General features: G+C 40.4%; 5 protein-coding genes across 10 annotated transcripts; 1 reads left to right on the top strand and 4 right to left on the bottom strand.

Moving 5' to 3' along the window:
- Window positions 1-17,299: 17,299 nt before the first annotated feature.
- RBFA (ribosome binding factor A) lies at window positions 17,300-31,990 on the bottom strand. 2 transcript variants are annotated; one of them, XM_062569881.1, is made up of 7 exons: window positions 31,811-31,990; window positions 31,175-31,213; window positions 29,360-29,536; window positions 26,765-26,877; window positions 25,081-25,165; window positions 23,551-23,624; window positions 17,300-21,314 (listed from the first exon to the last, which is right to left on the bottom strand). In XM_062569881.1, the coding sequence occupies exons 2-7, from the start codon at window positions 31,175-31,177 to the stop codon at window positions 20,924-20,926; spliced, it is 843 nt and encodes a 280-aa protein (XP_062425865.1). In that variant the 5' UTR covers window positions 31,178-31,213; window positions 31,811-31,990; the 3' UTR covers window positions 17,300-20,923. The 2 variants fall into 2 exon arrangements, with proteins under 2 accessions (XP_062425865.1, XP_062425864.1); XM_062569880.1 differs by having other exon boundaries at window positions 31,175-31,217; window positions 31,811-31,963.
- A 698-nt stretch (window positions 31,991-32,688) lies between these two features.
- LOC134136246 (glyoxylate/hydroxypyruvate reductase B-like) lies at window positions 32,689-37,928 on the bottom strand. The gene is made up of 6 exons (XM_062568025.1): window positions 37,879-37,928; window positions 36,309-36,693; window positions 35,192-35,363; window positions 34,106-34,284; window positions 33,426-33,522; window positions 32,689-33,055 (listed from the first exon to the last, which is right to left on the bottom strand). The coding sequence occupies exons 2-6, from the start codon at window positions 36,688-36,690 to the stop codon at window positions 32,902-32,904; spliced, it is 984 nt and encodes a 327-aa protein (XP_062424009.1). The 5' UTR covers window positions 36,691-36,693; window positions 37,879-37,928; the 3' UTR covers window positions 32,689-32,901.
- Window positions 37,929-44,645: 6,717 nt separating this feature from the next.
- Window positions 44,646-52,883, bottom strand: LOC134136595 (probable 2-ketogluconate reductase). Its single transcript, XM_062568511.1, has 6 exons — window positions 52,690-52,883; window positions 51,037-51,503; window positions 49,079-49,250; window positions 46,592-46,770; window positions 46,298-46,394; window positions 44,646-45,390 (listed from the first exon to the last, which is right to left on the bottom strand). The coding sequence occupies exons 1-6, from the start codon at window positions 52,881-52,883 to the stop codon at window positions 45,234-45,236; spliced, it is 1,266 nt and encodes a 421-aa protein (XP_062424495.1). The 3' UTR covers window positions 44,646-45,233.
- Window positions 52,884-53,002: 119 nt separating this feature from the next.
- On the bottom strand, window positions 53,003-59,614 carry LOC134136245 (probable 2-ketogluconate reductase). Of its 3 annotated transcripts, none has more exons than XM_062568021.1 (7): window positions 59,543-59,595; window positions 58,749-58,996; window positions 56,950-57,334; window positions 55,531-55,702; window positions 54,537-54,715; window positions 53,651-53,747; window positions 53,003-53,317 (listed from the first exon to the last, which is right to left on the bottom strand). In XM_062568021.1, the coding sequence occupies exons 2-7, from the start codon at window positions 58,947-58,949 to the stop codon at window positions 53,161-53,163; spliced, it is 1,191 nt and encodes a 396-aa protein (XP_062424005.1). In that variant the 5' UTR covers window positions 58,950-58,996; window positions 59,543-59,595; the 3' UTR covers window positions 53,003-53,160. The 3 variants fall into 3 exon arrangements, with proteins under 3 accessions (XP_062424005.1, XP_062424008.1, XP_062424007.1); XM_062568024.1 differs by having other exon boundaries at window positions 58,749-58,861; window positions 59,543-59,569; XM_062568023.1 differs by lacking the exon at window positions 58,749-58,996 and having other exon boundaries at window positions 59,543-59,614.
- Window positions 59,615-60,671: 1,057 nt separating this feature from the next.
- Window positions 60,672-69,650, top strand: TXNL4A (thioredoxin like 4A). 3 transcript variants are annotated; one of them, XM_062568019.1, is made up of 4 exons: window positions 60,672-60,731; window positions 61,064-61,237; window positions 67,600-67,703; window positions 69,113-69,650. In XM_062568019.1, exons 2-4 carry the CDS (start codon window positions 61,085-61,087, stop codon window positions 69,282-69,284), a joined length of 429 nt encoding a protein of 142 aa, XP_062424003.1. In that variant the 5' UTR covers window positions 60,672-60,731; window positions 61,064-61,084; the 3' UTR covers window positions 69,285-69,650. The 3 variants fall into 3 exon arrangements, with proteins under 3 accessions (XP_062424003.1, XP_062424002.1, XP_062424004.1); XM_062568020.1 differs by lacking the exon at window positions 60,672-60,731 and adding an exon at window positions 62,378-62,457 and having other exon boundaries at window positions 61,175-61,237; XM_062568018.1 differs by lacking the exon at window positions 60,672-60,731 and having other exon boundaries at window positions 60,902-61,237.
- Window positions 69,651-69,683: the final 33 nt, after the last annotated feature.

Below are 69,683 nucleotides of genomic sequence, written 5' to 3'. Positions count from 1 at the left end.
AATTAAGAGGAAGGCAGGGTAGAATAAAGATGGATAAGGATAAAAGGGAGGAGTGCAGTCATTTTTCCCGTAAGTCAACAATAATGTCAAAATATAAAAATAAAGTGTTTTGAGGGCAGCATAGAGTGAAGAAGAGAAAGAAAAGTCAGAAACACACAATATAGAGAAGAGGAAAAGACAAAAAGAAGCATCAATGTGTTAGTTTCCCTTAGATAACAGTATTAGCCTTGATCAACTATATCCAATGGGATCATACATTTACACTGGAAACAATTTTCAAGTCAAGTAGTTCTGCAAGGTGTTTCCTATGGCCAACTGGGGGGTGGTGTTTTAATCACGTGCAGTTTTTACACTGGAGGTATATATTTGCTTGCTTTAATTTCACCAGTGAATCACTGAATGTATTAAGGCAATATTTCCAGGAACATTTTCGCTAAGGGTGTTGGACAGTTCACATCTGGAGTAACTACCACCAGCATCAAGCAATAAGTACTTTGACAGTTTACATTGACTTGCAAGTGCCTTAAGCCTGTCTTCCCCTCCCAGTGGACTACGTTTGCAACTTGAGCTCTTTCCCGCTAGCTCTGTCCAAGCAGAACCACAAGAGCAAAGAGTGCCTGCAGGTGCAGAGCCAACAGCTGTGCTGGCAGATGGGAATTCTCCATGTCTATAATAAAGTCATAAGAACTGACTGCAGTAAGGCCCTAAGCCAAGACTGGCCTAGATGCCTATTCTGAGGGGAAGTGAAGAAGACAAAATTCTCCCTTTGCACAGTCCATATATTTAACATCTTAGAAATAAGAATAAATTTGTATTTCATTGATTGTCATAGTGTTACCACAGTTCTGAAGGAACAGAAGACCTGGGAAGAGATTCTTTCCAAAGGAGAAATTAGGTATTAAGTCTTGCCAGTCATTGACTTTTTAATATTAACCATCCCCTTGCCTTCAAATCTGATCCAGTTTTCCCTGGGTTGTTCTGGAGGTAGATGGGAGTGTTTCTACCAACAACAAAGGGAGCTGAATAACATTTTTGTTAGAAGCACATATTCACACAGCTAAGAAGGTTAATAACGTCTAACAGAACTTTAACCTTTCTACATTATTTTGAACTTACTGAACTGAAGAATATAAAGAATGATCTATATTTTCTCATCAGTATTGTTTTCTCCTTGTTTTAAGTTTTATTAGCAAGCAACTTTCTTGCAATGCTTGATCTTATCCCACATATGCATATGAATCACATGTAATTTGTGTGATAAGCAAACAGTTATACTTGCAGATTCTTATTAACCTACTCAACCTTTCTACTATGTTCCACTGAAGGCAATTTCCATCAAACAAGTATTTTACTGGAGAAAGCTACAAGCTTTCATATTGCTTCTTCCTAAATTACATGTAAATCTATGTAAAGATTTAAGTATTGTTCTTTATTTAGAAATAATGTTTACCAAATTCTTAGAACAGATATTATTCATGTATATATTTATTTATATAGCCACAGTAGTGACCAGACCTGGAGAGTGAGTAGCACTTAATGTAAAGCAACATCTCAGGAGCTGTGCCTTGTGTAGGCTCAGCTGGGCATTGGGCAGGAGGCAAGATAGAATGAAACGTAGAATATCTGATGTTTAACAAAGTTCCAGGCTAATCTTTGAGGGATTAATTAAACCCAAATATAGTGGCTCATTGTCACAACATTTAATATTAAGTGGAGTTTTTAAAAGTACTTAACCAAATAGAAAATATGTCAAGCCCTTGATCAGCTGTAAAGTGAACGTATTTCAGCTAATTCCAGAAAGCTTGGTCAGTACTGACCCCAGTGTTTGTAATGCTCTTTGAAATGAGTTACAACCAAATTTTTCTAATTAACATGCTAGATACCTATTTTAAATCACTGAGTATTTAAATATTTGATCCTATGCTACTCACATATAAAGAATTTTTCCCGTTTGTTTAAAAGAGAATAGCTCTAAATCCCAAACAATTGTATTAATTATGAGGGTATGAGTCTTCATGGTCAATTTTGAGCAGTTCAAAGCTCCTTCACTTTAACAACATAATAATCCCATTTCAATATTCCTAGGATTGAAACTGCTTTCCCGTTTCCACAAGACACCAGGCATTTGCATTAACAATTATCATGCATTAACTGTTTAACATCCCAAACTGTCTGTTCTTTGGAGCATTCAGAGAGAAATGATATATTGCTGGGAGTGCAGTAGAATCATAGTGATTCCTCTGCACAGCTTGGCCAGTGAGGAGTGGACTTCTCACTGATGGCTGGCAAATGTGTTCTTGGAAGGGAGACATTTCAGCTGCATCAGTGAAAAGATTGGCCATGTTGCCATCTTTCAGATCCCGGTTTTGACATATTCTTAAAGCAAACAGAAAGGTTAACCTTATCTTTTGTGGGAGATGATGTTGAGTAAGAGAGATGTATGAGTCAGCTGGCAATACAGCAAGGATATGACTTGACTTTTTTTGATGGTTGATCATGAATAGAAATATTTCTGTTGGGAAAAAAATGAATGGATTGGTTCTATCAATGAAACAAAGCAAATTCCAAATAATTTAGGTGTATGCAAATTATTTTCTTCAAATTCCAACTATGGCTTGAAAATAAGACAAGTGGCTGACTTAGATATTACTCCAAGAGCACCTTAACAAGATCAGGGTCTTCATGTCACCTTATCCTTATAGTATGCCACTTACTCTGTTTTGGCTAGAGGACTCCAAAGTTCAGTGCTTTGCTGGCTAAAGCAAAGGCCATCTTCAGAGATGAGAGCATAGAAGAAGAAGTCCAAATGAAGGCTGCAGGAATCTCAGGAACATGATAAAGGTCAAAGGCAGGCATAGATTCATGTTCAACGAAAAATTGTTTGAGAAAGATCAAAAAAGAGCAAGATTGTTACGAAGTTGGGCTTAATATAGCTGCCCAGACAGATTCAATTGGATTCAGTGCCAGCAAAGGGGAGCAGCCTGGTGATGGTTAGGAAGCGTGTCTTTCTTCAAAGTGCAGAGCAGAAGGGTGATTTGATCATGTTTTCAGTATTAGGGGTGTGTTTGGAGCTGCTGATATGAATGCCTTCAAGACACGTCATTTGTTTGGCCTCCTCCGGTCTCTGTTGTTCTCATCCTACCCAACTGCTTAGGGGCTTTTCCTTGAAGGAGTGCGGTTTCACATCTCTGTGCCTGGGCTGATAGATTGTGGAGCTATTAGTAAGCTTAATCCAACTATACAAATCAAAGTCCTGTTTACAGGCAGATACCAAAGCTGCCAGTCCTGAAGTGGCTGCTACAGTTGCCAGAACAGCTGTCAGTGTGTCAGGGAACTTGTTGCTGAGGGTATCAGGGCTAATGGGCTGTTCCTCCTGGTTCCATTCAGAAAAAGGGGCAACAGCATCCTGGATGGGAAGTCGCCTAGATGAGAGTGAGACATATGGAAAATGGGAGGCTTTGAGTTTCACCATGAGCCATGGCAGCTGGCCCAAGATCTTTGCCTCACTCCATCAGCTGAGTCAGTGAGCAGTTTCTTTTTTGTAAAACATGGAGATAGATAATATTTCTTCACTAAAAGTTTACAACAGAGAATCACATAGCGGACTGGATGGTTGCTGAGTTCAGATATGTGGTCCCAGGGAACTTAGGGAAGGTTGTAGCTGTTCTACTTTTTGTGACCTTACTTGGAAGCATGGTTATTGAAGCAAACCCAGCATCTCTTAGGAGATACTTGCATATCCAGAGTGAAATCCATGATGATGACATTAGCATCCATGAAAAGACCTACTATGGACTTGACTAGATACTGTTGGATCTTACCCCAGGCTTAATGTAGTGGAAAGTTAGACACAGCAAAGAAGACCAAGAGATCTTTGCAGCCCACTTTGATGTCCTTTAACACCTATTTAAAAGTAAAGAAGGGAGTGGAAAGAAGAAAACAAGCAAAGAGGATTAAACTGTTTGGGAATAGATGAACTAATGAAGTATGGTTTCCTATGGATAGTGTTTCACCATGGAATTTCAGTGTCTAATAAGGTGAAAGCATCCCCCACAGCTTTTACCACAGTTGGGGCTTTCTGGACACCTTGCTCCTATTTGGATGCTGTAGTGCTAAGCATGCCACGAGTTTGTGCTGCAGTATTTTTTTTACAGAGGGGTCTCTACCAGCGCTCTCACCTCTACTGGGCTTTCTAAAGACTTAGTAGTAGTAGTAAAAAAAGATTATATCATTGACAGCTAAAAGGAATTGCAAAACGAAGGATAGACCGCTGTGTTAGGGCCCTGGGAGCACCAAGAAACTCTGGACTTCTTCCTCCACATCCCTAAGGGGTTCAGCCACCTGCACCCAAATTTGGTTGGGACATTGCACAGGCATGTAGCTGGACACCAGCTGCTGGGAAAGAGCTGGGCAAGGAAGGGCTGGAAGAAGCTGTGACAGAGGCTCTGCCTCAGTAGCAGCTTCACAGCTCAGGTCCTCACCTGAGCTATGCTGTTGGCACATCTGTGCTGGGCGCCCTGCCTCACCAATCCTGACCATGCCTCGCTGACTTTCCTAGCTTGACCTCAGACCTGCCTTGTCACTCCAAACCTGCCTGGCAATCGCCAGAGGGCTCATCTGTGAAAGAACGCTTCTCGTCAGGGACTGTGACAGGAGGAAATACATGAACCAAGTTCTCTTTCTCGGACAAAAATTGTAGCAGCTGAGAGTAGAAGTCTCATTCTCCGTTTCAGCCTTCCTTTGTAGCAGAGCTAAGATCAAGCAAAGAGCCCTACCAGAAGTTAGGCACCCACCTCTCCTCCTCTAACTTCCAGTATCCTCGGCGATAGAGGAAAATGGGTACGTTCTGCAAATGCTGGCTGGACACATCACAAAATCCCTGGAGAGCCTGGCATTCAGGGAGTGCTTCTCCCTACCTCAACATGACAGATAGCTTTCCTAACTCATGGTGGTCACATGAAGATCATTCTTTCTCTCTTAAATCTCTTTATTATTAGCTCCCAGGCTCACATATCCAGCTTAGATGGACACACGCATTGATCCTTTGGGTCCTGTGCTCTGCAGTACGGTCCAGGTTTTCAGTGAAAGGTTTGCCATCTCTTGGGGAAGAGAAGAGATGGCTCTGAAGTTACAACCTCCAAATCATCCTTATCTCCATTCAGTTAAAACAAATAGAGAATTTATTTACAAGACCTAAGAAAGGCAACACAGCCATAAGTTTTGTTAGGACAGCAGCTAAAGAAAACTGTACTTTTATCTACCTCCACTCAAAACTAATCTAACATGTCTCTCTTTCTTTCCTTCTAGATGGCTAACAAGGGCAGGTGCCAGATTCTTACCTAATCCACGTGGTCAGTGACTCAGTCCTCTTGCATTTCCCATCCTCTGTTGGCAGTGCAGCCTATTTTTAGGTCCAGAGAGTCCAGTTACATTCGCTTCCTCCACTCGGAAATTATTGAGGTGCAATAACGTTTGAGAGGTTATTTTAATATGTTCAATACTTTTTCCTTAGGCTATTGACAGTCTTCACTTCTTGAGAAATGTTCATATGCTTTTGGCATGGTTAAAAGTAGTTAATAGCTGTCTGGACAGTATGTGTAGGCAGTCAGCAATTTCCCCAGCATTTAGTTAAAGTACAATCAAATCACTAAACCACTGAGAAGATAATGTCCTTTTGCTCTGCATGGGACCCTGTGAAGTTCACTGGGAGAAGTTTTTTTTTACCCCAGAACCTTATACATGACATAAACATATAATTTGATAAATATATTTTACATAATCACAAGCAAGGGCGTGCTGCCTTGAAGTCCTGTTCTCTGAGCAAGACTGTGGCAAGATAGTACAGGTAGAAAAGTGTATGGGCTCAACCAGAGGCTCCTTATCTTTTCTGCTCACCTCAGTTTCCCTGCCTCATATGCCTTGTATTGAAGCACTGCTGCTACTCTGTTACACAAACACATGCGCGCGCACACACACACACACACACACACACACACACGCATTGACCCTGCTTTGGGCTGTCCGCTCTGCATCCCATTCCCCATATGGAGCTCTAGCAGCAGCTGCTTCCTTACGTGGGCGCTGCTCTGCTCCTTGCTTCGAGTGCTGGCAAGTGTTGGGAAGAGGGTCCAGGGAGCCTGAGAAGGATGGTTTTTCATCCTGCCTTTTGCATTCACTCACCCATTGTGTGTTTCAATCAGCCAATTTGGACACTGTCCTCCTGAAAAGGACATACATCTCTCCAGGGTGGAAGTCCAAACTTTGTGCTACCTACACCAACTACAGGAAGAAATAGATCCCTCAAAATGGGATCCAGAAATGATCTGTAAGTAGGAGACTGTACAACTATCCGATATCCCTTGCTCTGGTTTATAGAAAGCTGCTCTTATGTGCCCTCAGGGCGGTCTCTCTTATGCATTTGTAAATGTCACAGTATTTCTCAAAGCCACCTACACTTGCATCATCACCTCTGTGTTTGATCTTCAACACGAACCAGTAATGTGCTGCATATAAAGCAGCTTTGCCTGGGAAGTTGAATATTGCTCAGGGAATTTTGTCCTACAGTGGGCTAACAAGCCGCTTGGGAGGCAGCCACACATTATCTGGGCAGTTATTAGCAAACCCACTTTGGCGGGATGTAAGTGCTTCCACAGTGGGACAAAGCAGTCCATGGTTATGCTAGACACAGCTCAAAACTCCTTCTTGTTTAATGGAAGGATTAATTTAAAAATTCTTCAGATGACTACAGATAGTAAGAATCTAAACAATCCCCATCAGTGACTAAGAAGGACAAAAAGAAGTGGCAGTCCCTAATTCCAGATCATCTCCCATTAAGGCTACCTAAAGGTGCAGAACTGCTGAATGGCTTATCCATCTGGAGCTTGTGAACACCAAACAGCCTGTCAGCTTCCAGGTGGGAGGAAGCTGGCCTCAGCTGGAGGAAGATACAGGAATGGCTTCACTCTTCTTTGACTTCTGTTCAATTGTCTCTGTAAATTTTGCATCTCCTGTGTTTGTATCTGCAATTTGTAATGAAATTGCATACTTCACATTTACCTTAACCTTAAATATGATGCGTGCTTTCAAGGAAGTAGTGGGAGTTTCAGTACTCAGTTCTTCCGTGATGCCAGCCCTTATGACTGTGATACATAAACGCTGATGCATTTCCCCCAAGCATCCAGAGAATGCTCTTCTACTTGACTGCATGGGGAGCTGGAAATGAAGAGTTCTCTGTGGAGGATGTATCTTCTAGGGGTACCAGCTGTTTCCTGGCAGCAGCAGCCCATTGAAGAAAATAAGGATATTTTGAGGCACCACTTATTATTACTGACAGAGTTGTATCCTTAGGCTAAGTATCAGAAGTTCTTCAAAATGAAGGATGCAAAACTAGGATGGAAAGGATGGAAAACACGTGGTTGCACCTCTACAATTGAACTACAATTAGTTCAGTATGCACAATGCTGTTACGGACCTAAAAGCTTTCTTAGGTTGTCAGTTGGATCATGAAGGTAACAGGTTGTCTATGGCTGTAAACTTTGGGGTTGGGGGGGGCAGTTTTTGTATTTATCCCCGCCAGGCCATGAGACAATTCAGACATCAGTCTGGTATAAACATGAGTCCAATCAGATGCACATTTGACTGATTTAATCAGCTTGTAAGCCTGAACAGAATAAAATAGCTCTGCCAGCACCTTCCAGGGATAACACAGTAACACTGTTTGAGCCAGCTCTGCAGTTAGACAGTTTCTGTGGTCAATATTAACCTTTAGACTTCATGTAAGTGTTTATCCTGACTCCAGTGAGGTCTGATCTTGCCTGTAAAAGGTAAAAGCGTACAAATATTGTGTATCAAGATTGAGAAGTTAGTTTTAAAATATTTTTCGGTATTTGGAAGTTGTACTTTTAAACTCTTAGGGATTTTTTTAAGAGAAATAGAGAATAACTTTTCCTTTCAGCTTTGTAAGCATTCTCCGTACATACACATCTCCCTTCCCAACATCTTTTCTCAAAGGAAGATCCCAAAGGATCCCGACAGACCATTGACTGACCACACTTTTCCATGCTAGAATTCACAGAGAGTTCCGGTATGTCACTGAAGACATGCTGCAGATCTCTGGATCAAGATAAGAAGGGAAAGTAATATTTGGGATGTTGAGGAGAAGTTTGTTACAGACTGCCTGACTAACAGAGTGAACAGTGAAATAGCAGCTACTTAGAGAAGCTGGATGTAGTCAGGTCTGTGGTGCTGGAAAGGGTACACCCAAGATGCTGAGGAGGCCAGAATGGCTCAGTCTGATTAAAAAAAAAAAAAAAAAGCCAAGAGGACAATCTAATAGTAGCCTATGGCCACTTAAAAGTGAATTACAAAGATGGCAGAAGAAAACACTTCTCAATATCAGCAGATGGTAAAACAAAGGACAACAGCCACAAGTTGTAGCTTGGGATGATCAGACTATTTTTAGGAAAAATGTCTCCAATATAAAGGTAGCACAACACTGGAACAGGTTGCCCAGGGACGCAGTAGAAACTCCATCCTTAGAGGTTTCCAAGGCTTAACTGCACAGAGCCACAGCTGGCCTGATTTAATGTTGGCAACAGTCCCATATGGAGCTGGAGGCTGGACTACAGATCTCCAGCGATCTATTCCAATTAATGTTTCTGTAATTCTGTGGTTTATACTCACCATTTCTAGTATTCTAATCACAATTGAAGATGAACACGGGATACAGAACATGTCTCCAGCGTGTGTAGTATTTTGTATGAACTCTGTGATCAGTGGTTTTTTTCATTATGCAAGTCTTACTTCTGTTCAGCTTATAGATTCTGTACTGGCCTTGGTAGGGCAGGAAAAAGAAAATGCCTGTTTGATAATTTATCTTATTATAAGAGAAAAGAGTCTGTGGACACTACCTGAGTATGAAATAATAAAGCGTTCTCCACAATCATCACAGTTTGAATATTACTGAACATAAGTGAACCTTTCAAAATACAAAGTGTGTAAAAAACTAGAGCTTCCTGTAAGGTTTGTCAGCATGCAAGAAGTTTGGATATTACCACTAACCACGAATGTAAAACATGAGTTTAATTGATCTTTTAGTTTCCCAAATCATTTAAAACTTTGTCTCCATTGAAAAAATGTAACCTTCCTTGCTTCCTTCCTTTCTCCCTTTCTAGGTTTATAAGGTACCATGAGTGGAAACTTGGAAAAAAGCAGGACTCCAGTCCTTGCCCCTTTTACATCTCTGGGACCTACAGAGTACCAAACATGCCACAATGAGCTACAGAGTAAGCAGTGAAGAGCTCCTGTCTCCAATAGCCACACTGTGAGCCAGCTGGCCATTATAGCAAGTTGCTTCATTCATTTACAGCTATTCAGTTGTTAAAGTGACCTTCATAATAAGAACTGTTTTGTAACTTAGATTCAAAAATGTAGTTGTGCAATTGAGTTCCTTGCCTTAAAAATACACTTATGTATAGATTTATGTGTCCTTGGCAACGTACAAAATAACCACATGGCTCCTGGTGACATTTGTTATTTTAGTTGTATATCTGCACACTTGTCTCAAGATCAAATAGGTTTAATGTTTTAAACTATTTAATATGAGCCACACTGACCTTATGGCAGAACACTGCCAGGTGAATTGTGGTTGCAGATGTCATCCACCTCATGTTACTCATTAAATAAAACTAATATTATCTTGGGTTTCCTTCTGCCCTACGTAAACAAGATTCTCAATTCATTTCATTGCAGAACTCACGTTTCCCATCTTCTACCCTATAAATCACCTATAATTTGATTCCTTTTATTTTCTTCCCTTTTAAACAGTAAGGAGTCTGGTTGTTTTGTTTTGTTCAATTCTGTGATCAGTTCCTAATTCAACCACCTCACGTACAACTAGGCAGGAAGGGGCAGCACAAGAGTAGCAAAAGACAGGTCAATTTTGTATGTCCTCTTGCTATGAAATTCCAGTTTGCTGTTCTGTAAACAGATCTTACAGGTACATCTACACCATACAACACTGCAGGATTTTCTGACAGTCAGCATACAGCAGTAGTACATAGGTATACTAAAAAGCTGCAAAGCAGTTTGCTAAAGTTTGTTGGGTTGCCACCCACTGATCTGGAGAGCCCTCATCACAGCTCTCATGGCATGGCTATTTAGCCATAGAAAAATTCCTGAGGCAATTAGCCATCATCATTAAATTACAGAAACACTTTGGCTATTATAACCAATATTAATGATCCAAAGGCAGACCTCAGGAATATGCTAGAGGAAAATTCATGTAGTTTGTGTTTTCTTTTTCTATGAGAGCTATTGCTCTTTCCACCCCATATTTTGCATGTCTAGAAACACAGCATAAGTGAGCATAGGGGTGTGTATTAATCACAAAACAGAGCACTGTGGAATTTTACATGATTCTTATTTTTTTTATAAAAATACGTGTATAAGATATTTGAGAATTACTGTAGAGATATGCAGTTCAGAACAGAAATAGTTCAATGAAAACTGTACAGAGACAGTCTAAATACATCATTGGTACACAACCAGTTGTCTGTAGTACTCCCGAGAGCAAACAGCTGGTGGAATCCTACTACTGGGTCATCATCTATCTAAAAAAAGGAAAATAGCCAAAAAGAGTTAATAATGGGGTGGGCAAATCCACGGGTCTCCTGCACTTAAGTTGTTTGCATTTACAATCCTCTGAATCATCCAAGCATGCTAGTTTAGCATATCTCAGTTAAACGTTTATAGCTCTACTTTAAAACTATTGAACTGAGGCCAAGAAAGAGCGTTAGCAGTGCTGTCAGCAACTCATGAGACAGAACTCACACTTCAAGTAAAAAGAGATTACAATAGAAAGAGATAGCAATAAAAATAAGGAATATTGGAGAGTAAAACCCTTAGCATGCAAATCCTGCAGATTATTGCAATTCTTACCTTGAGCTGACCAACAACTGTACTCAGAATGCAGTTATCAGAAGCAGGCAGGTGATCTTGGGAAGTTAGGCCATGTTGAGTTTTTTGGAACTAAAGTCTCTATTTTAAAACAAAAAAGAATGTTTTATCAGTACACTTCTTCTCTAAGGTAAATACACACATTAAAGCATTTCTTTCCACTAATGTGCTCAGGATTCTCCACCAAAAGGAACATAGTCATCTCATAACTCTGGGAGGGAAGGTCAAGAACAATAAGACAGACATCAGCCACCAGAATAACAGACCTCAAACTACTGCATATTCTGCACAATCTTTGTTGTAACATTTCTGTAATTAGGATAGCTAGCTGTGTATGACGTACTGCTCTATTTTAGAACATATATTAAAGTTGAGGAAATCAGAAGTTGTATTAATTCCCCCCAAGTAGTGCTAGAAAGGTCCTAACTGGTAGTTTAACAGAAGGCATTCCTAAAATTTTATCCCAGGTCACATGACTCTAAATGCATAGTCTACTAGTATGATAACTCTAACAAACAGATCCGAAAAACTTCAAAAAGTGAAAGTCCTACCAGTTTCATTTTTTGTTTTTAATGTTAGCTGACAGCCATATACCTGCAGAAAAGTTATGCAATGATCAAATTAGGAAATCACACCTCCTTCTTTGCTCTTGCCCCAGTCCTTTCATTTTTCAGAATGATATTTGTAAAATTTCACAGAATCTCAGAATAGGTAAGATTGGAAGGGACCTCTGGAGATCAGCTAGTCCAACTCTCCTGCTCAGCAGAGTCACCTAGAGCATGTTAGACAGGGCTATATCCAGGTGGGCCTTGAAGATCTCCAGAGAAGGAGACTCTACCACCTCTCTGGGCAACCTGTGCCAGGGCTCCGTCACTCTCACAGTGAAGAAATTCCCCCTCATAGTCAGGCAGAACTTCCTGTGCTTCAATTTCTGCCCATTGCCGCTTGTCCTGTCACACGGGACAATTGAAAAGAGTTTGTCCCCGTCCCCTTGACACCCTCCCTTCAGGTAGTTACAGACATTGATCAGATCCCCCCTCAGTCTTCTCTTCCCCAGGCTGAAGAGGCCCAGCTCTCGCAGCTGTTCCTCATAGGGCAGGTGCTCCAGCCTTCTGATCAACCTCGTAGCTCTTTTTCAGAGTAGCCCTAAATTTCACAGTATATTTACTATATCCACCTCCAGCCAGCAAAGGAAGCACAGCTAAGGGTTCAAATGCATCTAACACTGCATCATTCATCCAAAAAGATCTGCTTTCACCACCTCTTGCAGCAACAGCAGGTCCTACAGATGCCACAGAGGCCTGAGTGCATCCTAAGGGAATGGGAAAGCCTCTCACCAGCGTTACTCTGTCAGGAATCTGGAACAGAAATACTGAAGATTAAACAGGTCTTGAACTAGCTACCCAACATCACAGCAATAAATATGGGCATTTCTGAATGGTAGAAATGCTTTGCAAGATAACCCATGCAAACCCAGTGTGAACTCTCTTTGAGCTGCAGTTATTTGGAGAATGTTTTGCTTTTGTTAAATAAGCTGTATGGCAGGTGCATGAAAGAACTATTTTGAACTTTATTCTCCTCCTTCCTTCCTACTGTAGCTAGTTGTGTACCATCAACTTTTCCATAATGGCTGTTTTTGAAATTGCTATCTCATGTCCAGCAAGGGGTATATGTCAGAGTGGAGAAAGAAAAGGAAATAAATAAATAAATAAATAAATAAGAAAAAGACTGTCAAAGTGTTAACACTTCTGTGTTAACTCTGTAAAGATAAAGTAAGGTAACTATATTGGTAAGATAACCTTCAAAAAAGAAAGAAAGAAAGAAAGAAAAACAAAAGAGAAAAAAAGGGAAGGGAAGGGAAGGGAAGGGAAGGGAAGGGAAGGGAAGGGAAGGGAAGGGAAGGGAAGGGAAGGGAAGGGAAACTTACCTGAAATAAATGTGATACAGTGCTATCTGGGCAGTAGCAAACAAAAATTTGTTACATCTAAGAATTATCCAGTAGATGGCCAGTATTAAGATAGCAAAAATACTCAGACATGGAGATCTCAAGGGAACATAACAGCATAAATAAATGTTACTTTATAGGCCCATTCCGTTCTGCCCGTCTTCATGTCATCTCACTTCAGTGGGGTTATAACACCTCATGTCACTCTTAAACCTATTAGATATTCCCCCAGAAAGATCAAAAACCCAAAGTGATGGCATTGTCCATAAAACCGAAAGAAGACACCTACTGGGAAAAGTAGAAGCAAGTCTAATAGCTTGTGCTTTCAAGTTTTGATGTTTCTTCACCATGACAACTGTCTTATGGATCTTCAGCAATAGCGTATCAGCATAAATAACAAGTAAGAAGGCTGTATGCAATGCACTCAGAATGATTTTTAAAGAGTTCCAGCTCACAGATCTTCATGGGAGAGGGAAAAAATTACCAGGAATCATATATGAAAGGGTAAACAACAGTCTGAGGATCTGGGGCTGACCCACCGATATGTGGTAATTTCTGTTCTGGCAGAAGTGTTGTCTCTGCTACTGCAGTTGTGACAGAAACAGAAACAGAATGTCAAACTCTTAAGCAGAGTGGTGAGAAGTACCAGCGAGGAAGTTAAAGTTCAAGCATCCAAATCAAAGAGATTCTTAAATAGCGAGCACTTAGCTGTACTCTGTTAACGTTTAAATGCTGGTGCACAAAGCTTATCCCAACCTGCTCTCACACAACTTTTTCAGCCATTTTTTTGTTACAAAATGCCAAGAGGGCGTATATTCTTAAAATTTAAGTCTAAGTTCCATGTGGAAACTTTGCAAGTAAAGGAGACTTTGGAAGAGGAAAGAGGACGTTTCCCCCCTTTTTTTGCAATACAGTTATCATTCCTGCAAATGAGAAGAAAACCACTGAAAATGATTTTCCATTGACCCAATATGCACAGTCTTGCTGCTTCTTGTCAGCTGCTGAATTCATGTCCTATAACAAAGATTCCCTAAACAAACTAAACTGCCAAGTTTAGGTTTCAGTTTTGCAATAGGCCTGGTATTAGCAGTATCTAGAAGTTCTGGGCTATGCTCTTGAGTTCAGCGAGTATCAAGCTTGTGCACAGCCCTCTGCAGTTTCAAGATCAGTGTCTTCTCATTCATGTAGGGCAGTTTTGTAAACACAGTTTCAACCTTATTTGCTTTTATCTGAACTTGAAATAGTGAATTCAAACTGAACTTGCACTCATGTAAAATCAAGAATTCTTATAGCCCATGGCTAAAAGCTTCCATGGAGTGAACCAAAAGATTTATAAAGGATCTACCATACTATTAAGAGCAAAACAAAACAAAACAAAATAAAACTGGATACCAAATGGAGAGGAATTCAACATGTGCTAATAGTATGGCATTTGCACAGGTTTAGGGATTACTTTCAGTTCTCAGTCCCATCCCCAGAAGGATGACGAGGATCTGCACACCCAATGCTTCATTTCTGTTGTCAGAAACATATTTTCCAGCTACAAAAGTGATCGCACAAGACTGAGACCCACCAGCCCCTCAGAAGAGTTAAAATTATGTATCACATAATATGGGCATCACCCACTGTCCTCTGCACCCTCTCCATACCCAGCCCAAATGATGCCTGTCCAGCAGGACATTATTTTGTTCAAAACAGCTTTCTCACATCAATGAGATGAACAGCAGAGAGAGCCAACAATATATAAAAGAAAGAGACATTAATATACAGGGACAAGGGAGGCTGTAGGAGTTCAGGCAGGAGTTTTACTGGGACAGACTCGCTGAGGCGAAATGAGCATGTCCAGGTTTAGCGACCCTCTGCTCAAGCCCCGTTTCCACCCAAGAAGATGGAGTAGTATCTGCTTAGGCCAGTGGAGCCAATGTGGACAAGAGGCATGGGGTAGGGGTGGCCTTTGCGTCATTAAGATCCGTCTTGAACCTGCCTGGTGCATTATGCTGTGACTTGCCATTTCTTTCTAGTAAATTCGAAACGGCTCCCGAGTGCTTTAGAGTGACTTTAGTTCTCTGATACTTGAATCTGAATACATTTCAGGTGAATAATTATATTCAGTCTAGAGAAAATCCTCATGCATCTTCTGCAGGGCATAGCACTTGCTTCTACCCCAAGCTCTTCTGTAATGAAACTGTGTCCTGGGCAACATTTCCTGTCTTTTGTGCTAAATGTCACTGCTTTTAGATCATAGATTTAAAAAAGGCTCTTTTTTGTGCTGTAAACCTTCCCCATCACAAAACACATCTCTGGAAAAATACAATGTTGCTCTCTGCACCTAAGTCGTGCTTGCTTGGAAACTGTTGTGCCTCACTGTTTTCCCATAGTGATTCCTGCAGCAAGGGATCAGAGGCTGCACGGGCCATGAAGTCAGTATGGGCTCAGGCCCTGCAAAAAGTGTAATGGCACAAAGATGGTCGGTGCCACTCTTTATGGCCTGCTGTTAACAGTGTTTCATTGACAGTTTCTAGAGTCCCATGCGTTGCTTTCACACCTCCATTTCACACCTCACACCACATTTCTTTCAGTGTTCAATATCCTGCACTGGTGGCAGAGACAACATTTCATGAGTCAGGACTCCTCATCACAGATGACAGGTGATGAGTCACCAAAATGCTCCCTTCACTGTGAAGAATTAGAAGAAACATAGTCTTTATCTTGAAGGATTTCAGTGTCCTTCCAGGAGAGACTGGCCATCACTGCAGCTATTTGGAGACTATTAACTAACAACTTTTATCTTTGGGTTTTGAGAGTAAATCATTAAACCCTGGCTTGATCCTTGCTCTGGAAAAATGATATGGTCCTTCAGCCAAACACTTGGGCAAGGCAGATTTACTCTGTGAGCAGCATTCATTCTGCCATTGAAACTGCCTTACAATATCATCAATGTGCTTTTTTCATTGATTTTTGTTTGCCTGAAAACCTCAGATACGACAAAATTGTCAGGCACTATTTTTGGTGCTGAGTTTAGCATTTAAGAAGGTACAAAATTTCTGTACCACAATCAGTCCTGAATTACCTTCTTTCCTTTGGCCTGTCGACTGAGAGACTTAGTTTTCTTTCCACAGCTTGGGATTTATGCTGGCTTGTTATTTTATTTAGTTAGTTTCAAATATTTTCTAGCCATAAGTTTGTCTTCAGGAATTTTTGTTACCTGGACAGATGTTGTCTGGAGTTCAGGAGTTCAGGACTACTAAGTTGGTCAAGGAACTGAATTATTGTGCCAAAGGTGCTTCTGGATCGTTGCTTAAGGAGTCTGTCATCAGATCAACAGGAGTCGAATCCCATTTCTGTCGTACTAGGTTTTTATATTTTGTCAGGAGCCACCTCATGTTCCTCTGATCTGATGGCAGCTAAAGAAGATGCATTAGGAGAGAAGGCAGGTGGGCTGCTTGATTTTAGAGAAGCAGCTCCTTCCTGGTTATTTGTTTGAAGCAAATTAACCTTAGAATCAGGTGCTGATTTTCAGTTACAAGTTTGCAATATGAATAAAGTCCTATGAACTGCAACAGTGGACTTTGCATCCTGCTACAAAATCTCCAACCAAAGCTTTTGCTGAAAAAGCAACCGTTAGAAACATTGAAGCTTCCTTCCTACACAATCAATGGAGACACTAGCAGATTTTTTTCACCTATTCCAAAGAAAGCACCTAACGTCTTTGAAACCTTTATGTCAAAGGGAGTAAAAAATGACTCATGGCTTTAGTGGGAGAGCCAGAAACATACACACACACACACACACACACACACGCACACGCACACGTATACATACACACACACACGCATTGCTGTCTTTGGACAGCTGGTCAAGGCACACCACCAATTACAAAATTTTGTAAATCTTATGACTGCAGATAATTCAACTAAGTATAAAGAAAGGCTACAACCGTTACTTGAAACTGCAGCTAGAATGAAATAATCATCACTTGAAATGGTGCCATGTTGTTCCAGGCAACTTACTCAGTACCATGACAGCCCAGAACTTGTGGTCTTTTTGAGATGCCATACAGCTCAATGCTTTTGCTGCAGCACTGCCATTTTCTTATGCCTCCTTGCCTCTATTTTGTTTTCTATCTCTTGCTTTCCTTACAAGGAGGTGATTGCATAGTGCATATTCCTTGGAGCCTAAGAACAATTAGCTGAAATTAAATTCAAGCTTTCTCCATTCAAGCTTATTTTTCATTAAGTGTGAGCAAAGCCTGGAAGGTAAAGTGGACTACCTAAGAAAACATAATACAGGCAAAAAATATGAGAAGTAATTACCACAACAGACAAATATTGCCACATTTTTACCCCCTTACTGAGATGTCACATTTGGTTGTTCATGTGTTTATGAGAATGACTGATCTTTCACTATAATCAATTATTTTTAATAGATTTTAAAGTACAAATGCATGTAGTGCAACAATGTGCCATCAGCAGTTACCAAAAGAAAAACATGCACATAACTCATTTGTCAGATGATTTTCTTTGCTTTGATTGGCTACAGACTCACAGAGCTCTGAGACATTTAAAACTAATTAAAGCTTTTTGTCTTTACTTACCTTCTTGCAGAGAGGGTAATAATGATACATAGAACAGAATGACAAGCATTGGAAATACATTGATTTCACCTTGCTGAGATTTTACTCCCCTTTTCTTGGCTTTATATAGGCAAACAAAGCTTAAGGGTAGATTGGGCTTCCATTACAGATAAACAATTCCTTGAATAGAAAATCAGGTTTCTGTGAGACATACATTTTAGCTTTCTAATTCTTTGGTGTGACATAATTTTTGCCACTGATTATTCTGATTCGTATAGGAAGGAAGCCTGTGGTCCTCCTTGTGTTATGCATCTCAGAGAGAGTTGGTAAAATTCTCACCAACTTAGGCCGTCTTTAGCACAGCAATGTTATTCAGCATTTCTGCTGGAGAGGCACTTCTGCTTTGGAAGGACAAAAAAATGCATAAACACTTTCACAGTGGGGAAAGAAGATCAGGGGAAATCAAACTCATTCACAAGAATGAAACAGAGGAGGTAGGTACCTTCACTTACCCTCTAAAATCAGCACCTTATAGGACCAGGTGTTCAGGAAAATAGACTGAAAGAATTGAGGTATTTAGTTATTTTCAATACGAAACTTGGAACTCACACAGAAATTTGTAGGATCCTAACATATTTGTGAAGGTTTAGTTTGACAGTCATAGATAGCAAAGAAAACACTTTTTAAAGCTAGCATTGACTGTTACACTCATTCAAAAACTGTTGGTGCAGCAGACACCCTTGTGGCCATCCATCTTCTAAATTCAGCTGCTCTTCTGGTTTTCTCACCATTAAACAAGTTTTTCCTATCTACACAAATATTTTTGGCTGAGATTCACAGCAAAATACAGGATTCAAGCAAGTGACTGTCTTTAACAGTAGACTGAGTTTCTGGGTTCCCCAAAGGAGATAAACACCCTCATTCCCCCACCCCCAAACCAGCACCTTATGGGATCACTCCTTCAGCAAAATAACCAGATTGAAAGAAGAGATTTGGTTTATAGAATACAAAAAACCAAACCAAAACAAAAGCATCAAGGAATTCAAGCAAGCAATTAGAGTTCACATTGCTCAGGTAAGCAAACTTTACATTTGTCACCTTTAAGGCAGTGAAAGTCTTGTGGTTACCATTACACTGGTGATGAGGCAGAGACAGCTTCTGACCCTGCTCCCCCCTTGGAAATCAGTGAAAACTGAAGCTGAGCATTAGCGCCAGGGGGAGGAGCTGGTACAGAGCTGCCTTCTGCATCACTGTAACCCACTTGCTTTTGTGCAACTCTCCAGATTTCCCCTGGGCCACCTAAAGCCTTTACAGTCTGACTCACAGTACTGTCTGCTCTATTTTAAGGTTTCCTTCTCCTCTAAGTCTAGTTGCTTTTGCTTTGTTCTCCCTATCATCAGGTTCAGAAATGTCCCATCCCTGCAGCCTCTGGTTAGCCTTTAGGCAATCCCTCTTCTCTTAACAAAGTCTGGTTTCTATGACATTAGTGGTGGGAAGCAACCTTAGTGGTGGCAAGCAGGAGAGTCAGTAGCCCTCACTTGCACAAGAGAATAAAGGTATCAGCGTCCGAGAACGAGAATGGGTTTCGTTGCTCGTTAGAGCAACTCTAATTTATAAATTGCAATTTAGTTTACAGACATCCAAACCACCAACGACAAGACACAAGCATAATCACCTTTGCCCTCTTTGCTCTTCCAAGAGCCTAATAATAGTTTGTTTTTTCTTTTTTAACCTTTAGGCAGAAGTAAGCAAGTCCCACGTTTATTACAGTGGAAACTGAAGATGGAGACATTATTTTTTGTTGGATTAGGTTAGCAAGTATCAACTACCAGGTTCCTGTCATTCATTCAAAATATCAACAGCTTCATCGCCAAGTTTCAACAAATTCATGGCTAGCTTTGGTAGACAGGGATATTGTACATGAACAACTTCTGATATCGTAAATATCTTCACTCACTGGGAAACAAACTAGAGCATTTGCTCCAAAGTGTGTCCCTGTCCCTCCCAGGGAATTTAGGAAGAACGCTAGGAAACCCAGAACAAGCCCCCCCAAAATTTGGTGGGATTATTCACCTGCTTCAAATTAGGTGAGCACTAATATGACCTGTGGCTTCAACATGTATCCTAATAAAAATGATGCACTCATTTATAGGACTTCACCCCTCATTCAATACAAATTTTAAAGTTACTTAAGGGAATATCCTATTGACATTCATAGCTCATATCTTCTCCAGGTTCTTAAAAGCAATCTTTAATCTCTAGAATATGCTTCAAGTGGATTATTAAATAGACTACAGTGAATTTCAGTGTACTTTGCTGACCTGAATTTATCTCATTTACCTAAAAAATCCTTTAAACTATTTTTTATATTTTGGAGCCTACATTCACCATCTTTAAATCTTTTTGAAAGACTAAAGCAACATACTGTAGTGCAGCCGCTCTTGTATTGTCTGTTAATTACTTTACTTCTTCATCAACTAGTAGACTCAAGTATTCCTTACTTCTTGTAGAACTCTTTACTACATTTTTCATTGTAATTTATTTTGTAGCTTCAACCTTTCTAACTTTATGCACTTGTGCTATTATTTGTACTTGCTTTGAGTCAGGGCTTTATTCTTGCTTTTCATACGATTCCTTACCCTTTTTTAAATCATAAACAGTTACTAGAACATTCAGATCAATCTTCGACTCTGTTTCCTTGGTGCCTTTTCTCTGCTTTTGTTTTTAATACATTCTATTCAGTAATGGTTAATGCTTTGCCTTATTTTGCCAAATAGATGAGCCGTTCCCAGTCCTTTTCTGGTTGCAACCCCTTCTTCACAGCTGTAGATCTCCAAATACTGATATAAATTAATTGATTTTCTTTCAGGCCTCTAACTTTATTTGCCACAACCTCAATGGGTTTCACCCTCTTGTGGAAAGAGCCCCATTACAGTAGGGCTCCTGGAGAATACACAGCCAGGTCTGTGTACTGAAGGCTGCTTTTTGAACTCCATTGTCATTATTCTGCTTTCCTTCTTCCTTCCTGTCCTTAGAAAAACAGGCACCATCATTTTATGATTATTTTTATCCAAATCACCTCCAACTTTTTTTTTTTTTTTTTTTTTTTTTTAATTACACAGAAACAAGAATAATTTTATTGGAAATAACAAACTGAACTGCAAGAAGTTTTAACTCACAGTTCTGCCCAATGTATATTGCTGTTGTTAAAAAACTACTCTCTGGCTGAAATTCCTACAACTACAGCAGCTTGGAAAGCTCTTAACGGAGCATCAAAAACACCATTTTCATTCTTCTTATATAACTTCTGCTAGCAAACCTCAGCATGTGAGGCAAACCTGTTAGTTTCAAAGAGGAAGTGGTGAACAGACTGTATAAAACTAATGTTTCCGTATCTATGGCAGTCTTTTTTACTATTCACAGTCTCCATTTTAAAGTGAGTGGCTTTTTCACTTCAGTTTAACAGTAGGTTGACTTTCAGTTCTGCCATCATCTGCCTCCAACTTGTTTACTTCTTCCTGCAGTTCATGCTCCAGCTCATAGTCGGAGATTGATTCAGTGTTGTCATCCAAATAATCAGCTTCATACTTGTCCAGTAAGTATTTCTGTGGTGTAACATCATCATCACGAGGATTCTTTACTTTTTTCTTTTTCATTTTCTTCTGGATCACAGACAGCTGCTGCTCCTGTTGTTCCATCCAGGGAATGCCTTCTGTATCTTTTGACACTTTCAGTCTTTTGTACTCCATTATCTGCTTATTCAGCAATTCATGATCAATACCAAAAAGATTAGATCGGATGGATGAATCTGAAGATTTTGTTGTTGAAGAGTCTGATTTACTGTGAAAAGGAAAAGATTTTTGTGTGTTTTTAGGGTTTTTGTTTGTTTGTTTGTTCCTCCTCCCCCCCAACATATATTTTAAGCAGTAATACTAGTTGTGACAGTTGGGTAACCCATAAATAACTGGACTTTTCAGTCGGAGTTTATTAATTCACTGTGTTTGGCATTGTGCTCCCCATGCCAAGGAGGAAGAGCTACCACTGGGCTAAGTGTCCAAGAACAGGCTGCGAATAAGCATGTAAACATGTCAATGGATTTTATGGGAAGAAGCCAATAGAGCAATTATATTCCAGGTGAAATGGCTCCTTTCTAGCTGTTATAAGGAGTGGCATTTACAGAAGAGCAGGTTACCCAGAAGATAAACAAACATCAGTCTTAAAAGCTTCAGCCTCAGAGACTCAGGAGGATGTATAACATACATCCTTTCATTAAAAAAAGGGGGGAGGGGGGAAGTGTTTTATTGTAATCCAGCCATAAATGTACCCAGTTAAATAAAGAACAAGGAAGGTGCCAAAACCAGTCAAAGTCTATATGCCTGCCTACTGCTACTAATCCTTTGTCCCTGAAAAGATGCCCCTGCAGGCCAAAGTATTATGCTAGGTTTCAGTCAAGGAAAAGGTATGCATAGACAATAGCTAGCACTAGATCTGGGAGCCCCAACAAAGTTAGATCACTGCCACTTGTCTAAGGAGTAGGAAAAAAAAGAGCCTAAGCCTAGAACACGTTAGACAGACAAACAAAACAGCCCAGACGTGTCAGACAGACACATGAAACAGTGCAGTGCCTTAGGCTAAACCTAAGCATTTCTGTGAGACAAACTGAGCAAGCTGCTAGGTATCCTGTGGCAAAGTCTGTCACAAATATGATTTCCCCTCAGAATTTATTTCTGATTTGCACCTGATAAACAGTCCTGTGAGCACAAAAGCTTCACCAAGAAGTGCTAGCACACAAGTGGGAGAACCTTGCTGCTTTCAAGAGTGTGAGAGTGACGGAGCACTGGAAGATGTTGCCCAGAGAGGTTGTGGAGTCTCCTTCTCTGGAGATCTTCAAGGCCCGCCTGGATGCAACCCTGTCTAACATGCTCTAGGTGACACTGCTGAGCAGGGAGGTTGGACTGGATGATCTCCAGAGGTCCCTTCCAACCTTACTGATTCTATGATTCTATCCAGTCCATACACTTGCATTTCTAATAGCTTGTTCAACCCAGTCCCTAAGAGTCAAAAATCCCTCACAGAAGAATGCAAAAGTAAGTTATGTTTTATTAGCCCTGGGAGATGTATCAGTAAACCGTACCGATGTACATGTACAGCAAGCCAAACTTTTACCAGAATAGAAGATGTCAAATGGATAGGGTAACGGTATATTTATGCTGGCAAACAGAGAACTTTTATCTATACGAGGGAAGTACCAGGAAGAAATACCAATTGCTGCTATGAGGTATTTTTTTAATTACTACAAACACATGGAATCCTGAATTGAGAAATTTTAGAAACATTGCTCTCATAAAATTAATGATACCAATACCAGAACAAGTATTGCGTCTACAAGTGACAAATCCCATGACCACACCACCCAGAGTAGAGGTCAGACACTGCTGATTTCTGAGACTATGTTTTGAGATCACCTTGTGGGTTAATTGCTTCTAAAAGTCTGTATAGATTGTGCTGTTACAAGTGACAATTCAGTCATTCTCCACATCTGAACAGAGGTCCACTTAAATATAAAAAGTGTATTTTCTCTTTTTGTATTTGCAAACCTGTGGCCTGCAGCAAGGTACCTCTGCAGAAGAGCCAAAGATAAAATAGCCCATAAAAATATCTCAGTACTAAAATGTAAAAGTAAACTAGAGCACACACAACAAGAATTATTTTCTTCCAGTTTTAATAAATGGATGTAACATTCATAAAGAAAGCCTAAATACAAAATAAAATACCATCTTCTACATATAATTTATGGGATGATTACATACTAATTTTGTCCTCAGTTATTCTATAGCTTTTTCTGTTACAAAAGACACAAATGATCTTTTTAAAGCCAATGGGCCTTACTGGTGTAAGGTCTTCTATAAACTCCCTTTCTTTCACTTTGTATCTCCTCTTAAGATTGCATTACTTCTCTGACATAACAACAATAACACATCTAATCAAAACACACTTTTTATCACTTCAAATAATACTCAATTTAAGTTAACAGTCAAAAATAGACACTTCTCCAATTTTGATTTTAAAAGCTCACCTGGAGTCATTTTGCGGTAACTTTTCTTCTTCTTCTGGAAGTCCAAAATCAGCAATTGACAATAATTCATCAATCTGTAAACATATGACGACAATATATATTGAAGACCCTCTACTAAATTTCTTTTTTCACATCTACAGAAGAAATAAACAAATACTAAATGGTAAACATCAATTTCTTTTCTATATGTATGGGATATTTAGCAGAACTATTTCAAAATAGCCTTCTCCTCCATTTTCGTTTAAATAGTTACTGTGAAATGTAATTTTTCACTGGCCATGAGGTGAGTTGGATCACTCAACAGATCTCATGCACTTTTTAGGTATATCCTGACATTCTCATAGCCTATCCTTCTTGCCTGAGAATTTTATACCAAATAGTATAATCAATCCATAGATTACTCCTCCTGCAAAGTTTTTTGTCTTATGTATATTGTGAACATATATTTTTTTTTATTTGGTTTATTTCTATTTACTTCAGTCTTGCACATTCTTTTTAATAACACTCTGATGCTGAGATTTTTGTCTCTTCTTGCCTCTTTTTGGAAGTTTTTTTCTTTATCCCATGCAAATATTGAACAGTTTTCCCAGCTCCCTTTGAACAGCATGGTAAGTGCTACAAATCTAGTGAATGTGATGCTTGCAGACTGCACTTACTTGTGAAAATTTTATCTCATTTCAAATCTTTATGCCTACTTTTCTTTACATCACTTCCCTTCTAATTCAGGGCAGTATTCCCCTTCCGGGAGTTGAATTGTATGGTATTCCCCTGTCTTGCAATGCTTAAAAATCAGTTTCAGCTACATTATTCAAAGTCTTATTATTCAAACTTGTGGTTTACTCAAATCATACAGTCTACAAAGCATGAGAAGATGACCTATCTACACGTTTGCTAGTGCCATTTGCTGACAGGAACTGCATAAAGAGGATCTTTTACTTGTCTTGTGTAGTTAGCTTAGCCGAGCACCAAGAAAGGTGCCTGTGTACTGAAACCCGAAGGTAAAGCAGTCCAAGGGTTTTTCTTCTTCTTCAAAAAGAACAGGTGGTCATTTAAAGAAGGTTGGAAAACAGTAATTTCACATTCATAGAACAGAAGATTTAACCTGGTATTTCACATTCATAGAATCAGTAAGGTTGGAAGGGACCTCTGGAGATCACTCAGTCCAACCTCCCTGCTCAGCAGTGTCACCTAGAGCATGTTAGACAGGGTTGCATCCAGGCGGGCCTTGAAGATCTCCAGAGGAGGAGACTCCACAACCTCAATTTACCGAACAGGTTCCATAACAACAGACCTGAAAGGTAGAACCTTCAAAAATATTGTTGCTCCATCTAGATACATTAATAACAATGATGATAATGCCCAGGTTCCTTCACAATCACAGATAGATTGTGTAGAAATTCTTGTACTAAGCTGAGGGAGCATAAGAATGAATATAAGCAGTTTTCGTAAGTGCTTAGTTCATCTTTGTTCTTGTGCTTTTTGTTGATGCTAATGCAGATGAAAAAGTAAAAAAGTGAAGAACTACAATACCTTTTTTAAAGCTGCTGCTTCTTTGTCTTTTACAAATACTATTGGAGGTACATTTCCTATAATCTGATGACTCATCAGAAGATACCTGGCAAAAATACAACATTCACAAGATTGATTGATAGTACAACATCTCCAGGACAGGTAAAATATTTGTTATTAAATTATATTAGAGCAGTAGTGAAAGTTTAAGGATATGGTCTTACCCTTACAGGGTAAGAAGGGTGCCTGAAGGGTATTCATTCAAGTTAGCACTCAGCAGTATATCATTGCACAACCTCAATTTGGAATGTTTATGTATTTAATGTTTTAATATTTATAATGATAAACATATTTAAATGCTTGTCATTATAAACATTAAATATTCAAACTATTAGAACATCCTACTGGATATCACTTTTGTCCCCTGTACACACAGGCTGGTCCAATTTTCTCCCCACTTCATTTGGCTTGCTCAACCCCACTGCATGGGCAAGAACAGCCAGAGGTTACAGCCCTCACAGTGTGGCAAGAAAACTAGTCCTCAGTGCTGTCTGTAGGAGGGACTGGCCATGCTCCCTTCATCTTTTCTCCAGCTAGCAACACTCCTTAAAGTGTGGAAGCTGCCACCCTTATCTGGTTCTTGGACCCTGGGTTGGGAGTACAGGAGATCATTGTGCTGGAGTGGGAGTTACAGGGTCTTTGAAAGCAGGGGAGAAGGAAATGGCCCATTAAGTATGCTCCAATGCCACCTTCCCCAAGGGATGAAATCCTGACACTCCAACAATCTGGCTGGATAGCACAGGGTAAAAGCAAGGGAAGAAGAAGAGAGTGAAATCTCCATAACATCCTGAAAACTCACTGATCTCCCACCCGAAATAGGTGAAAGTATCATAGTACCTGGTGGTATCCTCACATTTATTTTTTGGTATCAGTATCGTGAAGGATTTCTGTGACACTCGCCATCCCTTCTGGAGGTCCACTGTTTGGAATGTGCTATTAGTAAGTTACTTCCTGAATTAAAATTCAGGACAGTTTTAGCTTGTTAAATAAAAATGCAAGCTACAAGACACCTCTCATATGTGATATGGTACAAGCAATACTTGCAAAGATTCCTGTAAGCAAGATGGTATTTTGCATATTCAGAGCACTTCTATTGAATTAAACACAGGTAAGGAAAAAATAAAACATAAGGATAACAAAATGCACAGAAAAGTTTACTGAGATTTAAGGGGAAAAAAACCCACTCTAATAAAATGGATCTGTGAAAAACAAAATCCAAATTGTCTTCAGCTATCAGAATTGCACAGTGAATCTGGAAGGAAGCACTTGTATCCAGAAGTTCTCTCTTGCGTAGCACACATCCTGCCACACTGCAGGGCCTAGTGTGCTCAAAACACCACCACTAATGCAATGAAATCACACTTCAGTGAAACTCCTCTTTCTGCTCAGCTCAGTTCAAACTGAGGAAAGCACAGAAGTCAAGTAAGCCAACTATGCTCCAACAAGAGAATTCACAGCTGGCCTGAGACTGCCATCTATCCCTCTGAGGCTCATCACAGGAGATATTCTGACCCCAAATATCTAAGAACCTAAAGTATCCCAACAAGTCAGATTTAGATTGTTAAGAATATTTAAGAAATGTTACCAATATAGAACATGGCTATGAATTTATGAAGTAATGTAACAGTTTATGGTACAGCAGTACCTTATACGTGGAGCACTCTTCTGCAGTACACTTTCAACATAACTGTCTTTCTCCATAGTAGAAGAAGGGTTCCAGTAAATACGACATGCTGAAAACTTTGCTGCCATGGACACCTGCAAACAGGCAAACCTTCTTTTAAATGTATACATATATACATGTGTGTGTGTATATACATACATATATACACACACACATACACACACATGCACACACACTTCATATACAACAAAGCATCTGCTTCATAAATAAACATGCAGCAACCCAATTTGGATGTATAAATGCTTAGGAGAACCTTTTCTTCCACTCTGCTCTTAACTAAAATGATAGAGTGCCCTTACAGCAGTATGGTTTAACACTGAGTAAGATTAAAACTCTGTATCTGAAGGCACTTTTAAATTTAGGAAAATCACTGCCTAATCATTCTCTTAAGTGAAATTAAATAAAGAAGTCCTTCAACACTTGCTTGTTATTGACAGTGCTATGTTTACTGAATGTCATGCTACTATCATTACAAATAGTCTAAAATTACTGTTTAATGCAGACTATGTTGGAATATAGTTGTTGAAAAGTATATGTTTCTGCTAAAGAAGGAACTGTGACAATGTTTGGTTTGTTCTCACCTACAATTTGGTTTTGATAATCACAGAAATAGCTGTCATGCATGCAATTGAAAACACAAATACTTTTATCCCTGCACAACCCGAAGCAGACTACCTTCCTAAAAACACACTTTTTAAACATAAATCAAATTCTGATAGATTTCCGTAACTGTCATTCATCTCATCTAGCAGTGTCTTAAAAAACACTCCTCACTGCTAAGTACATTCTGCAAACTTCTGCAAAGTCGGTCTATTAACCTGCCTAGCTCAACCAAAGAACAGCTGAGAATGAGGGAGGGAAAAGCATAAACTACTAATTAGAAGGCACAGTTCAGAGATCAAGAAGTCACCTAGTCTAGGAACTAACTTTTCAAACAAATAGCTGTCTACAGACATTAACAGAAAAAGCCAACACACAGTAAGGATATTCCCAGGAATGAAAACCGCATGACCATCAAGTCTGAGGTTGACAAATCAACAGCACCTGCTTTTTCCTGTGGCAGTTATTTTAAGACAGAAGAGACTGTGTCCTCACACATCAGGTAGATGATGATTGTTTTCCACTACAAAAGAACTCCTCCTTTGAGAAAGCCACCACCCACTGAAGAAGTGATCACTAACAATGATCACTGACTGGCTGTTTCTGTTGCAAGATTGGCCCTCCCTGTCTCCCAAACTAAGCCCAACATTAAAGCACATAAATACCCCAGCCCAACATAAGCCATTTCTTGATCATCACATGAGTAACATAACTGAGTAGATAAAAGTTTGATGCATCAAGGCTGAAGAATGATTCTTATCTATATTACTGTAAATCTCGTATCTGTATAACTTTAAATACGAGAAAACAAATTCTGATATATTGCAGAAAGCCTTCTAAGAACTTTCTTTTGATAATGCAAGTAAGGATATCAGATCATAATTAGCTTAAGAATAAAACAGGACTGAGCCTCTGCCATTTCCCAGTACAGCAGGGACAATAAGCACTATGCAGTTATAAAATTATCTATCCTATATTTTTAACAAGGTTCTTTCTTTACCTCCCTTATTTCATAAGTCAGATTTGTTGTTTTATTTACAGTAATGTCTCCTCAAAGTGTTGCAGCTTGTCTACACCAGCCAGTATTTAAGTGTAGACATGCCATTGGAGTTACAGAGGCAATACCCAAAGCCCTAGAGAGAGAGAAATAATGCAAGAGGGACACTGCACATATGTGTCCAAAAGGTTATCTTACCCATGTAATTTAAGGCACAATGAATTCAGCCAACATAAAGATCTGTTTCTATCATAACCCCCTTAACACAGATGCAGCTAGGAGGTACAATTCTTTTTCTGTGCTTCTAACCAGTTAAGTCTAAAAGTTTTTAAGTCTGGTATTATTTTAAGCTTGGTATTATTACATCTGAACAGTACAACAAAGATAAGAGAGAAAACTATAATCAATAAACAAGAACGTGGCAATTGACTTAGTTTCTGAACCACAGCTTTAACACCCCCCTCAAATTTGAATTATACCACTAGCTACACCTAGATACAAACATACCCAATTCTTCTGGAACCCTGTTTGCAAATGCCATTTTATTAGGCTTGTCTTTATTTGAACTAAGCTCATGCCCTGCTTAAGCCTTCTGCCTGGGTAACAAAGCTGATGAGGGAACAAGGAGACATCAGCTCTCACACAGCTGCATCAAGAAAAGCCTCTGGGAAAGCTATAGTTATGTTGCTAAAACCAAGCTCCTCCATGTGAAAGGGGCAAAGTGAGTAGTAAGTGTTCCCGTAACAGACATGACAAAGGACTACTAAACTGGAATGACAGTGGTAAAGCTCTCCTAGTACGCAAGGTGAACATCTCATCTTCAACTGCAGTGCCAGAGTCAGCAGTGCTGTGGCAAAGCTCCCTGCACATGTAAGGACACCCCGGGGAGCTGCTTTGGCATGCAGCACCAGAAGGTGTAATCAGAGCAGTTCAACACAAACTGTAGTTTTCATACTTGCCTTGCAGATTTCTAGCTTGAGGTCATACAGCTCTTGATTGACTTCACACGTAGTCATCATCTCTGTCACAGCTTTATAAATAAGACTATTCAAGACTCTGCAGCGTATGTTATCTTCTTTCCTAATTTTTATCTCGTCATCTTTCATTGCAGAGGCCAATTTCGTTGGTTTATACATCTTCCCCCCCCCCCAAAAAAAAAATTAGTCAGTAGGTACAAACATACTAGGCAATAATATACAGTTTTACTAAGCATGATCTTAAGAGTGCCATCGCTGCAGCTGTGGTGACCTTATATAGGTTTTATATATCAAATGTTTAAAGAATTTCTCTTCACAAAGAGTATTTCTTCTCACAAAACTTTTGATCTTCATGTGTTACAGTCAAGTTTTCTTATTTTCTTTAATACTTTGTAGCTATTTTTACATCTCAGTAGGTCAGTTTTCTAAAACATAGCAGGTATTAATAGGAAAACACTGCTGTTCAAAAAACAAATGTAAATACTTGTTTTCCCAACAAGTCTCATGTACTTATTTTTGCAGTGTGGTTTGCCCAGAAAGAGAACTTTGAGCATAGTACAATTTGTAACTAGAAGTAAAACTAAAAAATCCCCACATATCAAGTAATTCAACTCAGAAAAAACTGAGAGGCTTCTCATTCTCTGACCAGGATCACTCTCTCCAGATTGCTGATCAGAATTTGTCTCCTACCAGTAAAGATTCAAAGCAATTGCAATCAGAGATTCTTGTAGCATGGGCATCATCCTTCTCAAAATAGGAAGACTGGCCTGGAAAGGCTCCCTGGGGTCATCAAGCCTAATAGTTCCTTGCAATCACAAGAAATCATGCTATGGAAGTTTCATCCAAAAGGATTCAATATCTACTCCATGTACTGCTTTATTATGTACTGCAAGACTACTTCCCCAGTAACCTTACAGCATCTACATAAGCCAAAAGCCCCAAAAATTACAGCATGCCACAGTAAGAGAGTTAAAAAAATAAAAAATAAAATAAAATAAAGCTATGAACCATATCTATGATCCCTATAAGTGCAGAAAAAGAAGTAAAAGCACATAGGGAAGACCATAAAGTGGAACATTGTACCCCATACTATTGTAGGAAAAAAAAATGAAGAAAAAATAATAATTCCTGCCACTCGGACATAGAAAAAAAATATTCTTTAGTTTAATTATGAGCTTACAATACTTGGCTCTGGAACATCTTTCAGTTCCACTTGGAGTATCATTCTGCAGCTGAACAGGCCTCATTATAGAAGCAGACCACAATGCTGTACTTTACCTAAAAGTAACTGTTTTTTCTGTTAGCCACTGGTTCATGGTTGTTTTAGCTGACATAAGCCAGCAGTGCCATTTGCAGGGGGAAGCCATGGCCCTCCAGTTGAAGGCTTTTCTTGTACTGATTCCTCTTCTTTGTGCTGAGAAGTGATATGCAGCCTAGCCTCACTTGAAGTCAGTCATATTGGGAAAGCGATCCAGATTAATACTAAGCAAGTATACAGAATTCTTAATATGGATCAGCTCTCTGATACAGGCTCAATAGTGTGCAAGAAAGCATTAGTGCTGGTGCACACAGAAGAATGGCACAGAGGAGAAAATGGCTAAGGAGGAGGGGAGAGCAACACTGCACCGAACAGCAATCCTGGCATGTCACAGTAAAACTCAACCACTCGTGTTCATTCATAAGATCCTGCTATTTTTCTACCACAAAATAATTTTCCCAAGTTATGTGCAGTAGCAGAACTACAAGTTTTCTCCTCCTAGCTCAGATAAATGCAGTACTTTAAAAGCTCATACTTACCATTTTAGATTCCAGGGCAGGACTGTCATACCAGAACTTCTTTCTTTTGGAAAAGGGCAAAGGGAATGCATTTTTTAATGTTTAAGCAATACAGAGAAAATGCACAGAGAAAAAGACATGCGATTAAAACGTCACCTGCCTGAAAACACACCGACATACGACCCCCCACCACTGGATTTTACACCCACGAACTCTCACGTTTCCATGTAGCATCTACGAGTTGCTTAGACGAGGCGTGCGGGCTTCAGCGCTCCCCATCCCTCCCACAGAGGCAAAAACAAAACAAACCAAAAACAACAACAAAAAATGTTTCTTTAGAGAGCGATATACCTGGCTACAATATTGAAACACCCTTCCCCTAGCCCCAGCCCCACCGCGCGTTGCTGTTTGTGGGGTCGGTTGCGGCGCCCGTACGCCCACCCGTGCTTACAGCAGGCGGCGTTTCAGCCGCAAGAGCGTTTTTACCGCGCGTCGGCCGGGCCGGGGCCGAGCCGGGCCCGGAGGCGGCCGCAGGCCCCGGCCCGGGGCCCGGCGGCCCCGACAGACCCCGCGGGATTCCGGCCCCGAGGCCCCGGCGGGGCGGGCGGCCCGAGGCTCGGCTCGGCTCGGCTCGGCCTGGCCTGGCCCGACACCTACTTGGTTTTGTGCAGCATTTTCTTCAGCAGGTTCCTGGAGCCGCCGAGGGCGGCGGAGGTGCGCAGCGCCCGATCGCCCCGCACCCCCGCCGCCGCCGCCGCCGCCGCCGCTGCCCGGGCCCCCCACATGGCCCCCGGCCCGGCCCGGCTCGGCTCGGCTCGGCTCGGCTCGGCGGGGCCGCAGCGCCCCCGGCGGAGGCGGCGGTAAGGGCGATCCCGCGGCCGGGCTGGGCCTGGGGCGGAGCCGCCGCGGGGCCGCCCCGGCTCCCCCCCGCGCCGGAGCGGCGGCGCTTCAGCACCAGGAAGGGCTGTTGTTTCTCTGATCTTTTTCTCTTATTTTTCTGGTCTTTCTCTTATTTTTTCTGATTTTTTTTCTCTTATTTATATAATGTAACCAGTGCAGCAAAGGAGACAGCACCGAGGAAACCGTGACGCCCAAGGCTAGTTTTGCTGGCCCAGCGGTGTAATTTGGGAGTTTGTCTGTGTATGTGGTGGGGGATAAATCATACTCCCAGCCAACACAGCTAAACTGACGCCAAGCCCTGTGCGGACGCAACCACAGCCTGTATCATTTGGATAACTGAGCTGGCTTATAAGCAAAAATAAATTGGTTGCTGACATAAGCTGCATTTCCATTAAAGGGCTCTAGCAGCAGCGGCCCGGCAAACGAGTCCCGTTACGCATTGCTGCTGCAGCGAGAGCTCTCCGAACAGCCAGTCTAAAACAGTCTGCAGTTTGCTGTGCAATGTAGTTCATTAGTGGCACTAGAATATGGGGTAATGTAATGAGTTACGTATCGTTAGATTCAGTGCAGCACTGATCTGCATTTCCTAGAGAAAGCAAGAAAAATAAATCACACCAATGCAAAATTCTGGATTCTTGATTTCTTTTTGGTTCAAGTTCAGGATCAAACACTCCAGTTTTCTACACAGGTACACTTTTTATTACTTAAATAAATTAAAACTATGCACTATACTTCTGTGTTTTATCTGTGTAACATAGGCTAATTACATGAAGAGTCATCAAGTTACTATTTCCTCACATCAAAATGAACGCTACTAACATTAACATCATCATTAAATGTGAGCCTCTTTACAGTATTACTTCATTAGGGACAGGAAGACCTGCAAGAGCAGCTTCTATGCTTTCAGTCATGTTTTCCATCATATGGTGACGAGTCTCTTTAGTGGCACTTCCAATGTGAGGAGTTATTATAACATTCCTCATCTTTAACAAAGGATGATCCCTGAAAAAGGAAAGAAATACTGAAGTAGTCACTCACAGAGCATTTACCTGCTATTTCAGAACCTGAAGGGATCCAGGGACATATTAAAAATAATAATAATAAATAATAACTAACCGCATGATTCACATACATTCAGAGTGGAGTTCGAACACTTGCCTAGCTTGCAGTTTCTAGGCAGCAAATTTTCCAAATACAAATGAATCTTGTTTGTCTAGAACTGAAGGACGGGGGACATCATTTCAGCAGGACTAGTGCACATGCATTATGTACTTCTACCAATAATTATAAAAATTATATAACCTCTCACATACTCACAAACTTATTTTGAAGTGCACACACCCATGAGATTTAATTTAAATTTGTGTTCTACCTTGGCAAAGGTTCAGGGTATGTCACATCCAGAGCAGCTGCCTTAATAACTTTGCTTTGAAGGGCTTCCACCAAAGCATCCTGATCCACAACCAGACCTGGATTACAATAACAAAGATATTCTTATTTTTATTCCTTATAGATCTCTTGTCACCTTTTCTGGCACAGTGTTCAGACAAATGATAAGGCTAGTGCTGTTCACAAAGCAGAAGTGGCAGCAAAGGTAGCAAAGGGTAGTAAAGGGGTGGGGAAAACTTGGGCACTTACATCACATCAGAGCTGGACAGTCAGAGATTTTAAAAGGCACTACATAGCACCATAAAACTAAGTATAGCGCCAGTCTTTAAGGTGGGCTGTGCCACTTCAATGTGTGTTAGCAAGAACACTGCACTAAAGAGGGAGGAAAATAAAAGGCTTGAGTAGGAGGTTATACAAATATACATAGAATTCCAGCACTCTAAACTCACTGACATTTTAGAGTTCAGAATTACGGGAATGCTTACCAGTTTTGCCGAGACACAGCCATGGACTTCTGAACAAGCTAGTGATCTGAGATTTTACTGAAAATTTCAGGGTGACCAGCTTTATATTAGGATTGTTTTTTGGGGGGGACTTTTAATATCCCCAAAATTAATAACTGCCAACCAATCATAAAGCAGTTCTATTTATTCTGCCCCTCACCTCTGCTGATGTTAATGAGAGTAGCTGTGGGTTTCATCAGCTCTAGCTCCCTCTTCCCCATCAGTTTATGCGTCTCTGGAGTCAGAGTCACAGCCAGCATCACAAAATCTGACTGCTGGAGCAAGTCATCTATCTTTTTACAGTAAATAGCTCCCACAGCATTTTCTTCTTCCTTGTTTCTGAGAAAAGAAAAGAAAAAAAAAAAACAAAACACACCAATAACAAGCAACAAGTTACAGAAAAAGTTCAAATCACCAAAAGAGAAATGGATTCTTAGTAGTTTTCTTGCTTCTCCTTTAGTGAGAAGCAGCTAGCTTGCTACTTGACTAAAACACAGTAAAAAGAAATGTTAACCTCTGTTTCCCAGAATATCGAGCACTCTATATAAAAATGTGCCATAGGAAAGTAATGAGTATCACATAAATGCACTCAATAAATAATAAATATATTTGTGTCACAGTTGCTTGTAACAAGGATTCTTTTCCAACCCGAATTTAAGGCACTTAAGTTTGACATGAATTCCCTTCCCTATGAAAAGTAACCTGTTTTAAAACTGCTGAGACAGACACAACAGGGCAATGGTTATCCGTAGAAGTCTGTAGAAATTTATGTCAATAGAAGTCTCCTTGGTGTGTGGATCAGTGCTGGTTCATGAAAACTATATTGAGTAGGATCTGCCAGCTCTTTATATTCATCTCACTACAGCCCTGCCTGGCCATCACGGGACCTGATACAGAGCTTAACTTCCTGGCTTGACCTCAGATCTGCTTCATCAGTATGAACTGGCCTGATGATCTTGCCTTTTGGTTGAAACCGGACACTATCTGTGGCTCGGTCCTGCTCAAGAAATGTGGGGCTGGGCCCTGGCCCATGACAAATATGTTACTGCACCTGGCTCCCCTTCACTTAGGGAGCAGCCAGCTCTCATTGCTTCCTGACGTTGATAATGTTTAAGAATGCTGCAGATATCATCGTATCTTGACATAGAAGGAACATAAGATAAGCTTAGTTTGACAGCCAGAGGCACAAGTAATTTTTAAAAGCAGTAATAAAATAGACTTTCCATGGAGTTATATCTGGTTTTACCTCTGGTTCCTGTTGTGGTACAAAATCTTCATGTCAAAGGCTTTGGCTCTCTGAGCCACTTTGTAGCCAATGGTGCCCATTCCAATAATCCCTAGAGTTGACCCAGAAATTTCAACTCCCAACCAGTCAGCAGGGAAGTATTCAGTGTCAGGGGAAACTGCCATCTGATAGCCTTGCAGGAAGGGAAAAAATGAAAAATGTCATGTAAGAATTGAATGATCCCTGAAATCTGGTTACTGTTACTTTCTATGATAACACAACATAGAAGCAGAGGAACCATAACTTAATGTTACTGAGCTTCTAGCCAAGAAGTGAATAATGTTGCACTGGCAGCATGATTTCTTAAATTGACTTCTTCCTTAGGATAAAAACACGCTCCTCCCCTTTGAAAGACAGGGAAGGTAGGACAAAGCCGCAGTCTCACTTTGAAAAGCATTACAAATCTGCTTATCATCTCTCTCTGCCAGCAGTACCAATTACTATCCCATTCACTGGCACCTCAGCAGCAGGCCTTCCTACTCATGGTGGTTGGCCAATAGGACTAATGAAACAGGTCATGTCACGAGTGTCACTTACATTGGAGATACTGCATTGTGTAACCAATTAAATACAATTTGTAATATCATTGAAAGATTTTCAGTAAGGCCAAAATATGATTCCCAGCCATCATGAAGATATGCTAAAGCTGGCAGGGAAAAGAAACACAGTGCATCATGGATGGATTTGTGGAGAGCTTGTTCACAGTGACTCATACATGTGTTAGCCTGGTTTAAAGACAGGTCTCAGAGCTCCTTGCAAGAATTGCATTTTTTCAGAACTTGAAAAGCAAGACTGCAGAGAATAAGCAGCTTGAGGGAATGGTTATGGGCTGAGGTAGAAGAGATCTGATTTAGAAATGTCTGGAAGAAGGAACATAGCTATCTTGTTGTTATGTCTGTGTGGAAATAGCACACACTGTGTTTAAGTTACTGTCAGCATGATAGATTTATCTTAACTTTTCCTCACCCCTGAATTTTTCTGTATTTTTATTTTAAGCTTATTTTTACCTCAGCATGCATTTTTAATAGCATATTTTGAAGAGTCAGTTTTTCTACAGAAAGGCTAATTCATTTATTACCTTCCACAAGTCTCCTGGCAGATGCCAGCATCAAAGCCATTCCAAAGTCTGCAGTATCCATGGAAACAACAAACCCAGTGTTGGACACTTTCACACCAAAGCTGTAGAGGAGGTTCAGGTCCAAGTGATCTATTCCCACCCCAGAGCTTGCAACTACCTTCAGGTTAGGCAGGCTCTGGAGCAACTCTTTATCAATAATGGGCTTGTGATACCACACATAAATAGCTCTGATCTTTTTGCCAAGAAACTTCTTGTTTTCAAGATATTCTTTCATGGTGATAAGGCAAAAATGTTTCTTCAGAAATTCAACATGGTTCTCAAATACTCCATGTTTCCCTCCTATACAGTCAATTAGCACATATGGCAGTTCCTGGTCTTCCATGTCCTACAAAAGCAGTGAGAAAACAATGTGACATCTCCTTAACCTGTTATGCTTCTTTTTTTCAAAACCAGGAATTGATCTGCTCCATTAGTTGTTGTTTTCCCACCTATTGCAGATGAGTGAGGAGTGAAGCACTTCACTTATAAGAGAGAAGCAGCAATGTTTTATTGAGACAAGATCTTTCATGAAGAAGGTTCAGTTCAACAAAGTTCAACCAATTTTCAATCTGTCGAGAGGCCAAGGTCTTGAAAATATAAGAATTTAAATTTTCCATGTGGCCCTGTGAGTCCAGGGCTATCTTTGGGGCCCCTCAAGGTCTGTCCTTATTGATCAGCACTTATGTAGTCATGTTAAGTAAATGTCATGAGTAAGAATGCCGGAGGATAGGTCGTGTTTAATATAATTGAGCTATATACATATATATTATAGCCTTTTTTTTGTTGTTTAGTTTTGTTCAGTATCCTGACATCTCCGTGCTCTGTCTACTCTGGAAAAATTAAGTCTATTGATTATCTTGGATTAAAAAAAAAAAAAAAGCAAAATAAAAAAAAAACAGAAAAAAGAGAGATCGACACGTTGTCTCTCAGCTACTTAGGCAACACAGAGATAGTGTCAGAGCTACAGAAAAGACAAATGCACGTTGGATCTGACACCAGCTAGCAATACTTTTTCTTTTTTCTGGCTAAGAACAAACAGGACCATCTGTTCCAGGGCTGCCGAAAACAGAGCACCACTGCTGCTAAAGGACAAGCAACACCACTTAGGACAGCCTTACCCCCTCTCCCCAAAAGAAAATCTCCAGTCGCTAAATCGCAGTTTTGTTGGCTAGTTTTCCCGATTTGGGGCAGGCTGGGCCCTCCAAAAAGCCGTTTTAAAGGCATTTGCAGTTTTCGCCGGCAGCCTGCAGGTGGAAGTAGAGCTAGAAACACGGTTTCGTGCCGGCTCGCCGCTCCCCGCCGCCGCTGCGGGTACGCACCCGCCAAACCCGCTCCGCTCCCCTCGCCCCACAGCGCGGGGCAGCGCGCCGAGGGCCGCCCGTTTCCAGTCAGGCACCGACCGTTGGGCGCCGGCGCAGCGGGGGAGGGGCGGCGGCGGCGGCCAGGGCTGCGGCGGGGCGCCGCGGAGGGGACCCCGCTGGGGGGGAAAGGGGCGCCGGGGAGTGGGGCGGGGGCGCAGACGGCGACTCACCTGCCTGCCTGCGCCGCTCGCCGCGCTCGGGTCTCCGGTCTCGGCCGGGCCGGGCCGGGCCGGAGCGAGGCTGGGCGGCCCGGGGCCGCCGCCTGGCCGTGAGGGAGGCGCGGCGGCGGGTGGTGGGATCCTCGCCGCCCTGCGCCTGTTCCAGCCGAGGAACGCTTGAGATTTTTCCAGCCCCTGTTACTCGCGCTGTAAATCCTGTCACGGCCAGGGAAGCAGCCAAGTGCTGTCTTAGTACTTTGCTCACTAAGCCTGTGCTAGCGAAAGCGATTGCCCTGCTGTGCGGGTGGTGAGCGGGCATGCAGCGGGACTGCACCCGCTTCTGTTCGCTCCTTCCATCTGAGAAATAACCAGAAATTGCAAAATGATGCGATTCTAGTATCTAGTTTAATGCTTTATAAAAGAATGGATTGCACAATTGTATCTTTAACTATTTAATCCCCAAAGAGATCTTGATGTGCTGAACAGCAGGACAATCACATTCAAGACCAAGTCCTCTGTAAAATAACTATGAAAAAAATAAAGCATAATAAGATGTAATAAGATGTATGCAATAACATAAATTGTTATCCTGTTGATGATGTTTGAGCATCATTCCTTTAAATGGATTTTAAAGTCAGACCATTAAACTTTAAACTAAAAATAAGGTATCAAGAACATATTAACTGGATTCTTAACAGTATTTTAGTAATCCGTGTTTTCTTTTTAAAACAAAGCAACACAACTAAAAGTGCTTACATGTAGCCTGTTTCACCTCAGTGTCTCTGAGCTTGCCTGGAGAGACACAATGTGTGATCTTTTAACTTCGTGCTTACGTAATGCCCCCTGAGACCGAAAGACCCTTGCAAAGCTCTCGATAAAGAGACCATCAGCCTGGCTAGGGACCTCTATATGGAGGTCTACCACGTTCTGGTGGGCATGTGGGGAAAGAGGAAAACTCTGGCAGGAGGTCACAGAGGCAAAAGCCAACCTCCCTCCCCCCCCCCCAAAAAAAAAAAAACAACCAACCAACCAACCAAACAAACAAAAAACCCAGAAGCCCCCCAAAGCTAAATCCACAGATCTGTTCCAAGATCCCTGGACAACTTGGAGCCCCTTTACAGGTTTCTTACCAGTCCAAAAGGCTGTTTCCTGCTCTTTGTATGAAACACTCAAGAACTGTTCTGCTGTACAGTAGTTTTCTCCTTTAAATACCAGGTCAGCAAAATGAAGCAGCAATCAGCTGAAGAGTAGCAAAAAATAATAGTCAAATGAATGTTACTCTTTTTTTTAAAGCAAAAATCCATGACATATATATCAAAGGTCAAGAAAATGTGTGTGGTTATGTGGTTAGCCAGGGGCAAAATTTAATGGCTTCAAAGTTTTCTTGCATAACCTGAACATTGAATTTTCAAATCGTCTGTATAGGAGGTATATCTGTATAAAAAATATGTGATAGAAGAGATCAAGAAGCCATTTATATTTTGAATGACTGGACAGATACTTGAATCATCGAGACAGAGAATGTCACTGAATGTAATCATTGTGGGTAGCACTCAAATAACATACACCTTAAGGATAAATCTAAGATAAGATAAAAAAGGAGATAGAATTGCACCAGTGCACTAATACATTCTAAGCAGTTTTAATTTGCAAAGTATCTCAGAGATAGCTATGAAATGTTTTAAGCTGAAACATTTAATGTTGTATGTGCTACTAGTTTTCATTAGTGGTATTTTTAGGGTATCTATTATACTAATGTGACAAAGTTCTCTAGAGCTAATAATAACTATGGGTATGGGAAGAGAAGTATTGCACAGTTCATGAACCTTATTCTGTTTTACTCCTAATTAAGTATTGCATTTGGTTTCTGAATAAAGCTGCAGAGCGAGCTGATGCCTGTAATGTTAACAAGGTGCTTGCATAATAGTTTTTTTAAGGTTAAACTTTAGAAGTATTGCATTAGCCTGAAAGACTTTTACATAAAGTAATGTAATGTACTTCCTAGCTGGGGCATACTCACTGAACCATGTAACTGGAGAAAGACACCCACCTCATGTGTCTATGTTGAAAGCAATGTTAGATGCAACCAGGATTCATAGAACAGAAAACCAAGGGAGAAAATCTATATTCACCTGAGTGTCTCAGGCAAGGCCAACCGAAGCAGTGTGTGTGTTTTCACTGACTCTAAACTATCATAAAGTGTTATGATTAACCTGTCTGCTTGCCTTAGGTAAGGCCTGCTTTTCCAGCAGACAATATAGCAGCACTTTGTGTTTCGTACTGTTCACCCATCAAAATGGGTGAACAGAATATTCTCTTCCTGACTAGGAAGAGAAAGTTGACGAGGCCTTCTACAGACAGCTGGAGGTAGCCTCACGATCACAGGCCCTGGTTCTCATGGGGGACTTCAACCACCCTGACATCTGCTGGAGGGACTACACAGCAAGGCACAAGCAGTCCAGGAGGCTCCTGCAATGCACTGATGATAACTTTTTCTCACAGATGGTGGAGGAGCCTACGAGGAAGGGTGTCCTGCTGGACTTTGTCCTTACCAACAGAGAGGGACTGGTTAGAGATGTGAAGGTTGGGGGCAGCCTTGGCTGCAGTGACCACAAAATGGTGGAGTTAAGATGCTGCAGGAAAGAAGTAAGGCAACAAGCAGGATTGCAACCCTGGACTTCAGGAGAGCGGACTTTGGGCTCTTCAGAGACCTAATTGGTGGAATCTCATGGGTTAAGGCCCTAGAAGGAAGGAGGGTCCAGGAGAGCTGGCTAGTATTCAAGCATCACTTCCTCCAAGCTCAAGAGTGGTGCATCCCTATGAGTAAGAAGTGCAGCAAAAGGGGCAGGAGACCTGCATGGGCGAGCAAGGAGCTCTTGGCCAAATTCACACAGAAGAAGAAAATACACAGAATGTGGCAGAGGGGACAGGCTACTTGGGAGAATTACAGGAATGTTGTCAGAGTATGTAGAGATGCAGCAAGGAAGGCTAAGGCCCCGTTGGAATTGAGTCTGGCAAGGGATGTCAAGGACAACAGGAAGGGCTTCTTCAAATGCATCAGGAGCAAGAGGAGGACTAGGGAAAATGTGGGCCCACTACTGAAAGGGGCAGGGGCCCTGGTGACAAGAGATACAGAGAAGGCAGAATTACTGAATGCCTTCTTTGCTTCAGTCTTCACTGCTAAGGGCAGCCCCTAGGAATCCCGGAGCCTGGATGTGAGGGAGAAAGTCTGGAGAAGGGAAGACTTTCCTTTGGTTGAGGAGGATAGGATTAGAGACCTTCTGGGCAGGCTAGACATCCACAAATCCATGGCCCTGATGGGATGCACCCACGGGTACTGAGGGAGCTGGTGGATGTTGCTGCCAGGCCACTTTCCATCATCTTTGAAAGGTCCTGGAGAACTGGAGAGGCACCTGAGAACTGGAAGAAACCAATGTCACTCCAGTCTTCAAGAAGGGCAAGAAGGAGCACCCAGGCAACTATAAGCTGGTCAGCCGCAGCTCCATCCCTGGAAAGGTGACGGAGCAGCTCATTCTGGATGTCATCTCCAGATATATGGAGGATGAGAAGGTGATCAGGAGTAGCCAGCATGGATTCACCAAGGGGAAATCCTGCTTAACCAATCTGATGATAGCCTTCTCTGATGGAATGACTGGCTGAGTAGATGAGGGGAGAGCAGTGAACGTTGTGTACCTTGACTTCAGCAAGGCTTTTGACACTGTCTTCCATAACATCCTCCCAGAGAAGCTCTGGAAGTGTGGGTTAGACGAGTGGACAGTGACACGGATTGAGAACTGGCTGAAAGGCAGAGCTCAGAGGGTCATCATCAGTGACGTGGAGTCTAGTTGGAGGCCTGTGGCTAGTGGCGTCCCCCAGGGCTCAGTACTGGGTCCCATCCTGTTCAACTTTTTCACCAGTGACCTGGATGAGAGGACAGAGTGCCTCCTCAGCAAGTCTGCTGATGATACCAAGCTGGGAGGAGTGGCTGACACACCAGAGGGCTGTGCTGCCAGTCAGAGAGACCTGGACAGGCTGGAGAGTTGGGCAGAGAGGAACCTCCTGAGGTTCAACAAGGGCAAGTGCGGAGTCCTGCACCTAGGGAAAAATAACCCTAGGCACCAGTACAGGCTGAGGGCTGACCTTCTGGAGAGCAGCTCTACAGAGAAGGACCTGGGAGTGCTGGTGGATGACAGGTTGACCATGAGCCAGCAATGTGCCCTTGTGACCAGGAAGACCAATGGTATTCTGGGGTGCATTAGGAAGAGTGTTGCCAGCAGGTGGAGGGAGGTGATCCTGCCCCTCTACTCAACCCTGGTAAGGCCTTATCTTGGGTACTGTGTCCAGTTCTGGGCTCCCCAGTACAAGAGAGACATGGAGCTACTGGAGAGAGTCCAGCGTAGGGCTACGAAGATGATCAGAGGGCTGGAGCACCTGCCCTATGAGGAACGGCTGCGAGAGCTGGGCCTGTTCAGCCTGGGGAAGAGAAGACTGAGGGGGGATCTTATCAATGTGTACAAGTACCTGAAGGGAGGGTGTCAAGGGGATGGGGACAAACTCTTTTCAGTTGTCCCATGTGACAGGACAAGAGGCAATGGGCAGAAATTGAAGCACAGGAAGTTCCACCTGACTGTGAGGGGGAATTTCTTCACTGTGAGAGTGACGGAGCACTGGCACAGCTTGCCCAGAGAGGTGGTAGAGTCTCCTTCCCTGGAGACCTTCAAGGCCTGCCTGGATACAGCCCTGTCTAACATGCTCTAGGTGACCCTGCTTGAGCAGGGAGGTTGGACTAGCTGATCTCCAGAGGTCCTTTCCAACCTTACTGATTCTATGATTCTGTGAAAATATTTCAAACAAATCTGAACCGACAGAGTAAAGTTTAATGGTTTGGCTCTTTGCATCATGTAACTACTGTATTTTTTATCCATTTTTAGTAATTTTAATAGAGATACAAGACAGCTTCTAAAAAGCACAGGAGATTTTCCTGAAGTACACATCAGATAATCTAGTACTATTCAGTAAATATTCAGAAAAAGGAACAACAGGAAACAATGGACCATTTTTGCTGTTTAATTCAAAAGGAGAATAAATTGCTTCCTAGAGACATTTTGAGAAGCTGTATTTTAAGTCACGATTTCTGGTCTGTAAGGCAATACCAGGTAGTTAGGTGTTATGTGTGAATTGAACCCTTAGTTCCAGTGACTCACTGGCATCCTGTCATCTAGGGTTGTGTCTTTATGTCTAAAGTAACACTCTGGCAGGGAACATTTCTATAGCAAATTCATCCAGATTCTTGAAATATCTGCAAGAAGAGAGGTAAAACTTCAGGCAGACACGAAGCATGTTTTGTTGTTTTATGCAGTGGTGAAATTAAGTACTATATCTGCTTTCAAGTTTGCTGCTTCTGCTTCACACTGAGAGAAAAGCTTGTGCAGACACAAGCTCTTTTTTTCCATGTTTTTGATGTTAATCTAATAAATGTTTTATTTTTTCTCATAGAAAAATGTTATTTTAGATTTTTGTAGCTTTGTTTTAAAAGGTAAATTACTGCTCAGCTTTTTATTCTGAACTAATAAATTCGACTTATTTTTGTCAAGGTTTTACAGGTGACAATCAAAGGGATGCTGGGTGCCTCTACTTCAGAGAGCAGGTAGTCTATGTAAAAGGTACATGAAATTTTTGTCAGCCAAATTTCTGCTCCAGAAAAGCTGCAATGTCTCATTTCCCTGAGCTGTAAGTGTTGGTAACATCATCATATATTAAGCTAGTAAAAGGAAGTGTCTCTTGGCAAGCACCACTGACAACCTTCTGTAAAAAGTAGGAGGTGGAAATGGCTCTGTAAGTGTATGTAACATTGCCAATATCCTAGCTGCAGTTAATGGGAACTTTTCTATTAATTTTCTTAGAGATTAAATAATCATATTCTTCATAACAATCATGCTACATAATAAAATGTGCACCACTAATGCTTTGAATTATGCATTGGTAAGTTATTAGCTTTCTGGATTTCTGTTAAGACAACAGTATACATTAAGACCACAGAGATCCATTTTTCTACAGAGCTTTACTGAGATGGGTGAAAAGTTTTCTATATAAGAGATCCTTTTCCTGTGGAATTTGAATGAGTAATTTTAAAATAAGTACCATTTCTAGTGAAGGAAAGCCATGGAATTTTGCTTTTTCCCATAATAATACTTGCAATAATGAAAACAAATTGTCAATTTTTATTTTCTTTTCCTTCTTTTTATAGTAGTGTAGCTCCCTGTTATTTCTTGTTTCAAATATATTTATTTTAGTGAATAGCCAGAAGGATTGGTACAAAGGAATGGCTTATATATTTGGAGGTAATACTCCATGTGTTTTTATAGACTTTTTGTATTCCCACTGATTTACAGAATGGCATGAGAGGCTTATGGGATTCCAAATATTCTTCTAAGTATTTTGCAGTAAGTTGAAGAATCAGGAGGGTAGACTACAAATAAACTTGGTAGTGCAAATATGGTATTCAGTTCATCTTGAAGTACATTTTTTCACTAGTGCTGTTGTTTACAGCTAATAATTTAAACTGTCTGGTAAAATCCTGTTCTGTTCCTGAGTACATTTCTGAAATCTGAAAGGACTTTTACCCCCGCATTTTATGTCTCAGGAGCTAGTTTAAATGAAGACTTCCATACAGAAAATTGGTATTTCTAGTTTGATAGTTTATTGTTTTTGATATCTAATGGATTGGGAACAAAGTGAGTTATGTAATTCAAAAAGACATTTTCTTAAGGATTGCTATGCAAAATTTGCAGAGAACATTTTAAGAATTATTATTTTCATTTTCCCATTAATTATTTTCTTTAGGTTGCAGTGCTTTTTCTGAAGCTCTCTAAGACTAGTACAGAATGTGGAGACATTTCTCTTACCTAATGGCAGGGTAGCAAAATGACAGGTCCCCTGTAGTGCTAATTTTGAAGATTTATCATTCAGACAAGCTAATGTTTGAATACATTTTTATATAATAGAAAGGTCAGGTAGATTTCAACTAGTAGTAGTCCTGTTGTCCTAACCTTGAAACAGACAAATTAACATACTGGGAAACATCTAACCGCCCCACTTCATATTTTCTAGGGAGCCTAGCATGAACTGTAAGTGCATTGGCAATCACCAGCTTTTTTCACAGAGCCACTTAAAGCTTGCATCTGTTTATGATAGAGTTTGAAAATGAACTGTAGTATATTCCTCCACTTCATAAGGAATTTAAAATTATTATTTTTTAATAGCATCTGAGACTCAGTCACAGCTTTTCTTGCCTGCTTGGAATAGGCAGTTTCAGTGGGGAAAACAGAAGAACAGAAGCATTTAGAGCTGTAATATCCTTTTGCACATCAGCTTGGGAGCACTTCATTGGGTATAGGGAGGCCATTAAGAGCTGCTAGGATGTTTTCAACTGCTTCCTCTGTTATCATGCGGGTGGCCTTCTCTGTTTTAATGCCAAGGTGGGGTGTTATAATGATATTCTTTAATTTTAATAATGGATGATCTCTAGAAGAAAAAAAAAGACATGTAGTTAAACTACCTGGTTTTATTCATTGGAATGAAGAGCCTTGCTTTGGCTTTTGCATTGTATTTAAATATGTAGTTAATTTAATATAACTTTACATAAGTCCCACTTATATCCAAGGACAGATCACATGCCTATGGGCACTGTTGAACTGCATTCAAGTAATTCTGGATATGAAAAGTATGTGCTATGAGTTTATACTGTGCCCTTTTGTCTTAGACCAGAAAGAGGTTTTGGCCCTTAGGCAGCAATTTGTACCCTGTCAGAAGAGAGGATTAAGCATGTGCAGAAGCATTAGCCCTACACAATCACCTGAGTTTTATTTACCTGGCTCAGATAATGGACAGCAATGTCCCAGACCTGCTGACATAATGAGCCTGAGCTGCCCCCACCCAAAAACCAGCCAGCACTGTTAACTTTGTAAAGTATAGTTCTGCTAGAACTATAACCCCCCACTTTTTTTAGAAGCTAAATAGCCTCTGGGACAGAGCGATCTGCAGTACTTCAGCTATCAAGAGCCTTGTATTGGGGAAACAAGCCTGGGGGAAGGGATGCCCCGGACAATGAGGCAGGATTGAGGAGGAGTGACTCAGGCAGCTTCCACGCATGCATGCTGTGTCCTTCCTTCCCATGAAAAGATCTGTGAAGCACTGTTGCCCCTTCATATTGTGATTCTGTTGGGGGGACTTAGTGTTTGCCTTGGCACACATGACCCTCCTGCTGTTCCCTGGCGCCCAGTTTCCCTCAGGCCTGTTATCGCACCCAGCATCTGGGCTGCCTCCCATTCTCATGCACAGCACCCTCACCCAAATGTGTAACCCAGGGTCTCTCCTAGCGCTCCGGGCACTGTCTTGGATATATTTCTGAGAACTGAATGCAGATGGCAACCTGGGCAGTGGCTCCGGGTAGGTGACATCCAAAGCTGCAGCCCTGATAACACCGTCCTGGAGAGCTCTCACCAGTGCTTCTTGGTCAACTACTGCCCCTAGGTTAGAATAAGAGTGTTTCTGAGTGGCATTTGCAGGCAACAATCTGAGAGTGAAAAGAGAAAAGAAAGGAGGAGGGAGGATTTTTTTCCATGGCTGGTCTGTATACTCAGTCACATGGTTCATGCAGCTTGGTGCTATGCAGTGCAACAGGACCTGGCTCATATTTTGCAATCGGACCAGCTTGGGATGTTACCTCGGCTGATGTTAATGAGAGTAGCCGTGGGTTTCATCAGCTCCATCTCCCTTTTCCCAATCAGCTTGTGTGTCTGAGGTGTCAGGCTCACCACCACCATCACAAAGTCTGACTGCTGGAGCAAGCTGTCTATCTTTTCACAATAGACAGCACCGACAAGTTGTTCCTCGTGCGTTTTCCTGTTGGGGGGGGGAGGGAAAGGATCATGTTGTATTTCAGGCAGGCAGTCTTGGGAATGTTACTTTCTTCCACAGTGTCCCTGGTACACAAACTAAGGGATAGGATTATCACAAGCAAGCCCCACAGCAGGGAGTGGATGGCCTGCCTGCCTCTCAGCCGCTGCAGTGCAAAGCCCTGTGGCTTATTTTAACTCTGCAAGGGGATAGAAGCAAGGCAGTGGAGCAGATGTCAGCACATAGTCTCTTCTCCAGAGTCCCCTCTAGGGACAGTGCACCTCACAGGATGCAGTAATCACTCAAACCAGAGCACCGAGGGTCACCAAAACTCATCTGCTTGAGCTCTGAAAGAGACCCTGTCAGTGGTCCACATCATGTCAGCACCCTTCAGCAAGCCTGTTGTTTTGCTGTAGATGGGACCAGCAAAGCAGCTCACTGGCAATATAGGGCTTCTCCTGTGTGTTCCAGGACTTGCACATAAGGAAGTGCTCAACCAAAAAGTTACCAGAGTTGAACTTTTCATCATAAAAAAAGAATTGTGGCAATTTATCTTATTGTTTTTAAACCTAGCTACCTAAACTTTGAGAACTGAAGAAGAACTGATAGGAGACTGGAATATAAATCAGTATGATCTTTTGTTTCCGAAGCCCAGAGAATGGTTTTTGAAATATCTCTCCCTAAACTAGCAAGCAAGCAAGAAAGAAGTCACACTAAGGAAATAACTTCAGTTTCACTTCAGATTATGTGTCTGCTAACACATGTATTATTTTCTTACAGAGTCCAAGGTCCAACAGCAGGGCCTAAGTGGACAAAGAACAAAATGGAATAACAGCCAGTTTTGCAGCAAGGAAAGTCTGAATACTCAGCTAAACTTAATGTCTAAACTTACTAGCTATGTTTTTCTTTTCTGTTGCTCAATGCATTGATTATGCACCACAGTACTCCCTTACCTCAACACTATTTAAAAAGACCGAAAAAAAATGAGCCAGAGGGACTTACTGATAACCAACAAAAGAAATTAGTAAGATTTGTGCCTTACTTCCTTTTCTTTGTGATGTATAAAGAAAGCATGAAAGACCTTTCCAGTACAAGAGAGACATGGTGCTACGGGAGAGAGTCCAGCATAGGGCTACGAAGATGATCAGAGGGCTGGAGCATCTGCCCTCTGAGGAACGGCTGCGAGAGCTGGGCCTGTTTAGCCCAGGGAAGAGAAGACTGAGGGGGGATCTTATCAATGTCTATAACTACCTGAAGGGAGTTACCTGAAGGGACTACCTGTCTAACATGCTCTAAGTGACCCTGCTTGAGTAGGAGAGTTGGACTAGATGATCTCCAGAGGTCCCTTCCAACCTTACTGATTCTATGATTCTATGACCTCTTTCCTACTTTTTTGTACTTCGATTTGCTTAGCTGTTTTTTATAATTTCAGAAGTAACAAGAATGGCAAGTATCATCTATCCTAGTGATTTGGTTAGAGCTAGCTAAAGCAGTAACTCTGCTACTGCATTCTACGTGTGGAGCAACTCACTAAAAGCCACATGTACTCCCACTGCAACTGCTCTTAGTATCAGGGAGGAGTAAAGTTGTCTTAGTGTAGATCAGGGTTTATAGCAATAAACATTTGCTTTGCTCATTGACTGCATCCAAGCTACCTGCAATGGTTTCAGGGGTCTTTCTGTGCACACCGGGAGCTCTTTCACCTTTGCACTGAAGAGACCTTGGACTGAATCTCTAATAAAGATCAGTTTCCCAGATACGCAAGATAAAAGGGGCTAGAAACAAAAGGTGAATTCCTGGCTTCTGAGAAATACTTGGCAAAATTCCTAATGGCTTAAAGAGGGGTGTTATATTTTTTCCCCCCACCAAGGAACAACCTCTCAGTCCATTAGTTTTCATATTTTGCTAAGCATACACTTCCTAGTTCTCCAGTCATTCAGTTTCAGCAAGGTCACTCTTGAACTTTGGAATGTGTGGGGGAAAAAAAGAAGAGAGTTACGTGTCATTATAGTAAGATATAATAAGAATACAAAGGTGTAAGCTATATTTTCCTTCTCCTGGTCACATCTCCAGGAAAACATGGCATTTCTAATCCTAAACCTAAATTAAGTCCCCAGGTATTGTTTAATAACCAAATAATGCTTTACAAGACTGATCTGAGGCAACTGGTCTTTCTTTCTTTTGCTTCAATCCTGGCCACATTCTCTCAATTCTTGCTAGAATTACACTGACATACTTTCTTGAAAAGAGAAGGGAGATATTGACTATCTGAAAAGGAGTTTCTGCTCTAATAAGGTTCAATACATATTTTTACTTCCGTGTCCTGTTGTGGTACAAAATATTCATTTCAAATGCTCTGGCTCTCAGAGCAATCTTATACCCAATGCTGCCCATTCCAATGATCCCCAGAGTAGCTCTGGTAACTTTAACTCCCAGAAAATCGGCCTCACAGTACTCCATAGCTGGAGAAACTGCAACATGACAGCCTACAAGAGAAATGGTTCTGATATTAGAAATGGGCCGGCTCCAACACGGAGGAACAAAGCAAGAGAGTGGGGCCTTAAGGTGCGACTGTAACATACATTTATGTTTAACAATTACAACACATTGTTTTAGATAGCAGTGATTTTTGTAATGTCCTAGATGACTCCTAAATACATCATCTTTTCTTGCCATGTATGTGGCATGCCCTATTTACTCCCATCCTACTACCAAAAGCCTCTTGATGCCATCCCCCCTATAAATCCTTTTACCTCTCTGCATTCATAAAAATGTTGCCCTGTTCTGCAACAATAACCAAAATAATTATTATAAGTAACATTGCAGTATCTGGAAATCCTTGTGAACAATAATGCCAGATTTTTGTGTCACTGTTTAGAATAAGAAGAGATTTCCTGTTCATCTCTGTCACTTTTATTGAGAGTATGTCTTCTTTTAAAATCACCACTCCCCTAGATTATCTGCAATTTCTCCTAGATTATCTGTTAAACTTGCAAAATTTTCTATTTATTTCTGCTCAATGCAGAAAATAAGCTTACAGGCACAGAGACACACTGTTTATTAGCCTGCTGGCAAGGTGAGAGTCTTCTGATATTTTAGTTCTCTAAAGAAAAATACTCTCTCTGATATTGCCAGCCTTTCTAAAACATAAGCAGAATACTGTGAAAGCAACAAAAAATGCCTCAGGATAATACTCAATCATGCCAAAGCAGAGTTATCAAAAATTCATATAGATAGGAGCAACCATTAATCTCCTTTTTAATCCATCTCCTCCTTGTGCAGTAGAAACAGATCTGCGGGGAGACAAGTCTCTCTCCTTTGAGCTTCTTAGAAGCCTCTGGTACTGTGGTGAAGATAAACGTAATAGGAGAAAACAGAAGTTTTTCTTTTCTTTTCTCTTGCTCCCTCTCTCTCTTTTTTTTTTTTTTTTTTTTTTTTTTTTTTTTTTTTTTTCACTGAAGCAGGAGGTATTCCTGGCAAACTGAGGATAGGTGTATTTGGATAAAGAGCAAAGAAAATTTGTGGAGTAAACTAGAACAGATGCTATTAGGAGAAACTGCAACACTGTCTCTGATGCCCTTAAATCCCTCAGTTTTGCACCAATGCATTTCAGTTCCTGAAAATATACCCATGTCTCTGTCAGCCCCAGCTTTCAGCACATGTCCTTACTCTGCTTTGCTGTTGTCTCCCACACATCATTTTTTCCCATCTTCCTGTGACCACCATGTTACTCTGATCATTGCCTTTCTCCACTTTTGGTCAACAGCACTGTACTGCTACCACATGAAGAAACAAATGTCTTAAAGCCAAATGTCATAGTCACTGCAAATGCATTGCTGAAGAAGGTCAGGGAATACACATCTTTCAGATGTGAGAAGCACACTTCAGTGTGTTGTTCAGTTGAAGCTGTTAGCATTAATTCTACAGCCATATGTATTCTAAAAAATGAATTCCGCCTTCTAAGAAAAACATCAAGTCCTGTCAATAAAGCACAGATGCCCTGTCAATAAAGCACAAAGTTACACTTGAACAGAATTTGATGAGAATCTGTTCAAGTATAAATAAACTGACATGATTTTATACTTGGTTGAAATATATGTTATATATAAAATAAGTTAGTAAAACAAACTATTCTATTTGTCCTCCCAACATATTTTCTGGAATTTAGATATTCACATTTTTCTACACTAACGATGACTCTAGAAAAAGCCAAGTTAATGGTATGTAAATATTGTATGATTTCCAGAATCCACAGAAGAATTGAAAAGTTACCTTCTACTAGTCTTCTAGCAGATGCCAGCAGTAAAGCCATCCCAGTATCTGCTGTGCTGCTGGAAACAGCACGTGGAGCATTAGCCATTTTCACACCAAAGGTAGCTACAAGTTTCAGATCCAGGTGATCCATCCCTACTCCTGAATTTGCAATCACTTTTAAGTTTGGCAGGCTCTGGAGGAGCTCTTGATCAATGACTGGTTTGTGCCACCACAGATAGATTGCTTGGACCTTTTTACTCAAATGCTTTCTGTCTTCAATAAATTCCTTCATGGTGATGAGGTAGAAATGTTTCTTCAGGAACTCCACATGGCTATGCAGTACCCCATGTATTCCTCCTATTTCATTTACCAAAAGCCCAGGTAGCTCTCTTCCTCCCACGATCTGCAAGAAGAAAGACACATAGTGCTGAGTTATTCTGAGACATTTTGAAGAATCATCACTTTCCTGTCCTGAATCATGACGACTATTGCAAAAGATATTATAAAGCTCATATTTATATAGGGAGGTAAACAAAACAAGACAAGAAAGCAGTTATTTTAAATATACTGAGCCATTTCTGTTGCTCATGGGCTGTAAGGTTTCATATCACTATCACCAGACTCATAACACTGAGAATTATTTTTGATCTATTACTTAGTTTCAGACCATGAGTAATCTGGTGTAATAAATCTTCCCTAGGCTGCAATCACAAATTACTATGTGTAAGTAGCTCAGAAAGATGTTGGACCAAATCTAGTTCCTGAAAATAAATTGCATGGCTTCATCATGAACCTTGAATTACCAAGTTAATTTTTAAATGCTTCGTTACAGAGGTTTTCATGGTCCCCTGTCCTGCAGAAACAACAGTGAATTCTTAATTGCAATGCACTCTCTTGAGACTGTCATAAGCTAACAATATAATAGCTGCTTAGGCAATTGTTTTCAAACAAGATTGCCTAAAATAAGAACTAGAATTAAAATGCTTTTTTGCAAGAACCACTAACCATTTTTATAGCTCCCAAAGGGTCTATAAAATGGCAGCTCTTAAAAAAAGAAAGGGACTATTTACAGCTACTATTGATTTTTCTTTGGAATTTTTTAAAGAGCTTGTGTGTGGGGAGTGGACGGAGTTGCGCAAGGGCTGAAGGTCTTTCAGTCCCCTATATTTGCTGTTGTCTTGTTAACAGTATTTCAGTGTTTGCATCTGAATGTCTAACTCTCAGACTGTTTTCATTTACTGCACTAAATCTTCATTTTACCATTCTTCTAAGAAGCCTGACCATATTGCAGAATAGTGGAAAGGCTTCCTGATTTTATGGAGGTGACAAACCTTTTCTTGGGTCTTCTGACTTTGTTGTTTGCTCACACTCAGGAAAGAGGTATGGAAGAAGTGTGGAAGAGCCAGGAAGGTGCCTGGCTTGGGGCTGGAAGTTAGCACTGATCACTAAATTTTGCTTTAGGCTATGCCTTCACTGATGTGATTTCAGTGGTAGCCATTAGCCTTGTTTAATGGCGAACCAAGATAAAAGCAACATTTTTGTCTGCAAAGAGGAACTAAATCTCTTTGGATTTACTTTGGTTTTCAAAAGATCCCCTAAGGGAAATCAATGATTGACCTCACTTTGATTTAACAGTGTAGATGAAGCTATACTCTCCTTACCATAGAAAACCTTAGGCCTAATATCATTTCAATGGAGTCTGCTTTCTCGAGTGTTTTGATATCAGGATAGACAACAGCAACAATGTTGCTGATTTCAGCAACATTGGCTGAAAAGTGTTTTAGGATACAGTCGGAATTCTGCAGGGAATTAATGTTCAATCCACTTTTAATATATCCAAACTGCTCAGTGTGCTTCCTTATCATTAGGTAGTAGCAAGTACTGGGAATAACACGCAGGTATTAACTGAAATAATGAACTAAAGATAACAAACTACATAAATGCTCAGTTTAAAAGTTTCAAATAAATGACTTTTATTTGTTCTCCTTTGTTTTTCAGAGTTGGAAATGACAATACAGGGTAATCACAATGGGCCAACAGCTTTGCAGTATCATGACAACAAAAGCAGTGCAGGAACACAGGAACTGTAGGAAATAGTGTCTTTTCACAGATATGAGATTTTGTGATGTCATCTGATACACATCATTTGGGGAACACTTCACTGGGAATGGGTTTACCATTGAGAGCAGCTAGCATATTTGCTATTGCTTCCTCTGCCATCATATGGATGGCTTGGACTGTTGCAGTTCCAATGTGAGGGGTTATGATGATGTTATTTAATTTTAATAAAGGATGGTCCCTGTAAGAAACAGAAAGAATAAAATATATTACACAGGACATTAGGCTGCTGCTATCACATGCCAGTTGGAAAGAACTCTATCCATGGGAAGCTCTTACTCACTTCCTCTTTCTCTGTATAGGTCTTGTTGCCTTGCCTGTCAGTCAGGTTGCTAAGGAGCTGACATATGTGGGAAACAATGACTGTTTGCCATTTTTTATGTTTGTGCAAGAGAGGTTGAGGTTTTGCTTTAAATAATGAGAAGGACTCCTAATAGAGATGGAGATTATGAGCAGAATTTTCCAGACAATTTAATCACTTCAGATTAATAGAATGGAAAACAGCCTTCTCTACCTTGGAAGAGGCTCAGGGTATGTCACATCCAGAGCAGCAGCCATAATAACCTTCTTCTGGAGAGCTTCTACCAATGCATCTTGATCAATAACTGCACCTGCATTTAAATGATAATTTCTTGCTGTCATCACAAGTTAATAAACACCTTTTTAACTTAGTGGGTGGAGAAAGTTCTCCAAGTTCTAGAAAGAAAAACTAAAGAATTTTCATTTGTTAAAAAATAAAATGACCCTCTAATAACAGTTAACCAAATAAACTAAAGAGACATTCTATTTATTAATCTTTAAATAGAGGATGATCACAGTCCAGTGCATAGAGCATTTAATGGGATGTGAGAGATTTAAGTCTATTCCTCATTTTGACATTGACTTCCTATATTATTATAGACAAATCATTTCAAAGCTCTTCGAGCTTTTTCACTCTCTTACCTCTTTGTCTCCTGAAACTATAACCTCTTTAGATCTGCTCCTATATGCTTGTTTAGCATCAACAGATCTGCAATCGATCTGAGATTCCTTTTCCAGAGAGATTTTCCAACAGAGGCTTGTGTTTCTCCTTGTAGGCTATTCTTCACAGGTGATTAATAGCTATTAACTATTTAATGATAATAAGATTATTTTCACTAAAGAAAGCTGTCTTTAGGATAATGCTAAAGAAACGTAGAGCACTGCCGAGCACCTCTAAATTCTGTTAGAGGTCCATAGGAGCTTGTGTTCAAACACATGGCATCTGATCTATAATAGGTCATTAATCTGTAGAGTGGGAGCTATTCTGTGACTCAAACAATACCTGGAAAAAGGCCCAGTATGAAGTGGGAGAGGGAAACACAAACACAAAACACAGCTTTTACTGTTGAGCCACAACCAGTGCCTTCAGATCATCCTACCTCGGCTGATGTTTATAAGAGTGGCTGTGGGTTTCATTAGCCCCAACTCCCTTTTCCCAATCAGTTTGTGAGTCTCTGGAGTCAAGTTCACAACCAGCATAACAAAGTCAGATTGCTGTAGCAAGTCTTCCATCTTCTCACAGTAATGGGCACCAACTGCCTGTTCCTCTTCCTTTTTCCTAAGGGAAAATCGCACACTCAAACTGGCACAGCTGCTTAAATGATCAGTCAACTCTAAGAGAGCTCTTGAACAGTACAGAGATGAAGAGGTTTAAGGCCAAGACATAGATAGGTATAGATGGTGGAAGGGAGGAAGGGAAGTGAGATGTGGCATAGAGGGAGTAAGAGCCTAGAGGACCAGCAATACACTGCAGGAGTCATGTAAATGTAAAACCAAAGCAAGTTAGTGATACTAAGTACAGGATGGTGAGGATGCTGTCAGCCTCCTATTCTTCCCCTGACCCATGTCTGTGCTGGTCCCTGTAGACTCTATTTTTGAGGCATGTGAGTTAGGACATGGGGTTGAAAAGGAATGAAGGGCAAGTGAGGTCTGAAAGAATGGAAATACAAAATTAAGAGTTAAGACTCTTGCCATTAGCGCACGTATAATGAGCACTAATCACACGTTGGGGTGGGGTAACTGGTGGTGTTGCCAGAAGTCTGAGTGAAGAAGCTGGCAGGACAGAGGATACAACTCTGGCAAGAGGCCTGCCCGGTTTGCTTGGGCTACATCGCCAAAAAGGTTAGCACTGCTCCCGTTCCAGAAGTGCTAAGAGCTAAACAGGGAAGAGTAAGCTCAGAAAGGGGAGGGGAGCTTTATTCTGAGGGCAATAACAGGGAACGAAAGTGAGGAAGTGGAGGCATGCTGGTGATATTCCTAATTTTCTTACAACTGCCACAAGTACTGTACTTAGAAGATGGCAGACACAGATCAGGTCTGTGATTTCTGTCACTGTACCTTCAGTAATTACACACAGTAAGCAAACATTTTTACCTCTGGTTCCTGTTGTGGTAGAGAATCTTCATTTCAAAGGCTTTGGCCCTCTGAGCCACTTTATAACCAATACTGCCCATTCCAATGATCCCAAGAGTAGCCTTGGTAACTTCAACTCCCAGCCAGTCAACAGCAAAATACTTTGTGTCTGAAGAAATTGCAATCTGGCAGCCTGAATGTAAAAAAGTGCTAAATGGGTACAAACTGACTGTAAATTTAAAGCTGGAAATCATGGAGAAAAGGGTTTCTAACTATCTTAAGCAGCAGAGTTCTGGAACATTCCCTACAAAATATCTTAATTAATTTTGAGAGGACAAATGTGGTCATATAAGAAGGCTTAGATGCTGCCATTCTCAATAGCCAGAACTGGTGTCAGTGACCCAGAAGCATTTCTCAAAGTGTTTTTTTTTTTCTTTTCTTTTCTTTTTCTTTCTCTCTCTCTCTTTTTTTTTTTTTTTTTTTCTGTGAGGAATAGCTCTTCAGGGAATTAATTCTTCCGTAACTGTAACAATCTCTCTGCAGTTTGAAATAGCTTACTTGACATTTACCACCAGGCAGACATTGACTTCACTCTTTTAGCTGGAGTAAATTTTATCAGCTGTCTCAAGGATCAGCCCAAAGCCTTACCACTACTTGTGTGGGGACGAAGGATTAGGAAAATCCATCCAAACAATGTTATGCTGTGGTACAGTGTAGATTTCATCTCTGCCAGGGATACCTAAGAGCTTTTGTAAAAACAATTCAAGGTCCAGAGAGATACAATAGTAGGAAAGCATCAGGGGAAAGAGGAGTTATTTCATGCTCAGAGATGGAGCAGTGGTGACAGAACTGCTGTGACCCTGGAGAGAGAGGCAATTTCTTGTGACTGCCTCTACTGACACCTTCCTTCCCCTGAAGAGCATTGCATAGCAAGGATATGTGGGGAAAGGATCGACTTGTGAGCACATAAATTAATGTTGGTAGTGCAGTTTGGATTAATTTTGTCAAAAGGATCATCAACTATTTCAATAATAATGTTTGTACTATTCTGGAAATAAAGCCCATTAGCTTAGATGAACTCTTTTCAGAGCAGGGAAGAATGAAACGTGATGTGATTCTTTTTACACAACTATAAAAAAGCTTGCAGAGCAGGTAGCCAGTGGAGAATAAAGCCCCAGATATTATTCCAAACAGGGTATCACAGGTGATTTTCAGATGCTTAATCTAGACAAAGGCCTTATTGTTGTCACCACTGCCTTGAAAAGAAATGGAGCATCTGAAAAAGTACAGGAAAAGCAGAACTATCTGAGAATAGAGTCCTCAGAATTCTCTTCCCTGAAAAAACATCTCAAAGATCGATTCAGATAGATCATTTGTAACATAGTAGAAGTGGAATATGTCAAAGAAGTAGCTAAGATCTGTGAACATTTGAAATATTACCTTCCACTAGTCTTCTGGCAGATGCCAGCATCAAGGCCATTCCTATGTCTGCTGTTGAGTCAGCAACGGCATGTGGGGTGTTAGTCACTTTTACACCAAAGTTAGAAATCATTTTCACATCTAAGTGATCCACTCCAACGCCGGAGTTTCCAATAACCTTTAAATTAGGCAGGCTTTCCAGGAGCTCTCGGTCAATAGTTGGCCTGCACTCAAACACAAAAACAGACTGGATTTTTTTGCTCACTTCTTTTTTGTTTTCAAGAAATTCCTTCATGGTGATAAGGCGAAAGTGTTTCTTCAGAAGTGCTACATGGTTTTCCAGCACACCATGAGTTCCTCCTATATCCAGAATCAAAACACCTGGCAATTCTTGTTCTGCCATGACCTGTAATAACAGAGTAAGAGAAATACTCCATTGTTTAAGAGGATATCCTTAAAAGAATTATGCTGTAATGATCATTTAAATTCACATCTATAAAACTGGAAATTAATGGATCTCAATACTGCTCTAAAGATACAGAATAAATCCACAATCACTTTGTACTAGTGTGATCTTACATTACAAATCTTTCCAGTATCTTCAGTCAGTGCTGGATCAGGCTCTAACACCAAGGAATATCAATCCATTAAATCAAAATCCAGTATAAGTCCTACACAGTTCTCAGGTAGTTTAATTTAAGTCCTGAATCCACATTGATTTCATACACCTCTGGCAGCTTCTCAATCTTATTCATTTTTTTTTTTTAATAGATATAAAGAGTGGTATGAGACAGAGGCTGATAGAAAGTTACCTAAAGTTTCTTGACTATTGTTTATGGTTGGTGAAGCAGCAGGTAGTGTAGGGAGACACTGCGGATCAAACAGGTCTGACAACATCTGTCAGGAATGGTTTAGGTCTAACTTACATGTTGAAGGGCCATTATTGGACAGCTGCTGCACTGGTTGCCTTCATGTTTTAAACAAACAAAGCAATGGAATGAATAATGCAACCATACTACTACTACTACAAAAAAATGTATCTAATTATTTTTTCCCAGGTGAAATCTTTTGAACTCTGCCAGGCCCATGTGGTTGGAAAAATTATGCAAATTTCCCCACATGCAGTCAGTGTTTCATAAAGTTTCATGCAACATGACCTTCTAAGGAAAAATTAAATTCATGCTCTAGAATTAACTACCTGTAGAATAAAAGACAAGATCTAATGCCATATAGTAACAGCACTGCCCAACTTCTTGACGAGCAGCACCTGATGGTGTTGCAGCAAATTATTCAAGCAGGATGGTAACTAAACCTTACAGTGTTATGAGATGGAAAACTGGGTGCCAGATATGATCATGTGACTGGCAGACGCCAGGGAGCCAGTACTGTATTACACCACTTGCTTTTGTCACCAGTTTCTCCTTCATTATAATATACCACTCAGGAAGGTCACAGTCAGATACGCACTTATTTTAGAAGCACTTTCTGAATTTCACAAATAAAAAGATTTCATGATTCATGTGGAAGCCACTGTGCAACACAGTGAAAGTGATTTAGGTTTAAACTATTTAAACTAACCAGCTCATACCTTAAAACAGGCTAGTCATATATAATTTACCTTTTCAGAAGCATGGCTGTGCTGAATGTGCCACAATTTCAGCCACTTTTTGATGTGTGCGTGAATTGTTAATAGACTGCAGTTTTGATTCAATGGCTTTAGTACCAAGTACAATTAGAACTCAAAAAAAGATTTTGACAGAAGTAAACTAAACCATTTAAAGGAATCTTGTGCAGAGCAGGGGTCTCTCCCAGATACTAACCTTAGTTTGAGGAACATCTAGTGTTCTTCTTCCAGCACTACTTGGGCCTGTCCTGTAGCTCTGTCTGTAATCCACATTCCTCTTTTGACAGTGATGCACATGAGAAGTAATAGCTGGATGAATGAATTTATGGGCCAAATTTGGATGGCCATCCAAGAAGTGGAGAGATTTTAACAGACCAAATGGTCTGCCCCTGAACATAATTGTTTGGCTATCAGATGCCCCGTTCAATGTGTTAAATGTAACACCTGTTAAGGACATGACAGTTTTGGTTTTGGACTTGTATTATCTATAGCATTGCTAACTCTCTTGCTAAAGCTGTGACACCTCACATTTTCTATCTACACAAGATAATCTGCCTTCATTTATGTATATACACATAATGCTACATATTGGCAAAACGTATGTATTTTCTGGTCCTTAAATACTGCAGGGAAAATTTTGCAAACATGACTCTTAGGCTGAGACAAATGGGCAAATAAAAGAGCTGCATATAAGTATTAATGTCAGTGTTACTGTTTTTCCAAGCTAGCCTTGCCACTTTTGTGAAGTTTGACTCACTACTTTCAGGTTTGTGCCTTGGCACGATCACATCACCAGGCTTACCTAAATGCCAACAAAATAAACCCGTGTAATTTATCCTAGTTCTTTTTAAAATTCAGGTTAATAGCTTGAGTTAGCTAGAATAAATTCCCCCCACTACCTTATCTGCGGGAGAAAACTAGTTACTTGAATAGTAACACAAGGATTAATCTGGACAGGTTTCTTTCTGAACGCATTCCTGTTCATCTTACCGCTTCTGGAGGAACCAACAGCTCTCAATTTCCTGATCGGTGATGCACACCCCTCTCCTACGTATAGTAGCGTTTGTCCCAAGGTCCGAAAGCTGTCTTAGCTCTGCCTGCACATAGCTCCACACCGAGCGTATCCTCCCCGGGAAACTTCAGCCAAGGCCTGCTGCCTACATTCACTTAACTCTTGCTCTGCCAGACGCCTTTGTCCGGAGAAATATCCATCAAAGTGTCTGAATACTTCCCCCCGAAACTTTGATATGCCGTGGGAAACGCAGGCAGCGCGTAGCCTGCAGATGGAGGGGGGGTTACTGCTCATTTCTGTGGGGCCTCCTGAAGCAAGAAGGCTTTCTCCTGAGATGAGGTTGGCTCCCCTCTCTTCTCGCTTTCCTGAAATTGAATTACCTAGAAGGAAGATCACGAGATACCGTAAAAGGAGGATTTTGCCCCAGTTTTCTGGAGAGCTTTGCATTTCTGTGGCAAATTAATTTGGTACAAATAGGACTGTTCTCCAAAGCCATAGCTCAAGTGTGTATGGATTCTGCATAGTTGAAAGTATGGCTTTATCTCTATTTCCTGCAAACTAACCTTTTAAATGAGAGTACAGTGTGGAAGTATATATTTGCTTTTCAGGAAGCAAAAAGATTGGCCTGGGATACCTCATCTTAATGGTCAGTTTGACTCTGAAACCTAACGATGGCAATGCACATGCCATGGTTTTACTGAGGACCGCTTCAACAGAAATGTTCACCTCATGCGTTCAGGAACTATCCTTTTGATTGCAAAAAATAGTAGTGCTTAGTGGTACCTAAGTAAGACCACGGTCAGGAGCTGGGCAGTGCAGTCACCCGTGCAGGCTCCCCGAGGAACAGGGACTCCTTCGTAGTGCCATCAACCACTTCGGTTGCCCTCTAATCCCCCTTCGCCGACTTGGTACGGTCCGCGCTATTATGCTCCTCCCGCCCTCCCCCCCACTTTGGGGACATGGTATGCGCCAACTGGCTTCGCTTGGGCCGGCCCCTCCCTGCCCCGCCCACTGAGGGGGGGTCCCACCCTCCCCACTCCTGGCGGAAGCGCCGTTCTCTCCTCCCCCTTCCGGCGCCGCGTTCGGCCGCGCTGACGCTTCCGTCACTTCCGCCGCCACCGCCGCCGTTCGGTTGCTGTCTCCCGCCGAGCGCAGGACGCCCCAGGGGTGCGGCGCGGCGCGGCGCGGCGCGGGGGAGGGGATGGCATGGGAGAGGGGGCGCCTCGTCCGCGGCGCGGGGCCGCCGCGTGTGCAGGGCAAGCGCGAGCTCCGCGCCGAAGGTTCTGGAAGGGGCTTGGGCGGGGGTTGGGGGGAGCAGCGCTGCGCCATGGCGGCGCCGCCGCGGCCGTTACGCGCTGCCTTGGGGTGTCGCTGCGGGAAGCCGGCAGCGCGGTGTGAGCAGCGGCGGGGAGCGGGAGGGCGTTTCTGCCCGGCGGCGGGACGCGTGCGAGCAGGCCGGGCTGGGTGTCAGCTGCCGGGTGCGTGGTGCCGTCCCGCAGGCTCGCCACCCGCCCTTCAGGATGTCGTACATGCTGCCGCACTTGCACAACGGCTGGCAGGTGGACCAGGCCATCCTGTCGGAAGAGGACCGAGTGGTGGTCATCCGCTTTGGGCACGACTGGGATCCGACCTGTATGAAGATGGATGAAGTCTTGTACAGCATTGCAGAGAAGGTAAACTGCACCTGCCGCTCGCTTCCTGCTCTCAGTGTGTCGAATGGCTGAGTCCGAGGCAGGTCACCACTCTGGTTGCGGAGAGGTATTTCTGCGTTAGGAGGCAGCAGTGAAGCTATTCTGTTTGCTCCCATGAGCATCTCCTAAAGGTGACCACCTTCCCTGTTGTTTGTAATGTTTAACGGGACGAAAAGAGTGCTGCACATCATGAAACCAGAATCGCTGCTGCTTAATAATTCCTCATTTAATGAATGCCAGCATTCAAACGAAAGCGCGTGCTGGGTAATAGGAGCACTATGATTCTAGGTAATGTAGCACCATCAGTTTACAGTCAGAATGCTTAGTAGCTTCAGAGTCTTGTTTGACTGATATAAAAAGCTGTTCTCATTTTGACATTTAAAAACGGTAAGATCTAAAATATACAGGAAGGTGTTGACTAACACATCAGTGATATTCTTAATGTAAATGAATGCTATTCTGTTTTGTTGAATGGGCTGAATTAAATTTTAGGACATACTGAGGCAAAGTTTGAAGCTTTTTCAGATGGAAACAGGGCCTTCTGACAGCTGATTGCTCACTTTAGACAGGTACACACTGAAGAACTAGTTTGTGTTAGCATACAGAATCAGCTGTAGTTTACCTTTTCATCTCTTTGGTAAGGATATTGTGTAGTGTTGTATGCTGAAAACTGACAGCTATTCTTTGAATCACATAGGAGGAGAAGCAAAAAATCAGAGACACAAATGTTAATATTTAAGCTTAGGCAGGAAGAGGAGTTATTTTCACGTAAAATTATGTGCATATTACATAGCTTGGCATGAGGTTGTGTTTATGGTGTAGTCTTTTCTTTTTTAATGGTACTTTCAAGTAAATGAGCTTCTGTTCTGTCTTTCAAATTCTATGTTTAAAGATCTCTACCTACAGTCAAATGCTAAGACCTAATAGGATATAGTAAGGGCAGCTGTGACATGGTTTAATTTAGTCATTTTGTATATAAAGGTGGGAGTTTCTTATACGTGGATACTGTTAGTATCTACTCTTGGCAGGATGTTTGGCAATTTGGCAGACATATTGGCGCTTAAGGGTGACTGGGGGAAGAAAGAACAGTATAACTTCTTATTTAAAAATCTCCCTCTGCAGAAATGGCAAATTAAAGAGGGAGATCCTTCCTCATCCTCTTGCTTACAAGCCATGTTTGGATCTCGCAGCTGTTTTAAAGAGTGAGTAAAAGTTCCAATTGTACAGGTGTTTATACTAGCGAATAATACAGAATGTTAACATACTGTAATTTCATGCTACATTTGGAGAAAATGTAGCTGTATTTCATATTTGGTACCGTGGTGTCATTGCTTTTTTAATCTGCAGTGTATTTTTGGGTAGCAGTGATGTTATCTCTACTTTATTATATGAAGTTACGGGGTTTTGGGGAGAAAGAAACTAGAGCAACATACAAAAAATACAAAGCAGATAATTTTCACTGACATGTACTCTACTTTTTAAACCTACGTTATTTTTTCAATGTGATACATGAAAAGGAAGCAAAGTTTCAGTGAGTTCACAATAAATTGTATAAATAAATATCCTTTTTTTGGTTAAAATCATGCTGAAGCAAAAGTCTGAACTGGGTTACGCAAAATTCATCTGGAGCACTTTCTTTATAAATACACTTTTTTTCAAAAAAATTGCATTTTACAATAAGGTCATCTCCTGAAATATAGGGCTTTGCCTGCTAAATTTCTATAATACTTTTTTTTAGTTGTAACAAAAGTATTTTAAAATGATGATTTATTCAGTTCTAAACACAGTAAATCAGATGACCTCTCTTGAAGTAAGGTGACTTTAACAGATAGGTTGTATTGGATGAGTGCTGGTCTAGGAAGGATTGTTCCAATATTTTGCACTTACTTAATCAGAAGTGTGAATTGCTGTGACTGGCACAAACATTAGTTGTTCCTCTTTGCCTTAAGATCACAGGAAAAATGAGAGGGAAGGTGGGGGGGAGGATTAAAAAAAAAGGAGGGGGGCGTGGAGGGAAAGGGGCCTGTGGAAATGACAGTGATATTATAGTCACTCTGTAACACACTAGATGTTTGTAATTAAAATTGAGCAAAGCTTATACATTTATTCATGTCCATAGTTTTCAAATTCATTAGCCCTAGCATTGCTTCTGGCTGGATGTCCTTTCTCTTCTGGCATATAAATGTAATACCTAAACTGCAATAGCATATTCAGAATTGAGGGGAGGGGGTAAACATTGATGGAGTAGACCTTCAACTTTGTGCTGACTGTGTTTGCAGTCTCTTTCAGTTCAGTAATGAAAGCCTGCTAGGTTTCTTCAGCTTGAATGAATTATTGCAAAAACTATTTTCAGTTACCGTATTTTTTTCTATGATATCCATATCCTCATATCTATAAGACATCTAAATTTTAGAAACATTATCTAGGAACAGGTGAAGGTCAGAAGACTTTTCTTGTATCTTTTTTCCAGATTTCCTTAGAAATTTTCTGTGTCTACCCTGGGCTACTCTTGGCCATAAGCTAATGTAGGGTTGTGAGACTTATTTCAAAGGGCGTGGAAATCTTAACAAAAAAAAGGGAAGACTATTACTTATCCCCACCAGAAATGTAAAGAAACTCTAATGCACTCCTACAACATAAGATTGCCACAGCAACACAAGGACAAGGACAAATGTTAATAATCATAATTTTCTGGAATGATCCTGTTAATTAAGAGTATCCGGAGGGAGAACCTTGGAGGAGAAGTGAGATTTATTTTATCTGATGTATTATTTTTTTTCCTTCATCTGTTTCCTATTTTCCACCTACGAATCATCTTTACAAGACAAGATTTATTGAATATGTATATTAAGTTCAACTGTATCAAGATTAAGGGACATACAGGTTGCTCTGCTTTCTAATTTTGAGCCATTCCGTTTAAAATTTTAGTAGTACTCCACCAAAACAGATATAGTTCTGTAAATTATTAAAATATTGGCCTGGAACGATGGCTGGACAATAATGTACTTTTGTTTTCCTGTATATGCTTATTGAATAGCTAATCCTTGAAGTTACAATAACTGTGGGGGGGGGGGGGTGGAAAACAAACCCACAGCCAAAACTAAAGCCTAATCCTTATTAATAAGTTGATAGTTTTGAATGCATGCTGCTGGGTGTTTTCTTTTTTTTTTATTTTTGTCTTCTGTCTTGTCACCATGGTCAACAGCAACTATGATGGCCTAGTCAAACAGCAAACATTGAACTGAACCATAAATAAGTGAACTTGTTGGAATTAAATACTCTTGAGACATTAATGTCTTGCCTGTGTTTCTGTTGAAAGTGTTAGTCTTTAGGTGTAGGGGAAGTGTGATCCTGTCCAAAAGGAGACATTTAATGAGTATTGAATTGCTTTTGCTAAATAAGCCTTGTGGATTTGAGCTGACTCTGTAAAGGCAGCTCAGATGCTTTGTACTACTGTTTCCAAGTAGCTTGGGTCCAATATTGTGTCTGAGAGTATGGGCTACTTCAGGCTGTAAAACTGTTTAATGTGTAGAGACATCTTGAGTAGTTCTTCAGGGCTTGTCTTAGATGGTATTGAAACAAAATGCCTCTTAGGTGAGAAGCCTGCCCTGTGTGAAATGGCCACTAAGAATAGGTATATGCAATGCTTCTGCATCGCCTGTTCCATTTTTAGGCTCTTACCCATGTGTTTATCAGTTTTGTATTTAGGCCTAAATCACAACCTTCCACCTCTCCATGTATCAGTTACATGGCAAGGCCCATGTTATGGGCAACTTTGTCAACCATTGTTAAAACACAGAACAAAACTCCCTATCCAAATGTATTTACAAACTAAGTGATTTCTGAGTATGGAAATGCTTTAAAATAGTATCTCGTCATTGTGGTGTTTGGTTCTCATCTTGTGAGATTTGAAATTAGGAAAGCAACAGAGAAAGAATAATTTTTAAAGTTCCAAATTAAAATTTGAGAATTCTGTATCCATCTTTAAGGGGGTTACTGCATCATCTGTTTCACTTCTAGTGCGTGGTTATGCTTCTCTCCTACCCATGCAGGAGATGAGGAAGTTTCAGATAATGTCTGAGATGCTTGGATTATGCTGGTAGCTTGAAAATATGCTTTGCAAAGGTGATTTTAATGATTCAGTCCTTTTGAGTGAGATTTAGGTAATACCTTATTAAATAATTGCATAAAGTATCTCTATTTTAGAAGATAAGCTAATCTGTTCCTTAACTGTGGCTCCCCTTTCTAAAATCTTAGGCTGTTGGGATTCATTTCCAGTGCAAACATTTTTGGTTTGGCAACAACTTGACTATATTAACTGTATAAAATGTCAAGCTAGCTTTGAAAGTCTTATTGTTCCAATACTTTGTGGAACACATTGTTATTGCAAGTAAAGTCTTAGTTTAGTGATGCTTTTGTAGCTGTCTATCATTTGTCTCTCAGCAAATTGAGATTCTGAATATATTAATGCTTGTTTTAACTTAAAGTCATTTTCTGATCTCTAAATTAAGTCATTCTCCAAAGACTTACTTTTAGTTTAAGAATTGCCGAATGTGTGTTGTGGAGCTTTCCCACGCAAGGAAACTACTGTTGATGCTAAAAATGTCAGCAGACTGAAGAAGAAATAAGAGGAGAAGATAAAAATGAATGCTTCAGGTGTTTTTGAAACCTGTATTCTGTCTCCAGAGGCTAACCAGAGAATAAGTGTGGATGCTTTTCAGTTAAATTATAGACTTTGAGCATCCTCTTATGTTTCTCAGAAATCTTCCATGTAAAATTGTTATGGGTTAGAATAATCATTTCAGAGGGTGTTTAGTTTCAGTCTGATACTATGGCTAACTTGAGGTATTTTAGACTTTAGATGGTTTGGAACACTGCTTAAATGAGCTGATTTTGTTAGATTATTGGTAGAGCCCAATGGCTCCATATTAGCACAATAAAACACTTACATGCTGCATGAGCCCAGAAGAGATCTGTTAGGAGTTTTTTTGCTGCTAATACTTGCATCTTTGAAGTGTGTTTTTTTTTTTCTTAACTTTTTTTTTAGCAATTCAGAAACTTTCTTTAGGAAAAGTCTGTCACAGTGCATTTACTGTATGTTCCTATTCTGTTTTTTTTAATAAACATCACCATACTTTCTCAATTAAAGTGCTTGTTAGGATGCTTAGTACAAGGTACACTATACAGAATATGCTCATCTCATACAGTCTAATCTAGTTTTGTGGGGTAAAATATAATTTCTGGTTTATGTAAAGATTTTTATTGACCATTGTATTTCTAGATGATTGGTAGCAAATTAACACATTAAAAGCACTTTGAAGTAGTAAGTAAGCACAGACCACATGTTTTACTACAGAATTCTTAACTGTACATAGTCAAATGAGGAAGACAGAAACTGTGAATTTGTATGTCAGGGCTGAGCAAGGTTGTGTGTTCATGTTATACAGTGCAAGTACTTGATCATATACCTTACAGTTACTGATTTCTTAATTTAGATACCTACCACCTTACATTTTAATTTATATATACATATTTACCTATACAGATACAAGTTTAGAAATTGAAACTCTAATTGCAATAAGGGTCAAGTCTACAACGTCTGATAAAAGCATGATTTTCTTTCATGAATGAGAAAAACTATGAAATTAAAGGGGGAGGGTGATTCTTGTGCAACTAACTCAGTAATTCTTCAAAAATCTATCAGGATGAGAATTGCCTGGAGAGTAGCTCCTCATTGAGGTCCTCTTTTCATTATCAATTAAAAACTTAAGCTCCTGCATTAGCTTCATATCTTTCAAAAAGCTATTAATATTCTTTTTTCCTTTTAACTTTTTTTAAATGAGACTAGTTAAAAAAAAAAAAAGATACCTGGAGGAAGGCACAAGGAAGGCCATTCCAGATTATTAGTTTTCTGAAGTGTACAAGTAGCTGACAACAGAGGTAAAACGTGTCAGCTGGCTTACACAAGGCATTTATTCTACATGTTTGGAACTGTGCGTATTATTGCAGTGTCTTAGTTGTCTACAAAAGGCATTTGTTTTCCTAAATGCTTGCTTTTTTTCTTTCTTTCTTTTTCTTTTTTTTTAAGCATAGTCACTTCCCTGTTGATACTGGATGTAAAATTAGCATCTTGCCTGTATATAAAAGTATTTTCCATGTTAATGATTTCTTTTGCATTTGAAAGAATAGCAAGCCTATTTACCATGATTTTGTGTGTTAACATTTTGCAAAGTAAACGTGGCAATAATAAAAGCCTTTCTTTTAACTAATAATATCAATAACCAAATACTTGGTAATATATATATATAATAAAATATATTTATTTCCTGTTTTCTTCTGTTTAGGTAAAAAACTTTGCTGTTATTTATCTTGTGGATATCACTGAAGTACCAGACTTCAACAAGATGTATGAGTTGTACGATCCCTGTACAGTCATGTTTTTCTTCAGGTGTGTAATCATTCTAGCATACAATTCAATTAAGTGTGTTTTGTTTTTTTTTGTGCCAAATGCAGTGCCTTAGTAGAATTGTAGATCCTTTCTGAATTCATAACAGCATATTGATACTTACATCTTTATTGTTCTACAATGGAGTAAATGGATTGAATAGGAAAATGGCTTTGTTTTCCAGTTAGTTTAGTAACTCTACTTTGGTATTAATACTTATGTTACTTTCTAAGCCATGACTGCCTGCAAACCAAAAAAATAACGATTTTTTTGGATTGCAAAAAACAAAATTTCAATACTTCTATGAAATGAGATCCTAAAAGAAATCTGATGGAATTGAGGTTCTTTTGTGCTAAATTTTCATTCTAGTGTAACTTCAGATGTCAGGAATTGTTCTCTTTTGTGGTGGTGGTTGGATTTTTTTTGTTTTGTTTTTAATCTGAAAAAAACCCTTCAAGACTTTGTCACTGGCTTGATAAAAATTATTCTTAAGTATTCTGCTGAATATTTGATTGAATTTGAATCCATCCTTGTGGAAGGAAATCCATTTTCTTGTTCACAGATAATTCACATCTAGGTTTGTTCTTTTAAGTTTTACCCTTTCAGCTACTGAAGTATGCTCAGTATTACTACCTACAAAATCATTGACTTAGCATGTTTATAAACAAGCATAGTAGATAACTTTTGAAACCCATTCTGTCAGCATAACTTGTAATAACATAAGGATTTTATTTTTAAAATATTTTAACTTAGTTATATCAAACTCTGTATTTGTATATAAGGTACAGCTTTGATGTAAAGCTACTAGACTTTTAATGTGCAGTCTGCAAAATCAGAGGCAGTGTGGAAATTTAACTAGTAGAGTGGAAACCATATGAACGTTTATTTACTAATGATGTACAAATTAGTTAAAATGAAAACTTTGTATTTATTATCCATTTTTTCATAGTTGTAAATCTGAAGTTCCCTGTAGAGATTACTACAGGATTATGGCACTCAAGGTTGTCAAACTTGCTTTAAAGGTATATCCAAAGTAGTCAGGTTCTGGGGCTAAGGCATCTCCTTTGATGAGGTCAGACATACTACTGGCAAGTCTGGAAATATCTCTGTGGAGGTAGATGGTAGTAGAAAAGAAATACAAACTAGAGAATATATTGAAGGATAATAGTGCTGAGTAATGATCTTGATGCAGGAGCATTTGTACTCCTTGTTCTAGCTATAGAAATAGTCAATAAAATGTTAACTTAAATATGACGAGTAGATACTTTTGTTTCAGGCTTGCTTGAAAATCTGTTTGTTTTAAGGGCTTCTTTTGAATCTTACAAAGCATTTGGGGCAGGGGGATATTTTAGTTTTCACAAACTGAACTATAATAGCATATTAACCTGGCTGTTTTTTCTTTCCCATTAAAGGAACAAACACATCATGATTGATTTAGGTACAGGTAATAACAACAAGATCAACTGGGCGATGGAAGATAAGCAAGAGATGATTGACATTATAGAAACTGTTTATAGAGGAGCCCGCAAAGGTCGAGGTTTGGTAGTATCACCGAAAGATTATTCTACTAAATACAGATATTGACATTTTCTTAGCATCTGCTTTCTTTTAACCCCACATACCCTTAAATTTATCTTTGTGTGTGTGTACATATTAATGTGTATATATTAAAACATCCTAAAATTTTGTGAGCATAGTTGGAATTATTTAAAAGCTTTTGAATTCTGTTTGAAACAGTAGAAGACATGAAGTCTGAAACTATCTGACTGCAGAAATTCTGTAGCTGCATTTTTTTTTAAGTAAGTCTTAAACTCAGTCTAGTATGATATATTTTTCTACACAAAAAGCCTATTCGTGGAAAAAATTCAACTATGTTTGCCTGCTTTTGTTATGCGAATATTGGGGAAAACTGTATAATAGCTTTTTAAAAGGAATAAAATGTTCTACTTATTTGTCTGTCTCCTCTTTAGTGTTTTAAAGTTG

This window comes from Rhea pennata, chromosome 2, assembly GCF_028389875.1.
Source record: "Rhea pennata isolate bPtePen1 chromosome 2, bPtePen1.pri, whole genome shotgun sequence".
NCBI lineage: Eukaryota > Metazoa > Chordata > Aves > Rheiformes > Rheidae > Rhea > Rhea pennata.
Note: the sequence above shows the minus strand (reverse complement) of the source record. Positions and strands in the feature narration are given on the sequence as shown.

Coding starts and splice junctions, on each gene's coding strand:
- LOC134136245 (XM_062568021.1), bottom strand. CDS start 58,949: ATGTTCAGGGGCAGACCATTTGGTCTGTTAAAATCTCTCCACTTCTTG. Junction 54,716..55,530: donor TACCACAACAGGAACCAGAG/GTAAAAATGTTT, acceptor ATTTTCCCTTAG/GAAAAAGGAAGAGGAACAGG. Junction 53,748..54,536: donor TCTTATAAACATCAGCCGAG/GTAGGATGATCT, acceptor ATTTAAATGCAG/GTGCAGTTATTGATCAAGAT.
- RBFA (XM_062569880.1), bottom strand. CDS start 31,938: ATGTGGGGGGCCCGGGCAGCGGCGGCGGCGGCGGCGGCGGCGGGGGTG. Junction 29,537..31,174: donor CTGCCCTGGAATCTAAAATG/GTAAGTATGAGC, acceptor GGGGGGGGGAAG/ATGTATAAACCAACGAAATT. Junction 23,625..25,080: donor AAGCAGCAGCTTTAAAAAAG/GTATTGTAGTTC, acceptor ATATGTTTACAG/ATTGATGAATTATTGTCAAT.
- LOC134136246 (XM_062568025.1), bottom strand. CDS start 36,690: ATGGAAGACCAGGAACTGCCATATGTGCTAATTGACTGTATAGGAGGG. Junction 33,523..34,105: donor TCTCATTAACATCAGCAGAG/GTGAGGGGCAGA, acceptor ATTGTAATCCAG/GTCTGGTTGTGGATCAGGAT. Junction 33,056..33,425: donor TACCCTGAACCTTTGCCAAG/GTAGAACACAAA, acceptor TTCCTTTTTCAG/GGATCATCCTTTGTTAAAGA.
- TXNL4A (XM_062568019.1), top strand. CDS start 61,085: ATGTCGTACATGCTGCCGCACTTGCACAACGGCTGGCAGGTGGACCAG. Junction 61,238..67,599: donor TGTACAGCATTGCAGAGAAG/GTAAACTGCACC, acceptor TCTTCTGTTTAG/GTAAAAAACTTTGCTGTTAT. Junction 67,704..69,112: donor ACAGTCATGTTTTTCTTCAG/GTGTGTAATCAT, acceptor TTCCCATTAAAG/GAACAAACACATCATGATTG.
- LOC134136595 (XM_062568511.1), bottom strand. CDS start 52,883: ATGATAAGGAAGCACACTGAGCAGTTTGGATATATTAAAAGTGGATTG. Junction 46,395..46,591: donor TCTCATTAACATCAGCCGAG/GTAACATCCCAA, acceptor ATTCTAACCTAG/GGGCAGTAGTTGACCAAGAA. Junction 45,391..46,297: donor TACCCGGAGCCACTGCCCAG/GTTGCCATCTGC, acceptor TTTTTCTTCTAG/AGATCATCCATTATTAAAAT.